Source organism: Diadema antillarum, unplaced genomic scaffold (genome assembly GCF_040938485.1).
Source record: "Diadema antillarum isolate AM-2024a unplaced genomic scaffold, OU_Dant_1.0 seq00000283_RagTag, whole genome shotgun sequence".
NCBI classification, from domain to species: Eukaryota; Metazoa; Echinodermata; class Echinoidea; order Diadematoida; family Diadematidae; genus Diadema; species Diadema antillarum.
The window spans coordinates 182315-254403 of record NW_027271311.1 but is presented as its reverse complement, the minus strand read 5'-3'; the positions used below and the strand labels follow the sequence as shown (position 1 = coordinate 254403).

At 37.7% G+C, this 72089-nt stretch overlaps 2 protein-coding genes across 2 annotated transcripts; one reads left to right on the top strand and one right to left on the bottom strand.

The window, feature by feature from the left end:
- The first annotated feature begins 11648 nt into the window (after positions 1-11648).
- Positions 11649-27595, top strand: LOC139729979 (transmembrane prolyl 4-hydroxylase-like). The gene is made up of 9 exons (XM_071640895.1): positions 11649-11801; positions 13067-13148; positions 14195-14690; positions 17121-17178; positions 18116-18246; positions 21283-21373; positions 24353-24476; positions 26187-26295; positions 27355-27595. Exons 1-9 carry the CDS (start codon positions 11649-11651, stop codon positions 27593-27595), a joined length of 1485 nt encoding a protein of 494 aa, XP_071496996.1.
- Positions 27596-29367: 1772 nt separating this feature from the next.
- Positions 29368-48051, bottom strand: LOC139729978 (transmembrane prolyl 4-hydroxylase-like). The gene is made up of 9 exons (XM_071640894.1): positions 47873-48051; positions 46043-46124; positions 41917-42448; positions 39623-39680; positions 37828-37973; positions 35389-35479; positions 32628-32754; positions 31614-31722; positions 29368-29713 (listed from the first exon to the last, which is right to left on the bottom strand). The coding sequence occupies exons 1-9, from the start codon at positions 48032-48034 to the stop codon at positions 29563-29565; spliced, it is 1458 nt and encodes a 485-aa protein (XP_071496995.1). The 5' UTR covers positions 48035-48051; the 3' UTR covers positions 29368-29562.
- Positions 48052-72089: the final 24038 nt, after the last annotated feature.

Here is a 72089-nt window from a genome sequence, read left to right as displayed (position 1 = left end):
ATAATTGCATGTTTACTCTAATGCTTCAGAACCCCCAAAGTCGTTTATTTCAATTAATAGGCCGGAACAAAATCGAAAAGGAAAAAAAAAGTGCTTGGAAGTTCGGAATTGTCAGACGTGCTGTAGATAATGCTTATAAACAGAGTAGGCCGAAACAAACACCTTGGAAACACATTTCACAAAAACTGAAATTTTTCGAATGTGAAACGTGCCAAAAATGTACAATTTCGGGAAATAACAGATTTGACTTTCTAAATAGTTTTACATCACTTTGCTGTTTGCTGATTTTTTAACCTCCTCAGGTTGATGTCTTCGACTTTATTCTTATTTTTTTAATCCTACGAATATGAATATAGTGACCGACTTTTTTCCAGAGCGATGTGACAGTATGTATGAGGTTGGTTACGTGGCATATCAGGTTTTGCTCAGTCATAAATCATCTCGGAATATAGGATCTGAATCAGGACGAAAACAGTTATTTTTTTGCTGGGGGAGGGGTGAGTAGGAAATAGTTCAAGCTGTAGAAAAGGGCAACTAAACTAGTAAGTATACCATCGCAGTGAATTGAGCGTGTGTGAAAAGAAATTTTAATGTCGAAGCCTACAGAGATATAGATCGATAGCAAGAAAGAAAGGATGAAATATAATATGGTATACTGAAATTATGATTCTAGGGACAGACTCAAAGATATATGATATCATATTACGCATATCATTTCAAGTTTGATGCAGAAAACTTTCATCGGTTTGGGGGATCATACCTGATAGGAGATTCAGGCTTCTACCAACCTTGAGTCTATCTGGATCAAGAGAATCAAGCCTACACTCAACGGGGATTCCGGATATAATTTATCACCAATCTTCGGTCCGATTATCAAGAAACAGCAGGCAATGCTAGAGAAAACGGGGCCTGAAGAATTCCACAGGAGTGGACGATAGCTACCCAGCAAACTACTAAAAGTTGGTATAGGCCTGAATCTCCAATTGCATTTCAAGTTTGTTTTTTAGTTCAAAAAGAATCTAATCTGAATCATCTTGCGTGTAAGCATTGTCTGTAGTTATAGGTAGCAATTCATGTAACAAAATTGTAGTTATTGATATGAATGATCGGTTCATACACACTCTATGCTTTTGTGACATGTCTGCAGCATAATAAAAGAATAATGATGATAATGGACCATTTGAACCGAAAGTGATATTGTCGATGTAGTCAAGATACTTAAGCATGTTTCCGTTGCTTTCTCTTGTGTTCCACTTTGGTGACACACTTTTCACTAATGTGAGGCACAATGGCTCACGGAGGTAATGCATTTCAGCGACAATCGGCCGTCCAGGGTTGGCATTGAAGAAACAATACTCGTGTGATGGGCAGATGACTTTACACTTGGAGACATACATATTTTAGCTCGCGATACCGGATGGTTGCTATCCAACCGACTATGCAATGGAGAAAAAAAAAATCATTTTTTGCTCATTTTCAAGAAGAAAGATTATGATATGTCTCTTGACGATCGACCCGAGGCATCATTAACCTCATCGGTTCCTTTCCCAGACCCTGCTTATTTCCTTCTTTGTCTCACCTTTCGTGTCTCAGGTACAGTGTTCATGAAACGATTCCATTGCGACTATTATACTTCATGTCTCTCCAGCCTCAACCACAGCTCTCTATGTAGGGAATTGATTTGCATATTATGAAGAAAGGGCTGACCGTTATAAATTTTTTACCATTCCGAGTCTTTCCTGTTCTTCTCATACAAAGAATTCTGTTCCCAAAAAAAGAGGTTTATAGTTAACAAGAATGTTCCCATTACAGTACACGACGAAAGAAAATTAACGCCGAGAAGAGCATGTATAAATTTTACAAATGTAGTTCAAAGCTGATATACCATTTCCATTGTAACATCATAAAATGTACGTTGACCACACATTGTTTATGTTAATCGTATTACTAATTTGACCACACACAAAAAAGAGATAAAAGACAGAATGACAAGGACGAAATTTGCCTGGGTATTAAACTCCCCACTCATTGTAACATCGCCTACCGACAGCAGAAGAGACGAAAGAATCCCTATATCATGCATCATGATTATCATCAAGATTTGAGGTAACTAATGTATTCCCTTTCACGTCAGTGTTACCCTAATGACAATGAATTCCTATTGTTATTATTGAGGAGCAGTAATACAAGCAATAAAACGGTAAAGATACGTCTTATGCTTGTAAACTGCCTTAACTTAAGAATGGAAGAAGTTGAAGTTATTGGATAATCATTCTCTTGTGATCACTATCAATTCTTGAACGAGATGCAACTTTCCAATTCCTACAGCCCCCATTTCGTTCAAATTTTCACCGAATCACTTCAACCTTTCCTAGCGTAACCTTAAACTAACACACGATGACAATTTGATTCCTTTCGTCAACTAATTTCCTTTCTTTATCGTCATTCTCGACATGTGATTCATATACAGCTTACAGAAATCTATACAGTATGAGAAATTAACAAATTAGATCCCTTCAATTCTTGTAGTCAGTTTTATCCACCTTCAAATACTATCTATATTCATGCAGCCAGCAATGTATTACCTAAAACAGCAAAGAAAACTCAACATAGGACTAAATCATGACCGTTAACCTGTCCATGTATCAGTTTGATATTCATTTTTCTGTTCAACTTAACTGCTAGCTGGCTTTTGGGTAGTTACGTGATGTATATTTTTATTAACGGCCTTCATCTATGCCTTGCCTCTTTTTACTTGCTCAATTAACATGTAAGTAATTCTTATTTCTCCCTTTCGAACTATCAAACTATTAATTCATTCATGTCCTCATTGACGCCGATTCAGACATGTGACTGTCTATATGAGCCAGTGCTCCGCTTCTCCTCTGATTCGCATATCACACTCAAATTCTGTGCACGTTATATGGACATGGACAAGTGTGTTGACATGTGTCCATATTAATTCAGAAAGGATATTTCGATACCGACGCTCTGTAGCTAATGGGAGGCGAATATATAGGTGTACGCTTTTGATAACATGAAACAGGGACCTTTTTGACCCATTGCTTTGCCCCTGTTTAAGAGCAGCTGATGTCCACGCAGGCCAGAAAGCAGGAAACATAAACGAAAGATCTAATCAAGTTGCATCATCCCCAGTACGGCCCGAAGAATTTAGGGCATCCGAGTCATCTTGCTGCCAGCAGTACGTTACCCTGGTTACGGAGTCGCTGGGTATAGTGTCCTCTCGTCCACAAACATTGGATTAATGCAGCTATGGTTCACACACGTATTCTTTTAATCTGTTAACAAAGGCACTTTGAAAGTGCACAATGGTGTTCGTTTATAAAGAGACACGAGTTTGTATTTCTTCGAAATAAAGGCGGACACAATACCTTCAGAAACAAGCAATAACAAATAAAAACAAATTCAATAAAGAGCAAAACAAACCCACACAACCAGAGCGGGAAAAGTAACGACGGATGCGGTTATCATCACTGTTGTTGTTATTTGTTATGTTTTATTGAAGTGACTTAAAGGACGTGTCATTGAACACTTTTGCTATAATCATAAGAATTGTATAATTTTCAATCATAATGCACTAACTAGCTACTGACTTCATGAAAGAAATGAAGTTTCCTCATTTTTACTAATTTGACAAAGACACTGTTTTGTCTCAAAAGGAACATTGAGAGCCACATAGGAACTCGAAGTCTTATATGGAAATAATATATATGAAACGGATAATGATTATAGTATCATTAGTTTTGGAAAAATGTTTGTGACGTTGTATAGGTTTGTGAAAAATGCAGAAATCAAATCAAATCAAATCAGAAATATGATGCATGACGAGTTATTGAAAATATATGTACTAAACATGCTAAAGGAGATCGACAGGGTTGCTGTTGATGTCCTTTTGGCATGTAGCACAGTCCCTATGTTTTGGCATTCATCATTTTCCCCCAGCGTTTGATGCTCTTGTCACGCTCGGTGACTTTTCAAAAATTCATTAGCAATAATCGTTCCTTACTGTAAGGCAATCTTTAAGAGTGACTATAGGTGAAATTATGGAGATTGGACAGCAATACCTGAATAACATAATAAACATGAAATCATGAAAACATGACAGTTGATCGGTATAAATGCATTAACAATATAAGTATGATGTTTGCAACTAGAATATGCCATACCAGTTTGAATGATTCCTCACACTCACCTGGACCCCATCGAAGACCAGCTAGTACAGCTGAACATGGGCTGGCCAGACATCTTCTCAGATGGAAATGAAACAAACAAACAGAAAAACAAACAAACAATTAATATCTGTGGAATGCATTGCGGTGAAGCAAAACTGAAAGTGGGACACCTAAGAACGCTAAACAGCTTATGCGATGTTCGATACATTTTCCCTCTCTTAATCTGATAACTATTGCTGTATAGATCTTAAAGGAACTGAAGAAAATATCATCGTATGTGTCGAATATGCTATAGTTACAACAACAAAGATTACCGTCGTTGAAACTAAATAACTTGCAATATCTTTAATGAAGACGTTCTCCAGACAAAACTAGCTCTGCTTTGTTCTGTCACTCACGGCATTCCGTTCCACGGATATTAAATCAGACCTCATGTTTGCATGAATGGTTTGATATCAATGGGTAAAATTTGTTTTCGTTGCGAAGATCGCGTACATGTATTTGGTTTAATGATAATGGTTACTCTCTGCCTCCCAAATGCCAGTTCGTCTCGAAGTCAAAGCCTACGTCATTACCATAATTATAATGAAAAAAAAAAATGAGAGCACTTCCCTCTTAAAGCGTGTAAATTTTTAGGGGAAGTCTCTCGTTCTGTCTGTCTTCCTGAAACAAATTGATCTGATCTTCCGTTTTGTTCATGACGCGCTTCGCATCTGTCTCTTGACGAGCCCCGGTTCATTTCACGCTGATCAATCAATACAGCTAGGATGTTTTCTGGTAAGGGGGCGGACAATTCATCGCATCCTTAGCACGCAAATTGCTTTGGTCACACAATTTCAGAACTATTGATGGCATTAACTCCACTCTGTAATACATCCCTCCCAACGCATTAACCCATATCAAGCATTGTATAAATGTTCCCTTTTTTGTTTAATTCCACACTCCACTGTTTTAGTCGTGATAGCAAATTTGACCTCTTAATCGCCCTTACGCCATCAAGCGATCATGGACATTATATTGAAGCCAAGAAGACTACATTGACATTAGCTAGGGTAAATAGGTTTCATCGTCGCTTGCTCTTTTCTGAAATCGTTATGTGCCAGTTTGATGATTTATTACTCATTCATTTCCTACTGTCGGTCAATCACGCAATTTTCGTGATTTTTAGCCCTTGAAGTCAAATGAAAGAGACCGCAAAGAAAGGAGAGAAACGAAATAAAAATGAAAGAAAGGTTTTTGACAAAGAAGGAGAATGTCTCCTTTCGGTTTAAACATGGATCAAAGGTCTATGAAGGAAAGCCAGGTAACGCCAAGATCGAGGCGTTTAGTGTTGATGCAGATATGATTCGAACACAACATCCCCTTTATTAGAGAAATATCATTGAAATGAGAACATGTTGATGGTTTCATCATAATGATGTATGCATCATGTTATTCCTGGAATCAGTAGATTAAATTTGACACATTTCCTTTATTTATTTTAGGGGTTTTTTTTTTTTTTTTTTTTTTTTTTTTTTTAGGGGGTTTGGTTTTTTTTTTTTTTTTTTTTTTTTTTTTTTTTGGGGGGGGGGGCATCACGTCACGTGTCTTCAGGAAAGATAGATAAACTGACAAAAACTGAACCTTGTAAATACCCCCCCCCCCCACCTATTTTTTCTTCTCCACGGGGAAATTATTCATTATTCTGCGAACAGATCAGTACATTTCAATGAACACGAGTATGATTATATCATCCATACATAATAGCTGTATAAATCAACTATTAACAAATAAATACAATCAATATAACTGTGACTAGAAAATAAACATAATAATATATGTATTGTGATAATTCAAAATCAAAACAAAAACATTTCATCCATACCAATCCATGTTTTTTTTTTCACAAAAGCTTTTGACTTACCTTTCAAAGTAGCGATATATTCTTCATTTCTCTAATAATCGGTGATTGATGAACAGAATGACAGGAAGTATAGTATTATATCCTGCATTTATTTCTAAATAAGTCTTGTGTAATGACTTTGGTCTGATCTAGGCACTTGAATATATTTTAGAGGTGAGGATTTTTTACTTTTCCTGTGAATATCTATAGCTGCATATTTACTTGGTCCATTACATTAAGATAAAAATCAATCAATACTTTTACGTCCACGTGCGATCATTTCAAGAGGTACGAAGGATAGTTGTTATGTTTTTCGTTTATAGGCTTTGTTCCACGCCAGACGCCAGCCTTCTTTAAAAGTGTAACACCCATCGATAGTCACACCTATGGTGTCAAGCGGCACGGCCGCGATGTTCGTTCGTGTGTGTGTGTGTGTGTGTGTGTGTGTGTGTGATCATACATGTGAGATAAACCAAGCACCAACCCAGACTGATATCATATCTCTCACCGATCTCTTCCCACCCACGCACAAGCATATACATGTAGAATATGGATATCATTCTTTTTAAATTCACACTCATATCTTGTAAAAAAAACCAACAGAGCGAGCTTATTGCACTATAGCGCCTGTTTGATATCCCACACGGGTTTACATGCGGGGAATGCTTAAAGTCCTATTGTTTGAAGCACGATGTAATGAAGAGTGCCCGGGAATATACAGGACGGATAGAAACATGGGTAAGGCATCTACCTTTTTCGATTTCCATCGTAAAAAGTTTATTAATTTGCTTCTGTTTTCAACAACAAAACGCTTTGGTCACTGATGGTAGAAGTATTTCGTCAAACACAATAGATTAAGCATGATAAGGATGATGATGTATAATTCAAACATATGTCATTACCATTGGGTGTTCTTGACGCAACAAAATAAGTGACGGAAATAGGTCTTATAGAAATACTACTTCTGAAAAAAAAAGCTTTGAAGTTAAGAATCTGTAGAAGTGCGGTGAGTAACTGAGCGGTGATTCAAAACCTCATGGCAACTTATAGGAGCATACTTTATGAGATTTATGAGATCTTTGTCCAATTATTTAATTTAATTCAATTCATGGTCATGTCACAGTATTAATTATACCCCTGATTGTTGTAAAATTTTGGTAAGACTTTCAATTTCATGCAAGCTTTCACTTAGGTTCATATACTGTATATGTGGATAATTGAGAAGACCAACTTGAAACATACACACACGAAAAGAAATTTATCTTTAAAAATTGTAACAAACAGTACTCGTGCATTCTTCTATCCTTCTAAACTTTAACTTTAAGTATAGGAAGGGCAACCTAGTCTTGAAAACATGAAAAACAAATCATATTCCACCAGCCGCAGTGGGAAATCACCCTGGGGAGACAGAAATCAAACTCAGTAAGATAGAATATTAATTTTTACTAAAATATACATCACTCTGTATATGTACCCAATTCATATTCATATTTATATTCTCAGATTGATTCTCTATTTTCAGAAAATGAGATAATTAAAATCCAAGGTTTGTGTTTATTCAACTTAGGCAAGTTGAATACATTATGATTATAATCATGTTTGATCTCACGATTATAGTTCAAAGTGTATCGAATACTAATCATTTTACAAGACAATTACACCTACTCTTGTTTGTAGCTTTGAAAGCCCACCCTAAAAAAGAAAACAAGAAAAAAACTGACTACATTCAATGGTCCAAAACCTTTGGAATAAGTTCCCATTTTGTGGCATCCAAACAGCCCCTTCAATCGATGTATTTAGGCAAAAATTTGAATAATGGACTTTTTAAAGTTTTTATTTCTGCAGTCTATATTCGCCCCTTAAATGCTGCTTCTTGTTTTGGTTTTGCCATTGTGTTATTATACATTGTCTCTATATTTTGGCAAGAGTCAAATTATGTTAAGGAAATAAAAACACAATACTCGAATCTCCTAATCTCCTCTATTGCTCCTCGCCTATGGAACTTCCCATCTTTCCTCCGTGAAATTGACAAACTGGATCACTTCAAAGCCTCACTCAAACTCACATTTTTCACCAGACATTTAATTGCTAACTGTCTTGGAGGAGTCTGCGCCTTTCAATGTTTCTATAACAGATATATGGCGCCTTACAAATGCTGTGGATCATCACCATCATCACTACCCACCACCTATACCACTCACTTCTCACGCAGACATACAAACAAACACATACAGGCACACCAACGCACACAGTTTAGATAGCTGATCTGTATTGCAGGTTTAGATTGTATTTATAAGTCATTTTTTGTGATTGTTTATTTCGTTTAGTTAAAGGTTTGTAATTGTTCACAACAAGTCATTTTGTAATTGGATCCCCTTTTCCATTGCAAATTGAACTACTGTTTAAGATTATCTCATATTTTAAACTTTCATTAGGTCATGGAATACTATATTTCTGTATATTTCCTTTTTGTTATTGTACTTTTGTATATCATTTTATATGCAATCCTGGAAAGAATGGAATTACATGTAGTTTTTGTTGTTAATAAAAATGATATAAATTCAACTCCACGTCCAAATTTATACAATTCTGTCTGTCTGTCTCTATCTATAAAATATATGTACATATATATGTATATATATATATATATATATATATATATATATATGTATATGTATATATACGTATATATACACATATATATACGTACATATTGTTTCCTTATCTCAATAGACAGATGTATCCTTTTCCTGCGATGTGACGTCATAGACCACTCATTGTCCAGGGGTGAATGATACCTATAGCTCCTTGAAATATCATCGACGGGTGTATCTGATTTCCTGTCATCCTATTTATAGCGAGAAGAGACCCCAGTGAAGGAGCGCTACACTTTTCTACCTCATACATCCGTGACATCTCCTCTCTCGTATCTATCTAAAATCTACTCTCCCTCTGTATTCCATCTCCCTACTTTCACGCTATCGTAAACTGTTTTCGTTTTATGTCGATGTCGTTGATATTGCACAAAATAAAGAAAGCTTGTGACCAAATATAATGAGTAAAGAACTCCCGATACATGCACAGACAATTTAAACGGATGCTGTAGCTTTGATTGTGAAGGGGATTCAGATTTTTAACTTTTTGAGAGATAATTAGAAATCAATTATGAAATGTTAAAGAGGATACAAATCTAAGAGAAATTTAATGTTTATTTGATGAATATGGGTTTTAAAATGACTGAGATATCAAAAAGCAAAGTAAAACAAAGTGGTCCTAATAAAAGGTGGTTCATATCTTCCACAAGGACCGCTTTGTTTGTGGATATGTCAGCCATTTTAAAACCAATTTTCATCAAATAAACTTTGAATTCCTTTTAGAATTGTATGCTCTTTCATAATTCATAAGTGGTTTCTCATTATCTCTAAAAAAAGTTGGAAGTCTGAAGCCCCAGCCCATCTAAACCAAAACTGATAATCACGTGTTTGCCTTTTTTTCTTTTCACTTATATTAAGCTGCTTTCGTATGCTGGAAGAGCCTGCTGATGCTTTTCGTCTTTATAGCACAACAAACAACCAGGGAGCCCTATTTTTTTTAATCTATCTTTCTCTGCCTCATCTGTCTTATCCTCTGTCGTTTTTGAATCACTCTACCTCTGTCTTTCCTAAAACAATAATCGAATTGATACATTTCTTCCCATTCACTCCATCTCCCGAGTTTTTTTTAATATATGATCATGACATATTCTAATGTCACTTGAAGTTTTTGCTGAATATCATGGTATAATTCTTAAAATTGCACTGTAGCAAGTTAGTCAAAGCTGTGGGTCTGAGGATTATAATATGAACTTATATATGCGTTCGTTATATATTACATTCTCTGTGTCAAGAGTAGGATGTTCAATGTTTATGTATGTATATAATTTTATATACATAATATACAATTATATATGATATATATATATATACATATATGTATATATATATATATATATATATATATATATATATATATATGTATGTATATGTTTCTTTTGTGCCCCTGCTTCATATACCAACTGCATACTCCGGAGAGTGTTTTAATTCACACCTTCTTGTCTCAGCACGTTTTGTCATGGTTAGGATCTTGTACTAAAATAAAATATCGATCGTTTCTGTTTTGTCCGTTCCTCTAGCACGAGTGAGCGGGGAAACCACGCCAGCTGCATAACTGCATGTCATTTCTGTTTCCAGATCTACGACCTGTTAGCATGAATATCACAGAGTAGACGTAATGACACGGACAGGCTGATGGAAGCTCGTTGTATGACAAAATAGAAATGATTTATCATCATTGTTCTGGTCTATATACCATTAATATTGCTACACTGCATTTGTTTTATCAATATAACATTCATTTCATTTCATGTCATTTCATTTCATTTCATTTCATTTCATTTCATTTCATTTCATTTCATATCATTTCATTTCATGTCGTTTCATTTCATTTCATTTTATTTTATGAACAGTTGTTGGGTATCTGATACTGTGAAATATTTTCTTGGTTAAGTACACTGAGTAAAGTAAATTGTTGTAGTTATATTTTATAGTGATGTAAGATTATGTATGTATATGTAAGGCGCTTATAAACTATATAGTAAGCGCGGTGACATGTAAATTATTATTAGTAGTATTTATTTCATTTCATTTCATTTACTTCATTTCCGACAAATGCATAAGTCAGTATAGCATTATACAAACTTATACAAATCACAGGAACATTATAATCAAGTAAACTAATATGAACACAAATAAAATCCATGATTGTTTACTCATTGATTTTTTTTTCTTTCATGACAGTTGAAGAGAATTTCAAATATTACCACACCAGTCCTCATACTACGCGTAGAGGTTAATATGGACTTAACTTACTGCCTGAGAGAACCCAGCCTGGACACCATTCAAATCTTATGGTACATAATTTCGAGTATCGTAAGGAACGGCTTAAAGGGACATTCCAGATGATTTTCATAATTTCACATCATGTAGTATATAAATCGACAACTCCATGTATAAATGTGTGGAATTTATTGTGGTTCTTGAGCAGAGAAACAATACTTTGAAAAACCTTAAACAAATTACACTGAACAAGGATGATAACATAGGAGGTTCACATATTTCAGAAATGTAGCAGGGCAATTCCATTACAATACCGCTTGCTTGCGAGTTCACCTGTGTATAATCTATATATGCATGCCTTCTTCTTTTGTTCTGCTTCCTTGAGCCCCAACTCATGCATTCCTATGGTGACTCTGCCATGTCATCATCCTTGTTCATTGCAATTTATTCTAAATTTTGAAAATATTCTTATTCTTCATCCCAATTATCATAAATTCTGAAATCTGTCCTCAGTATAACTGATTTATAGTTGTTCAAATGTAAAAATCTGAAAATCATCTGGAGGTTTCCTTTAATGATGAGGGAACTGACCTTGAGTCCCTTCACTCTTATTTTTTTATTTTAGTGGAGTGCATTACTCATTGACTCGTTCCAACAGATGGACCAAACGTTCCTTGTATTTTCTTGCTGCTGCTAGCCATGACTTACGGGAGTGTGCGGGGCAGCTACGACGGGGACGTTTATAGCCGAGAAGATGGTGCACAACATAATGTTGGTAAAGAAGAGACCGACCCCGAGACATCAACATTCCATCAAGGAAAAATGCGATTGTTTCGTTATTATCCGGTGGAGGTTAGCGTCATATCTCTCGTATCTGTTTGTATTTGTCTTCGTATGTGTAGGCCCTATATTCATATTACATATTCCATGACGGAACTTGCATAGGTTTAAGAGAACCGTGTTGTTTCCGAGGAGCAACTGGAGTGAGAACCAGAAGGTCACTTGTCGTACAAGTGAACTGATGAATTTAAAGTGTCTTTGGTCGAATCGATAAACCTTGTTTCCAACTACTAATGGATTCTGGTTGATATTTTTTTCTTGTGTAACTACACATTTTAGCGCGTATGCATGGTATGTGTAGAATGATGGGGGGGGGGGGAGATAGTAGAAGCATGCGAATGGGTAAAGTAACTTGACTTGACTCTCTATGAAGAGAAAACACCAAAAAAAATTATTAATGGCGTTTAAGGCGTTTTTCTTTTACATAATAAGACAGTTATAATTTACTTTCGCAACTTACGTCTGTTTGTGATTTGATGATGTGTATGCGTACGCGCACTGCCAAATACTTCTAGATTGACTATCCATTGTACATGTATCTTAAGTGAGGTTCACACCTAAGTCCCTTTACCTTAAGGTTTTCTAAACCTCGAGGTTTTGTAAACCACGAGGCACTAAACTACAAGTTAGCGTAGATGTAGACGCATGTAGTTTAGAAAACCACGACAAAACCTTAAGGCGAAGACACCACGACAACACCACAAGATTTCTTAGGGTGTTGTCGTGGTTTAAGCGCGTAGTTTAAGCGCGCTGTGGCAGCGCGCTTATACTATGACAGATGTGAACGGAGTTTTGTTAACCACGACGCTCAGTTTTTTTCACAATAGTGCGCAACCCTATGGGCAAACTAGGCACCCTTTATTTTCTATCGTAGTTATGTTTACCTCGAGGTTTTGCTAACTGCATGTAGGTGTGAACGGCATCGAAGTTTTGTCGTGGTTAGGGGAACGCATTTTTGCGCTCGTAGTTAGTATAACTACAAGTTTTTGAATAGGTGTAGACATGGCTTTAAATACATAGAAAAGCATCCGACGACCTCACGCACGCACGTACATAGTAATAGACGCATAGTTATATAGACTAGCTATCATACATTGTGACACATGTACGAGTGGTGGTTGCGACTGGATGCAGAGGCCAGCGATATATCGCTCTATCCATTGCATCGAATGATGTGTAAAAGAAGAAATGAACGAACATAATCTACTTGCATGTTTTCTTCTCTTTGAGCTTATATCATGTCTTTTAATCATCTTTCCCCGTCACTTTACACACAGGTTGGTCACATACTTTATGTCGAAATCACCCCGGGCAGATACGTGCAAATGAAGACCTTAGCTGTACACCCGCCAGTATTCGGTAACACCTCTTGTTTTCTCACTAAAAAATATATCGATTTTTTTTTTCTCTCACACTGGCCTCATTTTTTTTTTTCGTTGCCCGCGTGCAAGAAGACAGCAGACATACATCAGCATGCAGCAGCAGCAATTGTTATACTGAATCGTTCTAGTCTCGGGAACGCATCGTGCTATAATGTATTGTGTGCCCGGGACAAAAAATAGATTTCTTTGTCCCCAGGACAAGGCGTAGACAAGAAATGAGGGGAAACCCCCTTATGGGCTCTGATCTTGATTTAATTTTATTTGAGGGACACCTGTTGGCATTTACATGGACCATAACTTCCGGTTTCAGTCATTTGTTCTATTTTCATCTGTGTTTCCTTTGCTCTAAGGTACAACCTTTAAACAAAAACAAAGCAAATAAGATCAATGCCTACCACTTTGATGTCACTGCAGTTGTCTGTGCGCCCCACTTCTCTCGCGAGCATATTAGTGATAGTAGGCACTTGTTTCTTGTAAACAGAAGAAAGATTGAAATTAAAGGTCTGTGTTTTTTTTTCAGTTTAGACTTTAAATCTTCCTGTTGTAGTCTACTCTTTACTTGTCACAGTCAATTTGAACATAAACTGGAATTTTCCTTTAAGATGCCAAAATGAAGCATAAATAGTGAAAACTAGCCCTCGACATAGCAGCTATGAGCTGACCCGTGACATTGCAGGAGATCACTAGTTACGCTTCACGGCTATGCTTTATTGCACAGAGCAGAGAACAGCTCGTTATCAGTTATAAAGCAGGAAATGTCCCTCTGGTTTATGGCCAAAGATAAACTATTGAGAAAGCAGAAGAACATTTCTATCCTCGAGCGATGAGAATAGGAGAATAGAAAAAAACCCGATAAAGCAATAGAGTAGTTATACATTCCCAATTATAAAAGCAAGGTTCAAATCAGAATTCAAATTAAGCCATAAATTGCCATGAAATGTGAAAAGCAGTTTTCGATTAACAGAAGCTTGAGTAAAGTATTTTTTTCTGTTAAGAACCGCTTGCCATTTCTTCTGCTGACAGAAATACCACATTTCCTAACGAAGGAGGAGTGCGAACACTTAAAGAATCTCGCCATGGATGAAGGGCTGAAGACAAGTAGCACGGTCAATAAGACGCTCAAAGCTAGCGGCGTTGATGAATCTAAGGTTGCCTTCAACGAGACAGAGTGGAACACGAAACTGCACGAGTGCGACCTCGACGCCGATTCACAGCTGGACTTCGACGAGGCTCTGCCGTGCATACCTGGCCTCGAGGCCGACGAAGCCCTGCCGCCTTCGGACCTGGGTCGGATGTACGTCGAATTGATCCTTGACCTCAACTCGGACGGGTTCATCAACTCCAGAGAGCTTTGGCTGATCAACCTCCCGAACAAAACGGCGAGGATTCGAAAGTGGCTGGAGCAATGGCGGAGGGGAACTCTCCCTCCAAAGGGCAGGCAACGCGGCCGCGTCAGTGACCAGGCGTGGATCGACTGGAAGGAGACAAAACATGACGTCATTCGTAAGCTTCGTGAGAGGTAGGTTGTTGCGTTCCTACCCCCTCCCAGCAAAAAGAGAAAAAAGTAGAGACAACTAAGATCAATAAATAAAATAGAATAATGATTGCAGGCCAACACATTTCTGCTGTAGTGTTCTGTTGTTGACACGTCAGCTACAACATAATAGTTGCAGTTACAAGATATGGGAGTCACGCGAAGCAAATCTTAATGCTCATCATTTATCCAAGGAGTACAATCTCACAGACTTCACCTCTATAATTAATGTTACCCCCAGTGTAGCGCCTGGCCACTAGTAGCGCATGGGCTTTAGGTTGCCTGGGGCTATTGCTACATTGAGTAGGCTAACTACAGCTGCAGCCCTGTTGAAGAATAAAGACGTAGGGCTCCTCTTAAGGCTATACGGTCACAACCCCCAAATCAGCCTGCTCGGCGACCGGTCGGTGAGTTTTTAGTCAATTTCGGTCGGACGCCGACCGGTGACCGACCAGGCACCACTGATTTTTCTGGCATCGGTCGGTCGCCGCTGAAGATTTAACGCGGAGTTAAAATTTCAGCGGCGACCGACCAGTTTTCACTCACTGCCCAAAATACGTTCGGTGTCCGAGCGGCAACCACCCAGGCACTGACCTTATCGAGCGGTCGCCGCCGAGCGATTTAGGAAACAAAAATAATAGAGACAAAAATAACAAAAGCACAGAAGAAAGCCCAGGGAATAGATCAAGCGGTCGCCGTCGAGCGATTTAGGGACTAAAAATAGTAAAGATGAAATGACAGAAGCACTGAAGGAAACCAGGGACTAGATGGGGAAGAGAAGCAAGGACAATGTGGAAGAAGCAGGGGGAGGGATAGAGGCAATGAAACCCCATCAACATCTCAGCATCTCAACATCTCGGCAACCAACATGAGGGACATGGAAGACAGGGACAACCACTTTGGGGCAAAAGAGATGAAAGCTAAAAGTTAGTGTCGATATGTAGACTTAGTAAAATACAGTTTGGTTATCTTATCATTTATTGAATGAAGAAGCAATGGATGACAAGAGATGGAGAAATGAAAATATGAAATTAGATAGGAAAAGAAAATACCGTAAAATATAGAAGCAAACGAAGATATTTTTGTAAAATTTTAATCTATTCTAATCTTTGTTCTATCTTGGGTTTTCCTCCCTTTCGTTTGATTTCCTAATTTCTATTTATCTGTGGTTTCACATAGCTGAGGTTTGGTAGTTGGTAATTTAACTCTTAAATCTTTTGCCTCGAGTTTTATCTTCATGAATTAATTAGTTATCACATCATAAATCACATACGTCCACGAAGAAAACCCAGGTAGCTTGTGAGTAATTTCCGGCAGAGACCGGCGGGCGGCCGCCGGTACGCCTACGGGACACTGATAGATGACCTATCGATCACCCGTCGATCGCTGAGCGATTTCGTAAAAATCGGCAGGTGGCCGGTTGGAGATCGTCCAGTTGCCAATGGGGCACCGCTCGGTGACTGCTCAGTCTCTGCACGGAGAATATCCCCATATTTCGCAAATTTTTAACCTAAAATCGACCTGTGACCGACGGGAAATCGACAGGGCATCGCTCGGGCATCGCTGGGATTTTATAGCCTGCTCGATATCTCCAAAAACTGCTGGGCGGTGCCAAAATTTCAGCAGCGACCGAGCAGGCTATAAATCGGTCGGTCGCCGCTCTGAGTTGTGACCGTAGCCTACAGCTTGTTTCCAAGGGGTTCAGACCCTTTATCTTTCGATCCAAAAAGTAGACGTTTTACCAGCAGAGTTTGTTCCACTTGTACTCACAGCAAAATAAGAATTTGCAAATAAAGGACCTGAGGACGTTATGCATTGCATATTAGTTATACCAAGGTTGTAAATGCAAATAAAAGCCATTTCTAAAAGCGAAGATCAAAGAAGATCATAACGCAGAACTTCAAAATCTTTCCACTCTTTCTAAAAGTTTGTAAAACATTTATTCATTGGATTTGGAATTTAAATTGTGGTTAACTTTCATAAGTATATTAGCAAGGAACTTCATCGATACGTTCATTCTGGACATCACTAGCCAATATTTTCTTAATCTAATTACTGGTGTTAAATAATGATAGCATTATCATACAATGAAACAGATACTATTAAGATATAATATTCATTTATCTGAAATGTAGGTGTTATTAATCATTTCCACTTCTGTTATTATTGCTCGTGAATTCTGTTACTACGTAATCACGTTTCTGATTGAATATTTTAATAAAGTCCTTTCTTATTCATCTTTCCTGTGTCAGAAACGTTGAATAGTGTATACAATGCTAGGTGATTTTCTGTAAGAATAGGCACTCAGAGCTAACAAAAGGGTTAATTTCATAACGGCAATTGATGTCTTTACTATTATCAGGGTTGTCACATTTATACCATCGTTCCCCCAATGATTGTTTTCCGTTGATTCAGGGTTACCGCCGTCACCAAGTTAGACTGGAAAATCGTTCACTCGTCGGAGAGTCTTCAGGTTTGTAAATACAATTGTACATGTATATGACAACAAAACGATGGCAAAGGTTTTTGGTCAATCAAACTATGACTTCCCTGCTCAACGAAGCTTTTCCTTTCCCCGTTCAGTCATGCTGTCTAAGGTAATACTTCAGGCCCAATGCCCTCCGTGTCCATCTTGATCTAGCTGTGTGCATGAGTACCCGTGGTAAGCAATAATGGCGAGACCCTCTATATCAGAGCTATGTAAACGCAGATGACAGTACATTGCTTATATCAGTATGTGACACCACAATATCAATTATTATTATTCTTTATCTTCCATCAGTTCCCATGCCCCTTCTTAAAGGAGACCTCCCGATGATTTTCATATTTTTACATATGAACAACAATAAATTGGGTACACTGGATGCAGAGTTTCAGAATTTGTAGGGATTGGGATGAGGAATAGGAGTGTTTTCAAAATTTATAACAAATCACAATGAACAAGGATGATGACATGCCAGCCTCATAACAAGAATGCATGAGTTGGGGCTCAAGGAAGCAGAACAAAAGAAGACATGTATAAATTTTGCACAGGTGAACTTGTCAAGCACGTGGTATTGTGATGAAATTGCATTGCTACATCTCTGAGATATGTGAGACTCCTTTGTCGTCATCTTTGTTCAATGAAATCTGTTTTGGCTTTTTTTTTTTCAGAGTACTGATTTCTCTGCTCAAGGACCTATATAAATTTCACAAATCTATACATGGAGCTGTTGATTTATGTGCTGCAGGATGTGAAATTACGAAAATCGTCTGGAACGCCCTTTTAATCTTCTGTCAGTCATTCTGTTCGTTCTCTTCTGTCTTCTGTTTTGATTATATCCTTCTTCTTCTATTATACTTCTTCTCCGTCGTCTTCTCTCCTTCTCTCCAATGAACTTGAAATCAAAACTCAATGTCACCCTGGGCAGGTTGTTCGCTACCGTCCTGGGGGACTGTATCACGCGCACTACGACAGTACGGGCATCTCCTCTGACATACAGTGCGGACATACGGCCAGAGTGCTCGATTCATCTCCTGAGGAGAAAGAGCGACTATGCAGGTGAGACCCTTAAAATCTGTTGTTGTTATTTCTTTATTGAAAAAGTATATATATATATATATATATATATATATATATATATATATACATACATAAATGAAGTAACAAACTTGTAATGCATTTTTGGTCAGTAAATCATTACCAGTTTGTTTCTTCATTTCCTCGTGGATCCAATACGTGAAATCTCAACATGTTTATATATATATATATATATATATATATATATATACATATATATATATATATATATATATATATATATATATATATATATATATATATATATATATATATATATATAATATATAGTGCAAGAGGTAAAAGTTCAAACGAAACAAGATAACATAACATATTACTGGGAAGTACTCCTCTTCCCTATTAAGAAAAAACAATGGATTCAGCAAATAATTATACCTCACTGCAAATTTGACCGAATTGGATGATTTATTCCAATTGATTTGGTATCTATTATCTAAATACAAAAAGGGGTATAACCTAATTGAATGATTATGGTATATGTGATCTCTTTTCAATCTATGCGATAAACTCGACCACATTTGCTAAAACCATTATTACTATTATCCATGTGATATTACTTTAGTATATTGTATCATTCTGCTCCCATAACACCACGATTTGCTATCTGATTTCAGCATAGATAGGACGGCATACAATATTAATGAAAACTATAGGATGGTATAACTTTTGAAAAGTTTATTTTTTCTCAAACTTCGCTGACATTTCAATATTTTTTCTGCATTCCCCTGAACCCACATATCTTTGGGGAAGCTTCCCTAATTGATAGTTTCAGTAGTTTTGTGCTTTCCCGAGTCCACAAATCTTTGGGAAAACTATATTTGAAAAGCTGCAGGTATATTTGCTATTTTTGTCTTTTCATGGAGTCTTTTTTTTTTTAATTTCTTCCCTCCACATGTCCCTTTCCGCCATTTGCCTCTTCTTCTCTTTTTTTTCTCTATTCTTTTTCATTCCTTTATTCGTCGTCAATGCGTGTCTTCTTTTTCTTGATCTCCTACTGGTGTAGTCACATTCTTGTTGCCTCTCAATGTGTGTGTGTGTGTGCGCGCGTATGTGTGTGTGTGTGTGTGTTTGTGTCAGTGTGTGATTATGTTTATGTGTGTAATTACATGTTTGTCAGTGATGTTTGTATATGTATGTATGTATGTGTGTGTGTGTGCATGTGCGTGTGTGAAAGTAAGCACGAACCATCACGCGTCTTTCATCTATAGCCGAATCGATGGGCAGAAGATGATGCCCAGTTGTACCATTCTATTTTCAAACTGCCTTTCCTGTTTGACACAAAAAGCTCTGCGTGGACGCTGTGTAGACGCGTCCCGAAGTTAGATTAGGTGGAGACATGCAGTATGTTACACAGGAGCTGCAAGATGACACTGCACTTTTTTTTCCATTTCTTTTCTTCCTTTCTCTCTCTCTCCAAGTTGCATAATGCATTACGCTCGCGTACGGCGCGACGGACCAAAGGGGGTCGTCACAATAAAATATACATCATTTATCATAACTCTCGCTTGGGCATGGGGGCGCCTGAGGATCAGACCTGAGTATCCGCCGTTTACCATCGCAGAACAGTACAAGGGGCTTGATATTCTCGAGGAGGTTTACAGGATGCCCAGCATATTCCATTCTTTCTTCCTCTTTCTCCCCCGGTCTTCCAGATTCCCGTCTTATGCCTCGAAGTCTTCGACAATACATATCGGGTTTCATCTCTCTTGAATGGTCTGCTGATCGGGATATTTGAGGGAATTACCCCCGGGATATTTTCTTCTAATTCAAATCAAATGAGACCTGAAAGTTAATCCATTCGACGTCACGATTTCTCCCCAGTCAGCGCTATCAATATTCACTGACAAAAATGAAAGTATTCACGTTATGTCCGGTTTTCAGCGCTGACTGACTAATTGATGTAAATTCTAAGAATCAAAAGTTCATTCTGATCAAATAGAGGCGTGATAAAAAAAAAAGGATAAGAGCAAAACAAACAATCAAAAACACGAAAGAGCATTAGGAAGCAGAAATACAGACGACAATGCGAAGATTTTTCACTGTTCGCCTGCTTTCAAATTGGGACTCTCATTTCGACAGGTTAGATATCGAGCTAGGAAGCCGAAGCGTCATGCGCCTCACTTTGTCCGTTTGCGCGTGCTTTCTTATTAGGGAGCTTTAGATTTTGACGCGCGGACGTTTGAGCCGACGCTTGCGCTGGACGTTCTCCTCTCCCTGCGTCGTGTGGAAAAGTAGCTTTACATAGATTACGCTGGGACGCAACGTAGAAAAAATCAAATCGAGCCCCCATACGATCAGTGCATGAAGAAGCTCTCTACGTCGCAAACTGTGCGGACGTGAAAATAGCCCAGTACGCGTAGTAAACAACTCAGGCGACGCAAGCTAAAAATAGATTGACTTTACGCGCGCTACTGCGCAAGCTCAGAACATGTTTTTTTCCTTTGAACGTCCGCGCGTCGAAAATCTAAAGCTCCCTATTAATGAGACCGCGATTCTAATGGCTTTGCCGGTCTAGTTTTGAATACTGGTATAGAGGGGTGTGTGAGGTGGGCTTCGGGGAATAGTTCGGGTTAATTTGGGCTCTCTGCCTAATTTATAGACATGTATTTTGCAATGATCAGGATCGTGTCAAACGAGATCAAAGAACATGAAGTGAGACTGAAAACACCACGATACCATTGTGTGTGTACTAACAGTGGTAATTGCAATAATCAAAGTTACGATCTCCTCTGAATAATGATAATTATAATGATAATAAAAAATCATCATTATCATTATCATAACAGTGTTGTCAATCATTTTAACAAACAGTTAGTTTAATGCTAATGATAATAATAACAGAAGTAGGAGTAATAACAATAGTTACAATAACATGAAGTTCAATGATGATAATGATAATGACAATAACTTGATTGATTGATTGATTGATTGATTGATTGATTGATTAATTGATTAATTGATTGATTGACTGTTTCTTTCCTTGTTTTTTATGTGCAGATATGCAACACTGCTTTATTATCTCAATGATGTTGAAGAAGGAGGAGAAACAGCGTTTCCAGTGGCGGATATGAAAAATAATTCAAAAGAGGTGAAATACCATTAAAATACTCTCTATATAATGTTCACGTCGACTAATGTGAAAAGAAATTGGAAGAACAAAAAAGAAGAAGTGTTCTCAAGATCGGACCCCCTCCAAGAAAAATCCACAAAGTACATGAATTAAATAATAGAAGTATGTTGATTACAATCAGTCAAGTCATCTCTGCAAAGTGATTTAGGTGATGACGTCATAACCTAATTATTGTCCCATTGGCTGCTATGGTTACAAACATTAATTCATATAAATAGTGAGTCAATGCTTTAGTGACTATCCACCATTGCCAAGTTTCTGCAGTACTAAAACATTTTGATGAGGAATATATGACTGTTTCCATTCTATTTTATCAAAAAAGTGAACTTTTGCACTGGTCAGTGTGAGGCAATGGCGACATATCATTAAATCTAACTGATGTAGATCCGATTGTGACCGATGTCACTCTCTCGTTGAAAAAAGTGAAAGTTTGAAAGTTCATAATGTTCATAGAGTCAGTGTGATTTTGCTATTAAATACAATTGGTTTCAATTTAAACGCTCATTCTATCACCAACCATTCATGTGATTAGAAAGATGTTTTTTTAATGCTTAAAGTGTGTTCTTGAAATGCCATGTGCAAGCGACTTTTGCAGTATTGCGGTGCTCGTTATAGAATCGCCATCAGATTTACGCGAGAAGCGATCAAGGTTAATTTTGATTTTCATTGAGTTCTCAAGACGTCATTCAGTCGGCTTAAGATGAAAACGGTCAAATCTCCACTTGAACGTTGACAATGTTTACACCAACAAGAGCAGCCAGTATAAATAGTTTACTTGGGCCGCACGTCAGGTTCTCTTCAGGAGACGGCCATCCCCCTTCACAGCCCCTGCACTTTTCATCTAGGGGATTTGCCACCTTCGGGCCATCAGGTGGAAGAATTATGCAATGCGTAGATTGCCAAAGACTGATATTACAATAATGACAGCGGCAAACTTTGCAGCAGGGAGTCTTTGTCTCTCGATCGCAACGAGATGCGGGGTGGCGAGATTTCCCCTACCGTTCTTGCCTGACGAACGACAACTGATGAGAATTACATCATACCTCTCATTATCCTGACCCACCTGAATGTTTTAAAGTCTCCATGCGATCAGTGGCACACTCTTGAAAAAGTTATGTCTTGTGATGAGCAACGTAATTGCATGTGGGAAGTCTCGTAGCTGATCAGCGCTCCATTATCATAATCAAATTAGATGCATCCGGTAATGCTGGGCATCTCTTAAAGTGCCTTAGCTCCCATTCGATCCGAAGTGACGTTCAACTCAACTTGGTAAATATAATAAAATACATATCTCTCAGGAATGCAAAACAAAACCAAAATCTCAAATCGCGTCAAGCCGTGGAAAGAATAATTATAGCTAGACCCGCATCATCCAAATAGAGCCGCTGCCGTTTTGAGATTAATTAACGATTAATTACGTCACGTCTGTCTTTTTCTCATGCTTTCCCTTCTATTTGTTATTTTTATCATAATTATTTGTATGTTTCCATTGAAATATGGCGCATGCATTCATTCTTACTTAGTTTTGATACAAATTATTCCTTTATCGTTATACGTACGTGTATAGTGCAGTATGACAACATGATTCTCTTTCAGAGGGACAGACGCTTCTCACTTTAAAACTTATATCGTATTCCTATCTATTTTTATTTCTTTCTTCTCCTCTTTATGTCGCAATGACACAAAATCATTAAAGGTCCCCCTCAAATCCAATTTCGTGTTGACTTCTGCTGATGTGGAAAGATCCACAAGTCATAGATTTTGGATTTGTTTGATCAAAATATGTAAGCATGGGTTTTTAGCAAACTTACTTTTTATTTGTCTGCACCATCTGTGCTCCGCCGCCAAAGCAGCGCATTCTTGCCCTCTGTGACGTCATCAACAGATAAGTCAGCTGGGGTATCATGGGATATCACAGGAATATATATTATGCTATGCTCACAACTGCATGTCAGTTCTCAAAGAACTACACGTCAGAGCTTTCAGTTATCATAGTCACTGTTTTTTTGAAATTTTTCCAGGTATGAGTGTATGGCAAGAAAATGGTAGAGTACGGTTGTGTCGTTAAAATTCTATTTTGCTTTTGTGAGCTGATGCAACTGGTTGTGGTAAGCAGTTTACCAATGATTAATGAATAAGTTTCTTTCAGCTATTATTGCTATTGATTACGTCACGAAATAGGCAAGAGAAACTTTCTAGGAATGGAGCCTAGTGGCTACAAAAGACAAAGATTAGAATACAAACATGAATATGAATATTTGATACGTAATTTGATGAAACAATTACTGCATTCGTGATATGAAGACCTATTGTAACAGCGGAAGTTATGATGGAGCGGGGGAATGTCGCATCAAACCGGAATATACACTGTCGGTGTCAGATAATCTTTATTTCCTTTCGTCTGCGGTGATTGGATTTTATAGCAATTCGCTTGAATAATCCCGTCTCTGCCCCATCCCTACACGTATAACCTGCTGTACAAGGTTATGCTGTCGACATCGACATGACTTCGTTTACGCCGAAAACATTATTCGCCTTTTTATGATTTCTTTTCTATTTCTGTGAAGTCAGATCATTAACATATCGTTGTCACATTCCCCATCTTGTCCTTTTCCTACCTCGTCATCTTTGTCGTCATCGTCTTCTTCTATGACTTCTACCTCTTGCTCATTAAGTAATACTAGTATTTGATTATGATGATGGTAATGATCATCATTATCAAATCATCGTTTTATACCAAATGTTGTGGAAGTAGCAGGAGTTGTACCTTCATTGTCCCTATAATCATGATTCTACCTTCGTCATCACAGTTAATCATTATCATTGTCCTCTATGACTGTCATTATTACCTTATTATCTGTGTTATTAGTATATATCAATATGTTCTATATACATGTACCTTACTATCTTAATATCTTTCTCTTTCTTCATGGGCAGTTCATAAGTAGCCTGCCATACGATGCCTACGATTTATCAAGCAGCTGTCGGCGGAACTTAGCAGTGAAGCCCGAGACTGGCAAAGCGGTGCTGTGGTACAATCACCTCGTCGATGACGACACAGGTTAGTCGATGTCCCACTCCTCATCAAATTCCTATCGTGGGCCATTGATGTCCGAGAAGAGGGATTAGGGAAAGGCATGTACACACACACACCCACACACACAACAAACAAAAGCAAAGCTGGTCATTCAACTGTTATATTACACAATTACCATGATTACGTCAAACTCTTTGACGTACAGTACTCAAACCTGTACCCTAGACGGTTTTTTTTTATTTTTCTTATTTCATTACTGAAATCCTGATTATCTATTGGGATTATCTCTCATGGTGATAATCATTATCATTGTTAAAGATAATGTAAAGTTTTGGTACCTCAAAAGTTTCCCTGAGCTTCCTTGTCTTAGTTTGTGTTTCAGGTTAAAGTACCTTTCATATAACTAACACTGTGAGAATTACTCGCCCCAAAGTGCTCTCATGTCTTAATAATCATGCAATAATGGTTTCGTACCAGAGCAGAGCGGGCTCTGAAAAATTCCAACGAGCCGTTAGTTTGACTCGACGCGGTACCGCGACAATCAATATACATATATTGTACGAAACCATTATTGCATGATTACTAAGACATGAGAGCACTTTGGTGCGAGTAAGTCTCACAGTGTTAGTTATATGAAAGGTACTTTAACCTGAAACACAAACTAAGACAAGGAAACTCAGGAAAACTTTTGAGGTACCAAAACTTTATGTTATCTTTAAAACTATCACTACCACCACCACCACCATCATCATCATCATCATAATCGTCATCATTATAGCATCGTTTTCTTGAATAAGCAAAGGAAGTTTTATCCAGGCTACGTACAATATTGATTCAATTCAGGAATGAATTACTTCAAAGACATTCTGTTACCTACCAACCCTTCTGATCGGTCTTCTCTCCCCTCTCCATCTCTTCTTCCCCTCCCATCTCAATTTGCATAAGCCGGGCTTCAGTTTTTAATCTAAACCATTTTGCATGCTTTGTCTCGCGTCCAGTTTTCGGCGCCAAAGTAATACAAGCTGTGGTTTTGATTTTAGGTCTTCCCATTTTTCTAATTTCTATTTTGCAATATTTTCTGTTGCTAATGTTTAAGTTTTTATTATCATTTTCGTCATGAAGACCATATTGATATCACTGTGTTGATCATTATCAAATATTGTAATTCGGTTGGACTTGTTTCCTTGTTTTCTTGAACACAAAATGAAAATCAATTCGAATCATTCAGGCAATCAAATGCAGGGATCACAAAACGCTTTTAATCGTTGATTTCTTTTCATCGGCATTAAACGACTCTAACGACAAAACTTTTGGAATAAAATTTGTGATGTCTTGCAAATTGTGTTGCTGGTATTTTGTTTTTGTTTTTGTTTTGTTTTTTTAGCCGAGTGGCATCTTAAATCCATTATCCAATGATAGTCTCTTCATTGCCATAATTTCGTTTAATCCTGTTACAAACTGCCCATGTGACAATCTTCTCCTTGTGGATAAGTTCACCTGGAAAAGTTGAAAAAAAAGGAGGATTCGTTGGTGTGTTTTTTGCAACATTGTTCGTAACATTTTGAATAAATTCTTATTTTGAATTACTGAAGGAAAACCCCTTTTTTCAAAACGATTTTTTCATGCAATGCAAGAGGACTGAAGTTTATCAAAATGGACATACGGACTTGAAATATTGAAGATATACTTACATTTCATGCATACGTTTTCCCCAATATCTTAACTTTTCTGCAGGCTGGATGGGGAATAGGGACGGGTTTTCTCTCCATGGGGGATGTGAGGTCACAAAGGGTATCAAGTGGATTGCCAATAACTGGATCTTAGTGGATGATGTGTACGAGAGGTGAGCGTTGAGGGCGCATTACTACTGAGTTTCGTTATTATACAAGCAACCAAACCAAACCAAACCAACCACAACTAACCCAACCAAGCAACCAATACCAAACCAGACAGAACCAAGCCGAACCAAATCAATCCAAATTATGCCAAACCAAACAGTACCAAACCACACCAAAACCAACTAACCAAACCAACCCAAATCAAACCAAGCTTAGCCAACCAAAACAAATCAAATCAAACCTGCTTAGCGATGAATTTAACATAACAGTGTAAATGTATCGAATTATAGTTCAATAATTATGTGGTCTTTCGTATTACAGTTTTGACAATCGTAAATGGGTGAAATTATCCAAACAACAAACGCCAAAAATGTAAGATCAGCAATATCAGAACGCCTGAATATAAATGCTCCCAACATTTTAAAATCACACAAACATTAATGATATTAAAAATGCCTGAAGTTTATAACATTTTTATCGAACTCAGTTCTTCTCATGTAGAATCAAGGCAAGGAATGCATTTGCATTTTTAAATGCCTTGCAAAAGCAAGTTTATGTCTCTATCTACTGCCGTTCACGCATACCGTATTTTATATATGCATTATAATTTGAAGAACCGAAAAGGAGAATATTTTGATTTTGCATAATCCACATTTTTTTTTTGAAAATAGTGGTTATAAACTGTTTCTTGATGCATTAATGTTGGCTTTACTGAGGGCCTATATTTCGGCAGTGAAAAAAAAAAACTTTCAAAATGCATGTACTTTCTTCTTTCATCATTCAGTGATCAAAATCATATCGAAAAGTGGATGTCCTTGGCATGCAAAAAATGTAAAACAATATTTTGCTAATGTTATCATCACCATCTTCCCAAATCCATTATCAACTGTCTGGGTATAGGAATGCTTTGATGCTCCGTGCCTAGAAGGCAGATGAGATACCACAAGAAATGGTGCCAGTCACCTGCGTTTTCACACAAGTGATAGTCACCATTTTCCCCCAAACCCATGATTAACTAGGTAATTGTCTTCTTTAATGCTCTATACATCTACTATGCTTACAAGGCAGATGAGATATCACGAGAAAATCTTTCACGAATCAAACGGAACCAAAAAAGATGGCGTCGGCGACGGCGTAGTCGATGCGAAAGACGCGACCACCAAGGACTCCAATCCACCGGGCGACGTGCGCTCTCCGAACAGGGAGAAGGAGATGACAGGGGAGAAGGGGGAGGAGCAAGAGAACACGTGGTATCATCACCATAGCAACCGGCTTTCCTCGCCACCAGCGCATCCTGAACTCTGACATCATTACTATGATACAATGTATTTTGCCTCGGGATCTTAATACGCAAGCCACGAATCGCCTTGCATGTGGTATATTGACATCAATTCTACACCACTTGAGAGATTGTGTATAATAATGTATGATTATATGAAGTGTTTAAAAACTAAAACAGATATATCTATTTTTCTCAATTTGAGATATTTGGGATCTAATCTGCTGACAAAACAAGGAAATAATTCAGTTTTATGTGTTAATTATTCTAATGATACCTTCATAAACATTTTTGTCGTGTAACGTGTAGTGTCGATTGAAATATTTTGTTTCTCTTTAAGATAACCTTATTTAAGAAAATGGCTATAGCGTGTATTCCTTATTTACATTCCAACTTTTCATATATATATATATATATATATATATATATATATATATATCTAAGCCTATGTATATATATATATATACATATATACATATATATATATATACATATATACACATTATATATATGAATATATATATATATATATATATATATATATATATATATATATATATATATATATTTAGGCCTATGTATATATACCTTATCAATAATATATTATCATTATTATTTTTACTACACTGTATTATCTTTTGATGGCTGCTCGAGGTTGCAGATTTGGCTATCAATCATTTCCACCTAACATACATTTTGTCTCTTTTTAGTTATTTTTTTAATCAAAAAGTGGTTGATTAATACCGACAAACGCATCCAGCACAATGTACGATGACTAGTACCATTCGTTTGAGTTGGAAATCTGGCAAAAGAACACATCCTACGCGATGTGACATTTGATAAATTCTCATTGACTTTGTAACTTTAAAGAATAACAAGCACACGAATCCACAGATCGCCAGCTGAAATTATTGTTCACGAAATTTTAGAAAGAAAGAATCACTTTTAAAAAGATGAAGAAGAAAAATTAGGTTTTTGCGTTTTCGCATTGATAGCCAGCCTAACACGTTGGTGTGCAAACGATGTGCCTCAAGACTTTGCAGGGACATGTGAGAGGGCTTTACTCTTGTCAAACTGATCTAATACAGTTGTACTTGATCTATGGCAGCATTTTTCCAACTAAGGCAGAAATTTTTTTCTAATAACAAAAGTTATGCCGATACCATATTGGGTGGATTAATTTATGATATCATATGCTTACTGAGAGAGAAGGGGAGGGGAGGAGCAGAAACGATCAAACATACACTGGATTCTTTTATAATGTTTTATTTTTTTCAACATTATTCAACATCATTTCAAAGCAAACACTCGACAGGCAATTAATAAAAGAACATTTCTTTGAAAAAAAAAAGTTCAGCAGGGTGCATGGAAGTCTTTGTTGCTTTGTACTGTATATTAGAGTCCTCCATGACTTACATGTATATTAGCAAGCTGTAGATCTGCAACGCGAACGCTATTTAGATGACGCTATTAGGCAGAGAATCGTGTTCTGCACATCGTGCTGTGTGAGACAGCGGTTTCCATTGTCCAACCCGGAGGTATAAGAGTTCGCGTCACAGATCTAAAGCTTTTTTTTTAACCTTAAAACACATTTTTAGTGTGAAAAATTCGAAACACCAGAACTTTTCTAGCAACTTCTTCAATGAACATGATTGTCCACACTGCTTTTCATATAAAATTGCACCATTACCAAGCGAAGGTGTAAACCAAGAATATGACACACGAAAAGCTTTAAACATGATTGTGTTTAGACATGTCTATCGTTTTCTTGTGCAGTTTCGTTTTGTTCACTCTGAACTTGTCTCTGCTATCCAGTCATAATACCCACCATGAACCAGAAGATAACAGTATGCTAAGACGTTGTTCGATAATAATTTTTCTCTTTGGTTGGAGGGCCGAGGAAGAGATGTGCCGTGAAAGGAATACAGAACAGCGCCACCTTTAGTTCGAATTGAAACGGCTGAGACCTGAAAGACACAGATGATGTGTTTGTTTACGGCGAGTTGGAGTGGCCAGCGGAACGCAGACCGCTATCCCCTTTCCTTCGATCCCATCTCGTATCGCCTTCCAGACATTTAATTCTTTTCGAATTTGCCGCTCGTTCAGCTAGAAACGAATCTAGGGAATCCATGTACTGCCGTTGCCTGATTAGAATTGAAAGGGAGAAGCAGAAGACACAGAGGTAAATCAGAAAACGATCACGTGATCATTGCTGCCGACACGATGAGGTATCGAGTGTAAAAAAACAAACAAACAAACAAACAAAAACAGCCTATCAAACATAAGGTACCTTGTATGTGTGTCATGTGTGTTTGTGTGTTTGCGGTGTGTGTGTGTGTGTGCGTGTGTGTGACTGTATGAGGATAATCAAATAAAACAATAATGTTATATTTTACATCCATGACATCGCACATTGCGCTATGTCTTAGCTCTTCGAATCTGTTTTAATGCTAGCATAAAAGTTATAGGGAAAAAAAAGAAAGATAAAAATAAAGTGGATGAAAAAAGAAAATCACTTAGTGGACATGAAACGAAACGATTTTTTTTCTAAATCTCACTGAATCATGCAGTCATAAATCATAAAAATGTACTGTTTGTTATATTGATTCTCATTCTTGCGCTCTTCCCGTGTTTATCTGAAGAGGAAAATGCAGTTTGCCACAACGGATATCCTTGGGCTGTGCTACAGAACCTTGAACAAAATAAACAAAGTGATGTTCATCATTTGGAACACGGGTGGCCTTCCACAATCCTATGCCCATCTATTTGCTTCTGTGATAAAACGCAAACAAAAAAGCATTGACCTTAGTTTGTGCCTAAACGTGATGTGTTTGTCTTATTTGCAAGTGCGTTATTTTGGTTAAAAACATCCGGTAGAATGAGCAAGGGGATTTAGCTGCCATTCCCATATAAGTATTTATTTTTCTCCGTTTTGCTTATCAGCAAAAGATCTTGTGTCTCTCTGTATGAGTAATACAAGGACAAAAGCAAAGTACATGTAAAACTTTCTCCCGATTTAACTTCAGTTCTGCAAATATTCGCACGTTGTGCTCTATGTGATGCCCAAATACGGCGAATGAGTGGACGACAAAATATAGTGCATGTTCACTGGATTCCTTTTATAAATTTTTTTGACGATCAATATTTGATGAGAACGGGTGAATTGAGCTTGTTGCCCTTGCAGCGTTCAAGAGGAAATTACACTAGTTCATAGAGAAGCTAAAATGCATTACGCAAACAATCCTCTTGAAGTCTGACATGGGTAAAAAAAAAACCAAGCACACAGACGAAAACAAAAATAAAAGCAAAAAAAAAAAAAAAACGATTCTGAATTATTCGAATGATTCTGACTCCGAGCCAGCTTTGCTCCTCATCTGTTGGGACTCGAGATTGCAAAACGTTTCATACAAACGTCGGACATTGTTGCGACCTTGTTTTCAATGTAGCGCCATCCAATTTTATGATAACATGTTGTTTTTTAAGAACAGTCGTCTCTTAATTGATTTGATAAGGTAAAAATTTAGAAATATATTGTGGGTTAAAATGCCATGTTTTATTTTCAGTATGTGATGGGAAGAGTATGATGTTTGTGCACATCAACTTTGATTTGTCTCCTATAACAAATTTCGAAAGAAGAATAACGCTCCTGCCTCCCCCTCCCCCATCACCCGGGTATCCACAGCCCCTCCCCTTGAAGGTATTGTTTACCACTGGGAGCAATATGATTTTAAAAATGTTCCAGTCATCACATGTGATGCATAATTATGTGTAAGTCAGTTGTATCACAAAACATCCTACCATATAAAAATTTTGCAATAAAGCCAAGCATATAAGGAGATGTCACTGTTTTTATTATTAAACCATAACTGTGGCCGATTTAGTCTAGAGACAATTATATCTATAAACTGCATGGTTGTTTCTATCCCTAACTCACATTTTTAGAACTATTTTGAAGCACTAAAGCCGGGTTTTTGTTTTACCTGAAAATTGTAAATAATGCCTTTAATTGAAAGACCCAGACCACACCAGCTGGTGCACAATTACCTGGAATAGACGTCATCCACAGATATCCATGTGTTAGCGATCCACTTGACCCCCCGATTAACCTCGCACCCTCCGTGTAGCGAGTGCAGTCTCTTCGGTCCCATCCAACCTTTTCCGTGTCGGGAAGCATTGGGGAGGGGGATGATAGCAGAGAAAAAATGTTATCAATTTTCTTGTAGATTTAAACAAAATATTATGAAGTACTCACAATGAATCATTTGCTTTTAAATATGGACTGATGAAGAGTAAGAGACAGATTACTTTAAGAAGAAAGTAGATAACATAATGGATGCATTGCATAAATAAAAAGAAACAAATATATGAAGAGTTAGATAGCAAAGCAGTTTAAGCGCCAATTCTTAAACATCTAAAAGAAAGACCATCATCATAGATAGGACCATTATTAATTCTTTGAAGTGATACCTCACTTGTTAGATAACATGGAATACTCTTGAAGTTATGATCAAATATATCCAAAGTTTTTTTTATCATTTTAGGTGTTTTTTATCAGTTTTACTCGCAAATATCTTAAATTGACAAAAAAAAAAATGAATTTATCTCGTTTTGCGATCAGAGCTCTTCATATCCAATTATGTACGGTTGTGCACATCATTCTTATTGCAAGTATGCATTGCGAATGAAATGGGGCAGAAAAGAGGGGGAAAGAGAGAGGCGGGGGGGGGGAGGGGGACGAGAGAATCTGGAAAATGATATCATTACAGGAGTGAGTGCGTACTATACCTCTTCTCATAGAATCAAAATGTTATACCAAAGCATTACAAGTGGATAATACGTGAAACTCTTGCTGTATCCGATCTTTTCTATGACCTTGGTTTGCCAATTTATCTTGCATGCCATTAATGTCCTAGGTAATTGTCAATTTCCCTTCCGTAAATTCGCCACCTTGGTGTTATGTAAGTTGTGCTACTTTGCTCTGCTGTGTCTCTCGTTTTGTATCAACAGTGAGATATATTTTCGGAAACACTGGCGGAAAATCCGAATTGAAGCTCTTACCGGTTTCCGGATTGGTGTAATGGCTATACCACAGCACCGCTGTCCCTCGTTTGGCCTGGATAACGAGATTGCTATCGTAACAATGATGCTTGAGGTCGGTGTAATCATAGTCGAACTTTGCCTCGTACTGTGTTATGCCAGGAAGGAAATAGAAAAAGAGCGCAGAAAGAGCAGCAGCCGTTATCAAAAAACATCGGAGGATTTTATAGATTGCGTGACTAGATATGAAGCATGATGGCTCAATTTCGAAATGTCAGAAGCTATGAAAAAAAAGTAGAAGAAGAACAGATGATGAATTCGAGTTGTCCGTTTGAGCTAGACGTTGCTGTTGCTGTGACGACGGAAGACGACATGATGACCGCAAATACAAGGACAGGACGGATCGTTGAGCTGAACATGACGGTGATTACCATGATGACAACGATGGTAATGATAACGATGATGATAAAGTCACGATGAAAATGATCAGGACCAGAAAGATGATGACAACGTCAACGATGATGATGATAGCCGATATAATAGCCGAAATATCGTTATCACCAATCTCGAGGATATCACTTGTGTAAGTTTATGATCCTCTTGTTGGAATGAAATAAAGATAGAAGGAGTATGGGATGAAGAAAGAGCGTGAAAATAAAAAAATAGGAAGGCAAACCTCAGATACAGGCGATACGTAGCAGGAGAATGTCAAAGAAGGGGAAAAAGTACAGCCGAATAGATTATTGATACATGCCATCATGAATGAGTAAAAGAAGAATGCGAGGGAGTATTTCTACAGAAGACGAAAAAGATGAAGAGGGAAAGCAGAAGGAATAGAAGAAGGAAGAAGTTCAGAGTCATAATAGTAAAAGTAATAGGAGTAGTAATAGTAGTAGTGGTGGTGGTGGTGGTGGTGGTAGTAGTAGTAGTAGTAGTATTAGCAGCAGCAGCATTAGTAGTAGTATAATAGAAGTAGTAAAAGTAGATAGTAGTAGTGGTGGTGGTAGTGGTAGTAGTAGTAGCAGCAATAGTAGTAGTAGTAGTAGTAGTAGAAGCAGCAGTAGTAGTAGTAGTAGTAGTAGTAGTAATAATAATAATAATAGAAGTAGGAGTAGTAGTAGTAGTAGTAGTAGAAGTAGTAGAAGTAGTAGAAGTAGTAGAAGTAGAAGTAGTAGTAGTAGCGGTAGTAGTAGTAGTAGAAGTAGTAGAAGTATAGTACTAATATTAGTAGTAGAAGTAGTAGTAGTATTAGAAGTAGTAGAAGTATAGTACTAATATTAGTAGAAGTAGTAGAAGAAAAAGAAGAAGATGGTGATGATGATGACGATGAAAGCGCAGAAGCAGAAGACGAAAAAAAAGACGAGGACCGATGACAAGAAGGAGGAGGAAGAAGAAGCGGATGAATGAGAACTACCGGAAAGATAAGTTCAGGAGGTGGAGGAAGGGTGGAGTTATGACAGGCGAGAATCAAGAAGATTTGGAGAAACGAAGAGGTCACGTGAAAGGTTGGAAATTGAAGAGAGAATACAGTAAGAGACCACGGGTCCGTTTCATGAAATAAAAGTCTTTACATAAATCTCAAAGTGGTGAAAGTCGATCATATTATGTAGCCAAGAGAGACTTTCAACGAGAAGTCAAATCCATTCCATGAACTCTCTCACAAGTGTGTCTTATGAGCGAAAAAGTCTCTCATGAAACTTTCATGAAACGGACTCCAGGTCGATGATTATGATATTATACAGTTTATAGACGGTTGTCCGTTATCCAAATTGGGCATCTAACTCAAACAACACCGCAGGTCATAGTTCATATACCAACTCGAATATCTGCGACATCTTAAGGGAGTATGATATTGCCCCTTTGGACGTTGATTTGTGTGGTTGGACTGACGGGGATAAATGAACCACATCTGGCGGTCAGAACACAGCCAAACCTCTCCCCTTTATACGCGCTATATTTTAACGTGGAGGCAACCCAAGAACTTTAATTGACATAACTAACCTCGTTCAAGTTGACCTTAAAAAGATTAATAAATTAGATTCAGGCGAAAGAAATGGAAGACGATTCATCACTGTTATAAGAAAGTTATAAAGTTTTGAGTTTCGCGTCTTTTCACCGAACACAACGTAGTAACTTTTTTTTTCGCAACCAAATAGGTCCCTATGATGTCATCCTATTTCGCATCTCTCATTGGTCCTTACACAAACATTAAAATGGGCACATAAAAATCCTACTACGGGTCGATGACTTTATCGACCACAACCCTGCAGCAAGACCTCTAAAATCTGTAAAAACACGTTCCAATATGTTTATACCTTTACTGAAGCACCTCAACTTTAAACGATCGAGACTCATCCGTTATTATCTATCATCATAATTATTGTTGTCTTTATGGTTAATAACAATAACAATAACAATAGTAACATGAATTATTATAAGCAGTATCAATTTCATTATTATTATTATTATCATTATTATTATTATTATTATTACTATTATTATCATTATTATTATTATTATTGTTGTTGTTGTTATTGTTATTATCATTATTATTATTATCATTATTATTATCATCCTCCTCACCATCATCATCATCATCACATCATCATCATCACTATCATTTCCATTATAATCATGATTATCTCTACTATTTTTTTACACCAATCCATGCTGATAAACATAAATTTCCAGTGTATCGAATAAAGTTGTGCTTGTCAAATGCGGCACCAAACAAAAAAAAATTCACCGGTGACCTTTGAACTTGAAGTACTGTATTACCAACCTCTGGAGAGCCGTATTCCAAGTCAGCGAATGGAAATGCAGTCTCTCCCCCGTCGACCACGTCATTTAGGTAATATAGTATTGTAATCATCCTGAAGAAAGAAGAGGAAGACATGGTTGATGACGATTACTCTTACTGAACTTGAAATTCCCCTTTCTACATCAGATGTGCGAATTTCCGTTGCAATATACTTCCCCATTTCAAACTTAAATGTGTAAGCAAAACAGCAGAGGGACAATAAAGATAGCGAAAAGAACCATGATATACTTCCACTAAGAAGTAGATTTGGCACACCCGCTAGGGGAAATTCGCGCAAATCAGAATATGAATCAGAGATGTCTTGTTTACGACAGATTGTCCGTACGCGGCATTGAAAGAAATTGGGGAGAAATGAAAACCATCAAATGCAATTTTGACAATATCCAGAGCAAGAGTTTAGGTACAACAAACTCAACTATGCACTTTCGTTCCGACCATGAGGAATTGCAATTGAATAAAAAAAAAAAACGATCGTGTATGAGATGAAGAAGAAAATAAAAAGAAGCACAGTGAGTGGAGGGAACAGGTTTCATTGCCTGTATCAAAACTGAAATATGGGGCGAGCAAATAACCCCTGACCTCAATTTCAGGACAATGTTATTTCTGCCGTGTATACAGTAAACCGACGTTTGGTGCCAGCCACTTGGCCTGTTCGTCCATCGTAAAATACCCACCGCCTTATTTATTCTGTCCAGCTGCAGAGTTCAATAATGTGCGCAGTGAGGGTAGGAGGAAGGAGGGAAGAATATAAGAATATATACATTATATATATATATATATATATATATATATATATATATATATATATATATATATATATATCACTACTCTGGAATGATAGAGAAAAGTGTGTGATGAAGAGGAAGAAGGGGAAAGGGGCGGGGTTATAAGGGGAAGGATGGGGTTGGTCCGATTAACCACGGCGTATTAACAAACACAAGCAATGATACTTGGCAAACGCGAGAATGGTATTAAAGAGGACTTAATGTTGATTCAGTCAATGCGGTATTTTTTTTTTCTGAAAAGAACACCTTTCCTCGACTTGCTTCTGGAATGTATTAAGGGACATCGAAGTTAGATCATGGAGTTGCAGCTCCATCATATGTCTATGGCCAAATGCTCTGTCATTATATTACAAAACTGAAAAAAAAAGTCTACAATCAACTTTAGATTTCCTTTACGGTTTATTCCACCACTATGACATCACCAACTGTTGTCGTCTTATCCAGCGATGACAGCACGGAGATTTAACTAAACGTTTAACTTCCACAACTTTTGAATTGATTATCCGATTGTCTCCAATTTTAACTGAAAGGTTCTTTTTATCTTGCTTGTTTGCAGTTAGGGAATTCACTTAAAACAATTTTGGATCACCCCTCCCCCCCCCCCTTTAAGTCTGGATCAGTGCTTGCGGAGCGGAATAGGAGTAAGACCCAGGAGGTGTAATTCTGGAGACGCTTTGTTATTCATCCCGAGCGTCAGAATGCCCCCCTCGCCATTCACATGTCATGTTTCATTAGCGGGTTGTGACAACTTAGCATATATTTCAGCCACAGTGGCACATGTTTGTGTGTATCTGTTTGTTCTCTCTGTCATTCCAGACCAAACATTCCATTGTTAAGATACCGATATCATACCAGCAGGGAATAGGCGCCTTGTCATATGAGAGATAACATATTCTTATTGGATATTTTCTCCTTCTTTCTTCTTTATAAAAGAGTGCTTCGCTGATACAATCAGTTGAGTGATAATGTAGAATATACACAAATTAAAGTATCTATTTCAACTGCATTAATAAATATAAGAAAAGACCAGGGATCGAGGAGTAAAAATATAGGTTAATGAGGCAATACAGTGAAAAACTAAAACAAAGCTAATAAGCTGAAATTACGAATGAAAACTAGGAGTACAGCTGCAAATTTGTTCTTGTCTTCTCAGAGATGGAGAAAGAGAGTGAAAGAGAGAGAAAAGGAGATATGAAGAGAGAGGGAGAGGGGAAAGGAGAGAGAGAAGGGGAGGGGAAAAACTTGCTCAGAACGTTTCAAACCGTCATAGATGTATTCACAGTTTATCAATTCCCTCATATTGTTCAAATAAAATTGTGAGTTAACACCCCTCTCACCTGAAACGCCCGCACTATTGTGTTTTTGTTGTTTTACTTTCGTGATATTGCATACTTACCACCTTACCCCCCCCCCCCCCCTCCGCGTCATGCCCTTTGGCTGTAATACAGTATTCTGACGCGACGGGGAGTGGTGCATTGTATTCACTTTCATTTTCGCTTTCCAGGAGTCTCGCCATAAACGAAATCATAATCTAAATTGATCCGAACCGCACAAAGTGAAAAAACCAAAATGAAGAAGACAAGACCAAACCAACGACAATCAATCGCATCCTCACCGGCACAGTCGGCATCGGTCTTCGACGAACTCGTCGCCGGAGGATGTGTTGAGGCTGATGGCTGTGTGACGACACTCCAGGCCGGATGTGACGTCATCGGTGTCGTAGTGCGCGTGATAATGACCACCTGGGCGATACCTCACTACCTGGTCAAAAAACAAAAGTCGATAGGAATCCATCATGCGTCTTGTATACAAAACTAAAATGTCGCAGTGATTGTAGGGGCCTACCTATATTATAATCATGATCGAGTATACATCGAAACCCGACATTCACACACACACACACACAGAGAGAGAGAGAGAGAGAGAGAGAGAGAGAGAGAGAGAAACACACCCCACACAGGCATATATATATATATATATATATGTATTTATATACATGCACCACACAACACAAACACACACCGACACAAGCGCATGGAATAGATGATGATCTCCATATATTTTTTCCTCTTTTCAGTCCTAGATGATGTGTAGATTATGATTTATTCAATATGAATTACTGTATAAAGTGGGTGTTCATTGCCATTCTTTTCTAACTTTGTTGTGTGGAGTCGCCATTGAACTCAAAGTCTGCTGTATTTTTTTATTGCACATCACATTTTAGTTTGTGAAGTGTTTCTTTGCTGTCGCTTTTTTTTTTGGGGGGGGGGGATGGCAACGACCTCTGTCATTATTTGCGCCATTTCCGGTTCAATGTAAAAGAACATGTTATGATGTGGAATTATGCAAATGCATGCTTTATATTTTCACCTGCTACAAGTAACTGTTGAATATGCAGAATTAGAGCAGCAACGAAGATAATCTACTTGACGAGGAGTCAACTACAATACATATTATATGAATCCACAATTATCAAACTATAGTGCTTCCGAGCGAAGTCAAAACAGCTTTTGTTGGGATACCCAAAAGTAAGTTTGAATACTCAGAAGAGCTAGATCACGAGGCAGAGAGTTAGAGAACGACATTCTCCCTAGTAAGATGTACTACACATTGATCAGCCGAGAGAATTCTGAAATATCGCAAAACAGCACGATTCATAGATAACAAAGACATTAACGGTCATACATCTGCAGTAAGTGGATGTTTTCCCAAACCTTTCAAACTTCTTGACAGATGATCAGGAAATTGCAGAATGAGAAGCACTCACGGTTTCGATGTGACATGGTTAAACATCGATGGACATTTCCTTAAACCGTGCATGTCTGTAATGCTCACGTTAATAACATTTTGTAGAAACCCATTTCCATGTACAAAAGCTTCAAAAACACTATAATAGCATACCAAAGAAAATATAATAACGTACTAGAAGCAAGAATAGAAATGGTCCTATTGACCGATTCGGGTTCGTTGAGGGCAGCAGACATTTTGTGGCACTGGGCGCAGCCATTAGCTCAAATTGCGGTGTCCCAGCCGACCCCCCCCCCCTTTCCCCCCACCCCCGGGCAACCTGTTTATTGCGCACTTGTAACAAAGGTTCGCGCACTAAGCAAGCATTCGCGCACTCAGTATGAGACGCCTATTGGCTAAAGGAACCATGCATAAGTTTTTTTCATTCCGTGCGCGTGCTAATGTAGGGAGAGGGGTGGGGAAGTGGGGGGGGGGGGTCGGCTGGGACACCGCAGTAATGGCGCTGCCCATGCCGATAATACACAAAGCGCGTCCCAGAATCGGTCAATATTCATACAAAAAAAAAAATTAGCTAGACACATCCAGACAAGACAACTGATTCAACTTATTATACCAATCAAACAAATAAACAAGACAAAATGAGAATGCTAAGCAAAACTCACCTGCGTGGGTTCGCTGGTGTAGACAATTTCTGGTGGAAGTTTTGTCAGTGATACCACTCTGAAAAGAATGTAAATAGATGATTAAAGGACAAGTCCACCTTCATAACATAAGGATTGAGAGAATGTAGCAATATTAGTAGAACACATCATTGAAAGTTTGAGGAAAATCGGACAATCCGTTCAAAAGTTATGAATTTTTGAAGTTTTTGTGCAGTCACCGCTGGATGAGAAGACTACTGCAGTGTATGATGTCACATGCGTACAACAATATAGGGAAAATGTAAAGAGAATTTCACGAAATTTCATCTTTTGAAAAAAGTACACACTCCCTTGACTTGTTACTGACATATGTTATGGGTAATATTATTCCCATTGCCTTTAGAAAGAGGCAAGTAAAGTGCTCCTTTATTATACGAAAAAGGTGAAAATATGTTGAATTTTCTTTACACTTTCTTTATATTGTTGTACTCATATGACATCACGAGCCCTAGTAGTCTCCTCATCCAGCGGTTCCAACACAAAAATGTTAAAAATTCATAACTTTTGCATCGATTGTCCAATTTTCCTCAAACTTTCACAGATGTATTCTACTCATATTGCTGCATTCTCTCAATCCTTATATGTTTATGAAGGTGAACTTGTCCTTTAAGCTTTGCTCATCTAAACGGAGTTGATCGCCATTGAAATCGATGTTGGCTCGAGGCAGGCTCGAGGAGTGAAATACAAATATTATGGTATGATATTTCATTCTGGAAGTCAATGACATTGGTAGGACCCAGGGTTTGAGTTCAAGCCAATGAACATGAACATGTCACAAAGTGAGTAGCAAATGTAATTAGTTCTAAAAACATCGAATCAGTTCTTTAAAAAGAAACAGCAGAAATGACTTATAAGGATTAGTGAAATTCTAACAAAGTCGACTAGCCACTCTCTTATACGTATAATGACATACTGAAACAACAGAGGATGTAGAATGTGTAAAATTGGTATGCATCGATTTTCATCAACAAAATAAAGAATCCAATTACTGAATAAATGATGACCAGATTGATAAAGAGATAAATCATCTAATAATCCTATATGCTGTTTCATATGTGACTCTGCATCATTTAAAGATAAACGGCCAAAACAATACTGGTTAATTTGCATGTATTTATTACCATTATTTTTAACTAATTAATTAATTAATTAATTTATTTATCTATTTATCTATCTATCTATCTATTTATCTATTTATGTATTTACTTATCTATTTATCTATTCATTCATTTGATTATTGTCGGTGTTCCCTGCTGGGAAGAGCACAGTGTTCCATAGTGTGAGAAACACATTGTGAACACAGTGTGAAATCTCTTCACAATGTTAAATTCGAGCATTTTAACAGTGTGAACACAATGCGAGTCATCAATTCACAGTGTGAAACAAAGCATTACTATGTGAGTATTCTGTGAAAAACCACACCACAGTGTGAAATCATCCTCACACTGTTAAATTCGAGCGTTTTCACATAGTCGACTATATGAACACACTGTGAACACATTGTGAACACACTGTGAACACACTGTGGGACACTGTGTTGTGTTTTTTTTCAGTAGGGTTGTTAAACTGCCAGGCGGAGGGATGGGTATTATCGTTATAGGTCTATCTCTCACAAAGTCACGTGATACAGGTGGAATGACAGCCAAATTTCTGACACGATTCATTATCAACTTAATTGTTCCTCTTTGAGATTAATTCTGAAATCTCCGTAGACTTTGCAGAGTTATCTTGGGTTCTAGCATGCCATGGGTTGAGTGACAATGACAAATGCATACCACTTTGGAATGCCGCCGATCAGTCCACCTGACGTCTGGACATAGACGCGTATTTTGCTGTAATCACTTGCTCTGCCCCATCGCCTCCCCCCCCCCCCACCCCAGAAAAAAAAAGAATAATTAACTGATCCTTAAAAATAGAACAATAAATGGTAACTTCATATCACTGCAGCGGTCATGGTAGCGAATGTGGGTTAAAGGTTCGTTAACCCGCAAATGAAATATGGTTCGTTATTCCAAAGGTTCGTTAATCCGAAAATGGAAAGATAGTGCGTACCAACGAACCTTCGGAATACCGAACATCACCAGTAAAATTCTACTTTGGTCATAGTATCATTCCTTTCTTGGATGAATTCTTGAAATAACTAAGTGTGCATTCTTTAAAGACATAATTCACGCCTCCCCGACAAGATCATTATGACATTGATAATATAAAGATAATATAGGTGCTCTTTGAGTCTATTAATTAAGTGGCTGCACCTGTCCTGTAGCTCACGGAGGAAGTGCCGGTCCTCGGGCAATGCACTCAGCCACGTCTGGTCGCTTATCCGTGTCTGCCCCTTCCACCGCTTCACGAAACGCTCACCCTCTCCGCCATCCCATCGCCTTATCCACTCTCGCACTTCTTCGGCAAGCATCGGCGTCCACTCGGCAGTCCTCCACAGTTCTTTCGGCCCTATTCGGCCGTCCGAGTCGCGATCGAGCTCGAGATCCATTAGCATGAGGCTCAACATTGCTGCCGTCACGTTCTCTGCCCGGAGATTCGGCAGGCACGCCAAGGCCTCTTCGGGGTCAAGTAGTTCGTCATCGTCCTTATCGCAGGCGACCAACTTTTCTTTCCAAATTGTGTTATTGAAGCGACTGTGCAAACTGCTGTTAGTCCCACGTGTGGCATCTTCCTGTGTGTTTGTTGATGAGCCCTTGTACGCTATTCGACTGATCTCGAGTCCATCTTCAATCGCTAGCTCTTTGATGTATTCGCATTCAGAGTCACTCAAGAAGTTTGGGATTTCTAGAAGAGAGAGAGAGAGAGATAGAGATAAAAAAGCTTGCGAAGATTGGGAAAACAAGGTTGAAAAACGTTTTATATAAAACCGTCTCATATAATTATAGAACACATCCCTGAGCACCAGTTATAAATACAAAATCCGAAAACCAACATTGACAAAAACTGTACCCAACAGCATTGAAGAAACGGAGTTGACATGATTTTTACAATAGCTGTAAATTCTGAAACCCTGGTTGTCACTTTGAGGAGGATTTTATTCATGGACAATTTACGCAGTCAGTAATGAGATAAGTACCGACATCCTGATTGATGTCAGTGTGTGTGTGTGTGTGTGTGTGTGTGTGTGTGTGTGTGTGTGTGTGTGTGTGTAGATTGGTTAACTCGCAAGAATAATAACACAATGCGATACGATCAAAGGGATTATGATATAGGCCTACTGCCAACATATATAGTGACACCGGTCCTCACGTGTACTATTGTGTGGAAAAGTACGTGAGTTTCTGTCTGTTTGTTTGTTTGTTTGTGTTGGCGTTACATGAAATTCAATATTAACGCATTTTATCAAGTCAGCATTTCATAATGCATGTATCAGCAGGCAAATATCTATGCATTATTGCATTCTAGGTATTTCTAAGATATAATCATATTATTTCGCTAAAAAAAATAATGATACAGTATTAGGCTACATGTCTCATACAGTATAATTTAGGGTAGTAAAAAATATCGTAACATGAGACTTTAACATATTATGGAAAGTTAAATAACTTGCACCGGACATACAATTGAATACAATGTACAATGTACAAAGTTAGAAAAGTACCGAAATAGAATAAATAAGTGAATGAATAGAGATGAAATAGATAGATGTAAAGTAAAATGACTCTTCATAATTATATGAGACCATGTATCTACTTGTTTTTAAGGTAGGATCATATGCCTAGCATCAAGGTGCAGCATGTCAAACTTTTTTTTTGTCTACATGATCGCTGTAAAGGTGGGTTGATTTGTTTTCAATCAACATAACTTGTGAAGGCAACGTGATCTTTTTGAAGCAACATTCAGCAAATTTTGTTTGCTCTCCAACGTCCACATTTTCAAGAACGTCCCGGCTTTTTGTCCTTCTCTTCTGGAGTAAAAAAAGAATCCCTAGTTCTCCTTGAAAAATGATTGACGGCTGTAATACCCTGGAATGACGTGACACGAGGAACTCAATCTGGGATCCCATTGCTTTGCCCTCAGTAAATATCCCTCGATTGGCAAAGACTTCATTGTTGCGCCTTGCGCCTTTAGGGTTGGTCAGCTGCCAACTTTAAAATTCAGGCGTAACCCCAAGCCCTGGATCTCGTTAAAAAATATGCGAGGGATAACCGGGCGACTACACGGCAAGAGCATAAATATTTTTTTGTGTAGGGTCAAAGTCCCACTTAGCTCGAAAATATGTGTTTTGGGTCAACGGACTTGATATCCATTTTGCGTGTTTGTGTTTTCGGTGGGTTGTGTTTTTGTTTATCTGAAAGGATAATCATTCTTTAACATAATATCAATATCTGACGTTTGTTGACACAACATTAAGCGGAATTAACCTTGTTTTTGTTAAGTTTTGTGTGCCATATTTCTTTTCCGTCTGTCAATGACATCGTCATTGTCCGTTATTCCCATCAACGCCCATAAAACCTAAAAGTATAGTTATAAACACCCCGTATATTTCAGAGCAGTAACCAATGGCTTTGTGATTCATACACAATGGACATGCAATGATCACACTCAGTAATCTGATGAATCTTTTCATAAAGGTTGCCATGGAGTTTGAAATCTTTTTTCACGGGGGCAAAGTGAAGTGTGCCTTCAAGGCTCTCTTCTTCTAAAACATCAGACCAGGAGTTTCAAAGGGTGGTGTAGTTTTGGTTGAGATGGGAATTCAGATTTTAACTTTTTGTTAAGTGATTAGAAACCACGTATTAGAAATATCAAAGAGCATACATTTCTGAGAGGAATTAAAAGTTTATTCGATGAAAATCGGTTTTGAAATGGCTGAGATATCCACAAACAAAGTGGTCCTAATAATTTCACTTTGTTTGTTTTTTTATTGTTCCATATTCCACATTTCAACAAATGCATAAAACATAAACATCACAATACAAAAGCATGGATGAATTGTCAAGTACAGCTTATAAGGCAACTAGATCTGTCGTCTTTGTGACACGATACATATATGGTATAAGTTGAAATTGATAGGCTGAGCACTTTCTGAGCTAACCTCTACACAACTTTTGCGGAGAAAAAAAGAAGAAAAACAAAGAATCAGTACAGATACAGAAGGTGATCCGAGAGGATACTCGGATCACCTAATAAAACATGTGAAAAATGAGGAATCTACATAGAAGCATTGCTTGTAGGGTGTAGATTTGTTTTTGGATATCGCAGCCATTTCAAAGCCGATTTTAAAGGGTGTGTACAGTTCTGGTTGAGGTGATGATTTAGCTTTTAACGTTTTGCAAGATATTCAGAAACCACTCTATGAAATGTCAAAGAGCATGCAATTCCATGGGGTATCAAAAGTTTATTTGATGAAAATCGGTTTTGAAATGGCTGAGATATCCAAAAACAAGGTGAAACAAAGAGATCTTAATAAAGTTGTGGCCTGTCGCCTTTTATTATTATCACTTTTTTGGATATCTCAGCCATTTGAAAACCAATTTTCATCAAATAAACGTTGAACCCTTCTTAAAATTACATGCTCTTTCATATTTCATAAGAGGTTTCTCATTATCTCACTTAGGAATGTGCAAAACATGAATCCCCACCTCAACCAGTACTGTACAGTCCCTTTAAGCAAATAAACTTTAATTCCTCCTAGAATTGTTTGCTCTTTAATATTTCAAAAAAGTATTTTCTAAAAAGGAAATGTCTGAATCCCCATCACAACCAAAACTATGCCATCCCTTTAATTCTCTATACATAAATCTGGGAAGTCACAAATAGGATGATTGCGGGATTACACACTACACCATACAAAAAGTGGGGGGTCGAGTTGGACACGTACATTGGGAACCAGCTGGAAAGGAAATTTATGCGATAATGTTCAAGGATAAATGAAAGAAACAAGAGATTCTTGTGTATTATGAATATAGAAGGAGACATCGTAGAAAGTACTAGAAATAATGACCTAATTGCCAATATTGGCTAGGAGAAAGAGGAGAAGAAAAAAAAAAGGAGAGAGAAAACCGAGAGAATCATGGGTGAAAATGAGACAAACAAACATACTACAGAAAAATATTACCGAAATCCCCCACAGAAAATGAATGAAAATCCTCGCGTAGCATTCTACCCTTATTCTTGCCCTAAATAGCGTCATTAGTGCCTCGTGGCACCTACGTATACAGGTTGTTGTTGTTTTGTGTTTAGTATAGCGTTTTCCATTCTCTCTAGTATATTTACGCCAAGTAAGGCGTTAAATAGCCTAAGTTTGTCATGACCATCTCGCTGTAAGGTGAAGATAGCCCAGTCGAGTGGGGTCGCGCTCGGCTGGGCTCTCTTCGCTCACCTGTTACAGCGAGAGGGCCTTGACAAAAGGCTAGGCGTTGGATGGGCACTCACCAAAGATAGGCGGATCTACAGCGAGAGTTTTCATACGCACGTATCGGCCCGGTTCTATCTCCGCAAACCGGACGTGGCCAATCTGTATGAAATGGAACAAAACAAAGAGAAGGATATAAACAACGTCGCTCGATTACATAACAATCGACAACTGCCAGTCTAAAATATATTTAGCCTGGCGAGATGTGGTACATTCATAAAGTGCAGCAAACTAATCACCATCACTGTCATACATTTTTCCCCACTAGGGCCTATATCTCTTTCATTGTCTGTCTGTCTATCTGTCTGTCTGTCTGTCTGTCTGTCTGTGTTTCTGTCTTTCTGTCCGTCTGGGTCTGCATATAATGAGTCCACATCCCTGTCTTTCTGTGCTGAATGCTCTATTGATGCAAATAATTGATGTAAATGACTGAAAAACAACAACTTTGTGTTCATACAGTTACGTTGATGTGCTTATTATTTTGTATATGTATTTTGGGGGCGGGAATGGAAAAAATAGATGAAATGAAATAGAATATTGTTTATACAGAAGTGGATTCACTTGTTTTAACCATTTCACAGCAAATGGGTATCATGCACCTATCATACAAGTGCGGATCAACTGGCTAAATATCAGTGCATTTATGATAGCGGTATGTGATACGAAACATCTACGAGAAAAAAAAAATCAGTGAATTGCATTACTCATCACGAGTATACCCTGTACAGCTACTGCGAGGGAATCCAAAGTATATATTGATCTGTACAGTGGACAGTCCTCTTGACAAGCATTGGCAGCGACACATTCGTGTTGGAAAGGGGGGGGGGGTACTAGTAAAAGAACCTGACAGATGAAAAGGACAGGTGTGGCATACGTATAGTAAAGGGTATCGATGCTGACTGTATTGCATGAGTCTTTGTGGAGCAAAGGATGTGCGCATAATGTAGAAGGTAATAATGATAAACTTTCAGGAGTGAAAAATTTTACTAGGCAAAGAAAGGAGAGTTGGATATATAGATACGATGAATGCTTTGGTGGCATGAGAAGGTAAGGGTCATGCCAAAATAGATTCAGTGTAGCCTATGGTGAATTGTGCGTGATAGATAGAAGATACGGATCCAGTGACAGATGAGACAAGGTGTATATCGAGTGAAAGTAATGACGGACAGATTGAGAGGTGTGACAAATATAGGATGCGAGAAGCCCGGTTGTAATGGAGGCCGGATTTACGCGTTGTGAACAAGATCTTTAAAAGAGCATTTCCATCGGAAGACATTAGCACATTTTCCCCTCAGGTCGGTGAATGGTTGCCCCCCTTCCATCCGTCCATGGCTCATGGATTGTCGTATCTATCCGGCTTATCAGAAATTTCTCTAAGGTTAGTCACCTGCAATGTCGGTGTGCTCTTTGCTTTCTATTCTCATAAATTCGAACATCAAATGGGTTATATCTTTGCCATGCAGTATACCTGTAACATTGCCAACCATCACGATGTGGTTTTTATTTGAAGTCAAGTAGTGTTCCACGTTTCGATATGATATATCATTATTACGTCGGTGAAAATGCACGTATTCGTATTTGATAATTTTGAGTTAAAGAAACCTATGCAACTCCACAGCTATTGTTTAGTGCAAACTAGTATAGCCTTGCCAAATTTAACAGCAACAGAAACTTCTCTGATCTAAACTTGATTAGTTCAAAGAAAACGTCAGGGCTCTTCCGTTAGCTGGAATGACTCACTGTGAAGGCTAGAATGGTATGGCAAGTAAAATAAAAAGAAAGAAAACAACAACAAAGAGCAGCAAAAACTAGAGTATGCAACCACGAAAACCACTGGATGTAATATTCACCTCCACGGGGTCATACTGAAATAGGTTGCTGTCGGTCGTGGAGTCTCCGCCTCCGATACTATCGTCGAGTCGATGGCAGTTGTCGAATCCTCGGATGACCACGACGAAACGACACAATATTCCCAAAACGAGCACGAGAATGTGCTCTTCGGTCCACTCCATCGCTCCCCCGGGGAACACATCCGTAGGGTTATAACGCTGCTCTGGTAAGGGGCAGAATCTAGCAGCAGAAACGCAATGCCATGTCCGATGCAGCTTTTGGGCCTACGACTGGATTGAAATAGAGAGAGCAAGAGAGAGAAAGACAGACAGAGAGAAAAGTCAGAGTTTGAGTTACGGACTCGACGATATCAGGGTTAACCAGCAGTAGAGAGACAAAAAATGACAGTAACTCGGACGGATGACGGACGAAGTCAATCAAGAAGTCTAAATTGCGTTTATTACCGGCAGATTTGTTGACGACGGCTGATGGGGAACACAAACACTGTAAAGTGTTTATTTCGTCTGGCCGATATTCCCCCGCACTGTACTCAAGGCTTGTCTGCTCTGAGCATGCGCACACTTGCTCTCTCTTAACTCATAGTGAAAGAGGCCGAGGGTGGAAGAGAGAACGTAGACGGAGAGAGTGAGGGAGAGAAGGGGGTGAGAGATAGATGAGCGTGCACATGATATGGGTATATATGCGGGTATATCCATGTATATTGGATCGAGATAGAAAGAGAGAGAGACGGAGAAAAGAAAAAGTATACAACAAAATCTCGCACGGATGACAGTTTGAGATGGGGCTTGAGGATTCCAACTTCTTTTTGTGAGATAATGAGAAACCTCGTATGAAATATGAAAGAGCATAATATTCTAAGAGTAATTCAAAGTTTATTTGATGAAAATTGGTTTTGAAATGGTTGAGATATAAGAAACAATGCGATCCTAATGAAAGATGGGACGAACCTTTTATTACGATCACTTTGTTTTACCTTGTTTTTGGATATCTCATCCATTTCAAAACTGATTTTCATTAAATAAACTGTGAAATTCTCTAGCATTGTATGCTCTTTCATAAAGCAGTTTCTAAGTATCTCGCAAAAAGTTGAAAGCTGTATCCTTACATCAGTCAATACCATACTATCTATTTAAAGATAAATCCTGATAATTCAACAAAGTGAACATAGCTCATTGGCATTGTATCTCTTAATGTAAGAGAGGATATAAACTATGGTATATAATTTTTCGCAAAGTGAATTACTAGTAGACAAGTTATTGTTGAAGAGATGGATTCTTATGTGCATCTTCGGTCATTATGTATTGAAAATATTTAGGCCCATGTGAGAGGAGAGAGATAGGGAGAGAGAGGGGGAGAGAGAGAGAGAGAGACAGGAGGACAGATACTGTACTGTAATAAAGATCGACGGAGAGAAGAGAGGTGGAGAGGGATGAAGGATAGAAAAACAGACACTTTATTGGGAAAAGATTTAAAGAAATAAAAAGATAGATAGATAAATACATAAATAAATAAATAAATAAATAGATGATCAGATAGATAGATAGATAGATAGAGAGACAGATAGATAGATAAATAGATATAGACAGATAGATAGACAGACAGATAGATAGATAAACAGATGTATAGATAAACAACTGGATAGATAAACAGACAGATAGATAGACAGATAGATAGATTGACAAATAGATAGATAGATAGATAGATAGATAGATAGATAGATAGATAGACAAATAAACAGATAGATATATAGGTAGATAGATAGAAGGATAGATAATATTGATAGAGAGAAAGAGGAAAGGAAGAGAGGAAGAGACAGAGGAGATAGTGGGATGAAGAAGGACGAGGGATAGAGAGAAGGATAAACGAGCATCAGCCCAGGCCAAAATATTTGAACTTGACTGCTGCACAGCTGCGGTGCCCTGTAATTGGTTTACCATGTGACTAGGTATACACGTAATGATGGAGGGGGCGGAGCGGCCCGGCAATTTACTTTAATCGACAGAATGTCAAACGATGCCACTTCGGGTTAGCCTAGTCGCAAATGTCCAAGGTCAATGCTTTGTACGTATCAAAAGATTTCGGCCCGTATACTATACCGTGCTACGCACAACACTACGTTTTGAGATCTCCACCCATGTAAATCGCTTCTGCTCAGTACCACGGAGCACGTATGATATCGATGGTTTAGGCATGTCCATGAGGCAAAACAACCTCCCAAGAGTGATTCAGATTCCACATGATTCCTCAGATTCTACAAACTATAGAACAGCCACTGTTCCTAGTGTCTGTCCAACAGAGTGCACTCACACACAAAAAAAAAAAGTCATGAGAAATTTTCCTCAAATTATTGTTGAAAGAGATATTGATTTTATCATGAGACACAGATTCTAGGTCACGCTGTCCTCCAAGAACCTACCTTCCTGATGTAAGTTCTCACAGTTTTAGTCAATAGTTTTTCTAAGTTGAGCACAACGCGACATAAATTTCATATTAACTATAGGCGTTTTCACATCAGCCCGATGTTTCGAAATAGCGCGCTATCTTCTGACTCGATGGGAAATTAAAAAAAAATATCTCGAGCTTGGATTTTTATCGGGCTGATGTGAAAACGCCTAATGATGACAATAGTATTTCTCGATCGATATTTTGAATAAACAAAGGAATAAACGAACATAAAAAGAAAAGAGACCCTTTTAAGGCCTTAGAAAATGCATCAATATCTATAAATTGTTCAGTTATTTGTTAAAGGATGGCAACAAACACACAAAGGTTTGTATATAAACCGAAAAAAAAATAAGAGTAAAAAACGCACAGTTGAACTTAAACGACATCTGACATCAAAGTCTACGACCTTGTTACGTAACTAGATCCAGATGTCCGCGTGGATAGTTAAACCAGGGAGGTCACTCAAGTTACGTTCACACGCAGTTGCCAAACTTGAAGTTTAGGTCGAAACTTAACTGTCGATGATTAGCTCCACTCGTGCATTCACGACGCGGGTTCACACGTGCACCTAAACTTTCAGTAATGTTAGCAGCATCAATTTACGCAAATAAGTATTTGTAGCATGGAATACGATTGAGAATAAAGAATATCGCATTGGAAATTTGAGACTCTCTTGCCAGAGTGATCATGAGAATATGATATATTGAAAATGTGGATTAAAAACAAACAATAAATCATGACGCTGCATGTCAATGAGCCCATGCAACAATTTGGTGCAACAGAGTATCCTATCAAAGTTACGAATTGTTTGATTTCGAGGAAAAAAAAAGAGTACAAATTTCTTTGACTTATATACTGACATAATTGATCGAATTGATATTAACCCCCGCCTTCTGAAAGAAGTAAGTCAATTGCTCTTTCATTATGCCTATATAGATATGAAAATGATATGAAACTCTCTTTTAAATACATTTTCTCTACATTGTTCCATTACAATGACATCACGAACTGCTGTGGCCTTCTGCTCCATGGCCCCATGATGGAACGGATTGTCCGATGTTCTTCAAAAGTCACCGGTGTATTCTACTAATATTATTACATTTATTGAATCCACGTAACAGTATTCATTTCGGGGTAAATTCACCTCAAACAGGTTTGCATAGATGTGTGACAGAAATGGACAATCGTTTCATACTTCTCCTCTCGAAATGATTACGCAGAATTATTTTTTTTTAAAGACCCGCATTTTAGTAAAATATATGCCATGGGCATTTTGTTGCAACTATAACATATCCATTATAACAATGAGAAACTCAGGGTATAATTGCTTTGTATACTGTATCGCTTTATAGTTTCTTTGTCCAGCGTCTGGCACTAGCAATTAAAAAGCAAGGGATATCCAACACCATGTCCTATAATTGCTTTGGCTAATCAGACCAGAATCCGGGTATCGGAAGTTTCGCTGATATGTCTACAAAAACCGAAGGAAGTCATGGAATCGGTAGAATCATTATGATTAGATGATCAGATAAAGGGAAGTCTTCACTACCTACAAACTCTCCTTTTAAATGAGACGGAAATAATTTAGCATCCATTATAACCAAGTTAATACAAAGTAAAAACAAAAATGAAAGTGGGGTGGATGTGAATTCTCCGCATCATATTTTTCTTGGGGTTTTTTTGGGAGTGGGGGATGAGGACTTTGTGTGACACGATCGTCTCATCTAACTTTTAAGTTCCATAAGTCTTCTTTCACTACTGTGATTGACCGTTCTGTTTACCCATTTGAGTGTGTTCGTTTGTTCGTTTGTTTGTTTGTTTGTTTGTTTGTTTGTTTAATTTGTTTGTTTGTTTGTTTTCCTTTAAATTGCTCTCTGTTAATGAGGAAAATTAGTTCAATCTGAATTTAGAATTCCCCGTCACTTGTTCCCTCGTTTAGCACATCAGTGCTGTCCGATAATACCCTCTGCTCTGAAAAATACTTACAGATGCCCCAAGTACAGCGCCAATGACTTTCTCGTCGGATTTCCTTGTCTATATGATAATCGTATTTTGGCACTGCTTTTGTGGTCCAATCATTACAGCATGTTTTGTGCGTTGAGATTGTATCGGCGGGAAAAGCAAAAAGTCGATGCGAAAAGATACATAGAAAAGACCGCCCATTCAGAAAAAAAAACCCAACTGACAATCACATGAGGATATCTTACAGGTACCTATTAAAGACTGCCATATGAATATTCAACAGTAATCCACTGTAAGCTTGTAATCAAGAGGTCCGATATTATCCCAATGTAAAATTTTGAAAAGTAAGTAGGCACATATCAACGTAGTACAATACACATTTTATTCTTTATATTAGATAGCATACAAAAGACGCATACACAACACATAAAAAGATAGAGATGTGCGGACATCATGGAATATGAAGTGAAAGACACTTAATACAAAATGATGATTACTTATTGCTTTAGAATTCATCATCATAATAATCATGACAGTCAAAACACTGATGTATCATTCAATATTGAGGAGAATTATGAGAGGAGGGGAAGGAAGAAGAAGAAGAAGTGGACGAGGAGGAGGAGGAGGAGGAGGAGGAGGAGGCATGGCGTTGCAACTTTGATGCGACATCATCTCGCTGCATGTAGCACCTTCGACAAAAAAAAAATAATAATCATACACACCTTCTCAGCTATTTGCGATAAAGCACTTCACTCTTTCCCTGGCAGCTATTCCGCCCTGTGTAGAGTTGGTAACGGCACGTTGTTATCAGTGACAAAACGTAATGATGAATGCCGGTAAAACAAACAAGCTTAGAACAGCGACGTGATCTTATGACCTACACAGGTGAATTATGTGACATACCCGCATACTCTTGCCGCAAATGTTAAATCAGGGAGGTGAAAGATATTTCTCTTCAACTCTCTGGTTATATCGTCTACTGCTACTCCTCCCAATCCCCTCTCTCCCTCTCTCTTCTCCTCCACCCCCTTTTTTTTCTATATCCCTATTCTTCTCATTGTCTCATGATTTTTATGATTTTATCATGTGCTCTCCTGCTACCTGTCCTACTAGGGCGTATTTATTTCCCGAGGAGATATTTCCTCCTTATATAAACCCTGTCATGTTGCTGCAGGTAATGATTCAGTCTGCCGAGGCCATCACGCACATCCGCAAATGCAGCGCGCCCCCTATACCCTGCCAAACAAATCGTGCCCTTCCGTGTAGAAAACCTGCGTAAAACACGAAGGTTCAAGGATATATCAAGCTGCAGCTTGCTGCTGTCAAACACAAGTGCCTTTTTTTCTCATCGGCTAATTCAACTCTGCTCTAACTCTGTTGATATTATTCACCATTTCAAAATTGAGGAGGCATCACCATATTTTGTTTTTCTTCTCCCACTCGGAAGAACATTATTTTCTGTCGTTTTTGCTAAATCGCTCCAACAAACATGATATAGGTTCAGTCCCGCTTTTCCCTTGATGGTTCGAGTGCTCAGTCATGACCGGATTCAGAAAGTGGATCGTAAGTTTGACACTTGTGACAAATTAATGTTTTCGTGTTTCCCTGCATCAATCCGAGGGTACCAGTATTTGTTACCTTACTCTCAAATGACTGAAAGTATAGGCGAGTCGTATGTGATCCATACGACGATTCCCTGACTTTCATGTTGATGGTTAACAAGATCGTCCACCGTTCGCACCGTTAACAAATCAATAATCATGATAATGTTACAATTATTTGTTTGCAGAATAAAACGGAGAAAGACAGAGGGGGAAGGTGAAAGGGGTTCGAATAGTCAGAGAATCGATTTTACCTGTTTGAAAAAAAGAAAGTTTCATGAAAGTAAACAAAATGGAAGCAAAGGGTGACGAGGCACCACCTGCCTTGACCAAAGCTTAAAGAAGCAACCGAACATCAATTTTCTGAATTTTCTGAATTTCCAATTATGTTCTTCAAGTAGAAATTAATATGTGAAATTGGACAACTTGGTTAAGGTGGATACCGCAGAAACGCAACAAACCTTTAGTGTATAACTTTTATATAGGTGATTGCAGCATTTGTAGGGTTTGAAACCATCGGCCCTCTCTAAACTTGACCTTAATTCGGGGAATCTTTAGACGGAACACCACTGTAAGTGGATGATGCTGTTATAAGAAAGTGAAAGGAAAAGAAGTACTAGTCTTTAAGGTTGGCGTCTACATTTCAATCCCTTGTTAGAATGGTACTCAATAACACAAGATGTCGTCCCTCTCTTGATATAATATCGTCAACAGCTTTCTTTGTTTATGTTCTTAAGAACAATCACCAAAAGTTTGCTCTCTTTCTTGGCTTGGTGGTAAGCTCATTCTTGATTATTTCTGATGCGGTTTATTCTGCTCGCCTGCTGCCGATCGAGGAAATCAGAATGTTTATTTGGCTGTGGAGGAAATCCGTCACAAACATCCCTAAGGGTAAAATATATCTGAGGAGCTCACTTTGCAAGGATGATATTGTACGAACCCAGTGCTACAGAAAAAAAAAAAATGTAATGTACTGTGTGGTATGGGTTAACAACGCAAGATAACAGCGATGTCTGTATTTTAGATGACCTCCTAGTCTATCACTGAAAAAAAAATAGATCCGGGCAACAGTTTACAGATGGCATGTAGGTCACAAAAAGTCAATGTCCCTTGACACACAACCTGTTGTTGAAGGTACATTGGAATGTTTATAAGGTGTCCTTACAATACCACTTTCTATGTGCTATGTATTATTTAGAAAAAGTCGACCATTTCGTCCTATGTGAGGAAATGAGCGAAAATCCCAGATCATTTACACCCTATTTGGCTTCCAGGTCTCTGTAGGAGGAAAGAACTGTATGTTTGTTTGTGTATAGACACAAATCAGATCTTCAGTTGAAGTCTAGAACGGAATACCAATTTTTAGTCTTAAAAATATACTATAAAAGTATTTTTGGTAACGCAGTTCAAATACAGCAACATTCAGATACATCCATTTGATATGATACAATATGATAATATAATACAATATAATAATAAGTTTACCCATGGTACATGTCTCACGCTTACCTCACGCCTCCATAAAAGTTAAGGAGGAGTGAGGCAAGCGTGAGACACCTATTCTTCTCCGTATCTACTTCATTTTTTTCACATGTATATAGTGTGATTTCCATCACGTGGGTTGTAAGAATGCAGAGAAGGGTAAAAGTAATCAGGGTAACTATTCCTGTATGATATCAGCTCTTATTACAGTCTGTCCAAGTGTCCACGTGGAAAAGCCGTAAGGGAGCTTCGAGTCCAGACCAATAGCTCATGGACTACAGTGAAGTAGAATATTAGAGGATGACGTTGTAAAATATTAGAAGGAAAAGATAGTCATTTTCTTTTTGCTAAAGAACATTTTGAGAGTTATTATTGTTTGAGAAAGAAAACCTCACATGGAGATCCATAGTGTTTAATCTCCCTCGAAATGTTTTAAAGTCTGTATGTTTGTATGAATATACTTTTGGTTTATAGAATTGATATTAATAATTGTTATAACGATTGTTAGTGTTAATATCATTGTTGATATCGGCGCATTAATTTCACGGATGTCATTTGTATAATATGTTTTTTTTTTTTTTTTTTCCCTTCCACAGGGTGTTTTATTCATACACATATTCAGAAAGTCACATTTACAAATAATTTTTTAAATACAAAACATCGACAAAGAGTGGCCTACTGCACTTGTACATATAACATATAACTTATATCATTTTTTTTTATTATTTTATTGGCAGAAATAACCCTGAAAACACTATGAATATCATGCAATTTTAATATTCAAAAGCACTTAATAAATAAAGCCCATTTCTTCACAAAAGTTTTTTTCTCTACTATTCATTTGACTTATACATTTTTCCATCTCAAAATAACATTTTATCTCAGATATTATATGTTCGAATGACGGAACGGTCTTTTTTAATTTCGCTGAAAAAATTTCTCTTCTTATAACAATCATCATACAGTTTAATGCACTGTTGTTGAGACCATATAATCCGAATAACTTGTATTGGTTTGTAAATACAATTTGTTTATCTATCTTCAAAAGTAACCATCGCTCAAACTTATTCCATATATTATTTGAATAAGGACATGAACAGAATATATGCATTATGGTTTCCTCACTGTCATTACAAAACGTACACTTTTTATCTGTTACAAAACCAAATTTTAAAAGAGCATCTTTCATATATAATATTCTATTGAGAATCTTAAATTGAAACCACCTCATATTAATATCAATAGTTGATTCAAAAGGAATTAAACAGTATAAAGACCATGTTTCATCATCAAGATCCAACATGCTACTCCACTTAACAAAACTGTTACAATGTTTTGACGTGTGTCTTAACAACGTTTGATAAATATCAGAACAACCTTTCTTATGTTTCAGTATTACATTTAAACCATGAGGAATAAAAGGGTCTGCTATTTTCGACATGCGGTTTTTTGCAAATGATTGGATAGAATTACACAGTCCACCGTGCTGAAGAAAGTTAGTTTGTATATCAAACTTCCTCTGAAATTCAAAATATGAAAGAAATTTTCCATCATTATCTAACAAGTCATTTATAAAACGTACACCTTTTTCACACCAAGACTTAAAATATACAGTGTTATTATTCATTTTAATCAAAGGATTATTCCAAAGAGGCTGGCTTGCCCAATTATCATTTGTATTGATTTGTAGAAATTCTGAAAAAGCCAGAAGTACCTCTTTCCAAAAATCATTAGACATTACATTGGCAAGTTTTTTGTAGTACAGTGACCCCATAAATAAATGAAACGATACTGGTTGGGGCAAGAAAGAACGGAACATGTGGAACGTATAATTTTCAGTCTGCGGATCACAAATAAACCTTCTGATCCAGGATATTTTAAGAGATTTAGCATGCATGAAAATATCAATCATTTTAGTACCACCATGACAATATAGCTGGCACATTTGATTTCTATTTATTTTATCAGGTTTATTTTCCCATATAAACGAATAAAAACAACGATTTATATCTGTCAATGTTTTAAAATTTGGTTCAGGAAGTGATAACAACAAATAATTTAATTTTGACATCAATAATGATTTAACTACAGTAATTCTTCCTAAAACAGTAAGTGATCGTTTAGACCAGGAGGTCATTGTGTTTGTAATATCTTTCATTTTTTCACAATAATTTTGTTCAACCATTTCATATAATTTAACTGAAAATTCTATTCCCAGGTACCTAAAGTACCTACCCTGAAAAATCCAGTCAAAATTACAATCTTCCAATAATTTAATTCTACAATTCCGATTCTTTCCTATCCATATTATTTTAGTCTTTCTGGGGTTAATTCTTAAATTCGATATGTTAGCAAAAGTATCAAAAATCTCAAGAGCATCTTTTAGATCTTGATCTGATCCGTTAAGTGTTAAAAGTGTATCATCTGCGTATTGTAATACTTTAAAATTTTTTTCATTAATTTGCAACCCAACCACAGAATTTGTGTGCCTAATCATAATTCCAAGAATTTCACTGACCAACAGAAAAAGGTAGGGTGACAAGGGATCTCCTTGTCGACAGCCCTGTTCTATTTTGAATCTATCTGTAAAATAACCGTTCACTAAAACACTGGAAGTAGCATTGTTGTAAAACAACTGAACCCATTTTTTCATAGATTGGCCAAAGTTAAAAAAATCTAAAACTTTAAAAAGAAACTTATGAGACACAGAATCAAAAGCCTTTTCGAAGTCAATTAAAAGTAACAAACCTGGTATATCATGTAACTCTGTATATAAAAGTATATCATACAGTAAACGAATATTTTCACCAATGTATCGACCTTCCAAAAATCCGGTTTGATTTCCATGTATCAAATATGATAAAAATGTCTTAAATCTGTTTGCTATACAACCAGATGCCAGTTTATATATTACATTCAATAAAGAAATTGGACGCCAATTCTTTAGAAACTGTCGGGGTTGATTTACTTTTGGAATTAATGTGATTACTCCCATTTTTTGTGCTCCCGACATTTGTCCTGAAAAATAAGCATAATTTAAAGAATTTAACAAAAAAGATTTTATTTCCTTCCAAAAAACACGATAAAACTCCACGGTAAAACCGTCTAATCCGGGAGATTTATTACATTTCATATTTTTTAACACAGAGTATACCTCTTCTTCATTTAAGGGACCTTCTAATGATAACGACATTTGTTGTGATAGTTTTGGTATGTCAGAAGATGACAATAATAAGTCTAAATCTACATCTGTGGTTTCTTTTTCTTCATACAAACTGGAATAAAACTTAAACACTTCTTTCTGTATATCGCACTGATTCATAATAATATCATTTTCACAAAAGAGCTGACGAATTTGTCTATTAACATTATTCTGTTTTTCCAAGGTTAAGAAATACTTTGAGGGCTTCTCTCCTAATTCCATCCACTTAATCCTGCTTCTCATTGCGATTCTTTCATTTTCTTTTGAGCGTAATATTTCAAATTCTTCTTTCTGTTTATTTATTTCATCTAATATTTCGCTTTTATCATTACACAGTAATAATTTTTCTTCTAAATTTTCTATATTTTTCTCCAATTCCTTTTCTCTATCAATATTTTGCTTTTTAATATAAGAAGCGTAAGAAATAGTTTCCCCACGTATTATCATCATTAAAGTTTCAAAAAATAACTGATCATTAACAGTCAGCTGACATTCACCAATTACGTTGTCACTGTGATCAAACTGGACATTTCCCTTTGCATAAAATATAATTGTATCTTTTATAATTTGTTTAATTTTCTGAACATATATTTCATCTTTCAATAAAATATTATTAAATTTCCAAAACCCTGGTCCCCGTTTAAACTCATTAAGATTTAAACTAAGAGAAACTTTAGCATGGTCAGTACGGTAACCTGAAGAAATATCAGTGTTACAAACTAAAGAGAGCAATTCGGAGGATATCAAAAAGAAGTCTAATCTACTTTGTTTAAAGGGATTTTGTTGCCGCCACGTATAACATCTTTCATCCGGATTACATATTCTCCATGGATCACATAAACTTAAATCATTTTTCATTGTGTCTAATTGTTTTTTGGCCCTAGGGTTATTTACATGTACATAATTATATGTATCGAGGGTTGTATCCTGAACTAAGTTCCAATCACCACAAAGGATAGTATGTGGGTTTTCGAATTCTAATATAATCTTTTGAAGGTCAACAAAAAAATCAGGTTTATCAGTATTCGGACCATATAAAGATATAAATGTCAGATTATATTCATATAATTTCAAATCTAATATCACAAAGTTTCCTGTTTTATCTATCATAACTCTATTAACTTTTACTGGGATTGTGTCTTTAAATAATATGGCGACACCTCTTGAGTTTGAGGTATTACATGAAAGAAAACATTCACCTTTCCATTCCTTACGGATTTCTGCCTCAGTGCTCGGTATAAAATGAGTGTCTTGAATACAACAAACATCATACTTTTTTGACTTCAGATAAGACAAAACATCTTGCCTTTTTTGGCTATTCGCTAGGCCACGACAATTCATCGAAATAAATTTTACATTATCCTGCATTAGGTAAATATACCTTCAGAAAACGTGCAAAAGGACAACCTGTGGAAGTAGTTTTCAAATGAATTACACACAATAGACTACAAAAGACAAATAGCAAAACACACACGGGAGAGGGCGTGCTAACCAAAACTCGGTTGCTTACCCGAAGAGTCTCAAGCGACCCCTCAACAACAATTAAAGATAAAATAAACCCAAAACCCCAAAAGAAGCTCCATGGGAACACCTACCCCCAGAGTACTTAGAAAAAATGTTTGCAAACCGAGATGCCACGAAATGGTGGCACCTCTGCGTGAAACAATTAAAATTAGCATGTACACACTGCTTTCAAATACTAGTACACCCCTGTAGCCCGCGTATGCCTCGTACCAACGTATTCGTGTCTGTCATGTATCTCGGGTCGAGGGAACCCTGAAAATACTTCAAACAAAACTACCATATAATGTCATAAACATGTATATATTATACATACATGTATGTATAGACATATAATGTATAATAACACATCCATATCCATACACACACATGCACATACATGTATGATATACACTTTTGCAACCCAGTCATGAATAAACCAACCTGTGTGAGCATTCACAGGTGTTGAAAACCAACCTATCCCTTTCCGCCATGCAAAAACATAGCCCCATATTCAAAAGGAAAACATGTGGAATATCTGCCTATTCATTTGCACGTTCATGCATGTCAAAAAACATCACCCTTGGTAAACACGAACAATTCTCTGTTCAATGTCACTGCATATCAGCAAAGCAAACTGAAACTAACTCTTAAAGGGGTTATACAGTTCCGGTTGAGACCCAATTTCAGGTTTCCAACATTTTTTGGTGAGATAATGAGAAACCTCCTATGAAATATGAAAAAGCATGTAATTCCATGAGAAATTCAACGTCTATCCGAAGAAAACCGGCCCCGAAACGCCCGAGACATCCAAAACAGAGCGATTCCAATAAAGTGTGGGACCCACATTTTATTACGATTGCTGTGTTTCACTCTGCTTTTGGATGCCCCAGCCATTCCAAACCCGATCCCCACCGAACAAACCCCGAACTCCTCCTAAAATGGTACGCTCTGTACTATGTCCCAAGAGTCTTCCTGGTATCTCACAAAAAGCCAAAAGCCCAATTTTCAACTCCACCAACACTGTACTATCCCTTTAACATAATATTAGAATCACTATTAACTTTAGCATCCATATTGTCTTGATTACACTGACCCCAAGTGATATCCACCCATAAAAGAAATACCAACCTCTGCGTGACACAATTGCAATTAGCATGTATCATCCCTTCACAGTACACTTGTATAACCGGTGTCATGCACAAACCGAGACGCAGGGGAATGACGGCACCTCTGCGTGACACAATTACAATTACAAATGTAGAATGTACATGTACACAGTTTTCAAATACACCTCTGCATCCAGCAGATATATGTTTTTTACCTACATACTCATGCCTGTTTACATGCATATCAGGCCATGTGAATCCTGAAAATACTTCAAACAAACTACAATAATGTCACATACATGTACATTATGCGTGCGTGTGTTTTATAAACATAGAAACACATCCTTGTCCATACCCACACATGCACACACATGTAGATACGTATAATAGACTAACCTGTGTGAACTTTCACAAGAGGCATTAGTGCTGAAAACCCAACTGTCCTTTGAAACCGTTCAAAAACACCGCCCCATATTCAAAAACAAAAGGAAACTTACGGAATATCTGGCTATTCATTTGCACTTTCATGCATGACAGAAACATCACCCCTGGTAAACACGAACAATTCTCCGTTCAGTACCACTCCATATCAGCAGAGCAGATTGAAACAAACTTTTAACATATTAAAATCACTATTAACTTATGCATCCATTATTGGCTTGATCACATTGACCGCAAATAATACCGCCGCCATTTTTATGAAATATTTTCCCGTGCATAACATAATTACAATTAGCATGTGTCATCCCTTCACAGTACACTAAGTCTTGTACAGCAGGTGTCATGCACAAAACGAGACGCAAAGGGAATGGTGGCACCTCTGTGTGACACAATTACAATTAGAATGTACACAGTTTTCAATTACACCTCTGCAGCCCGCAGACCGATGCTTTTTACCAAAATGCTAATGTCTGTTTTGCATATGAGGCCAAATGAACCCTGAGAAATTCCTCAAACAAACTAGAATAATGTCATGTACAAAAATTTATAATGCATGCATGTATTCTATAAACATAGAAACACATCCTTTTCAGTACCCACACATGCACATACATACGTATATTTGGAATTCAATCATGAATAAACCTATACCTGTGTGAACTTTCACAGGTGTTCAAAAGCAAACCGTCCTTTCAAACCATGCAAAAACACCGCCCCATATTCAAAACAGGAAACTTAAACGGAATATCTGGCTATTCATTTGCACGTTCATGCATACTGTATCAGAAACATCACCCCTGGTAAACACGAACAATTCTCCGTTCAATACCACTCCATATCAGCAGAACAAATTGAAACAAACTCTTAACATGTTAAAATCACTATTAACTTCAGCATCCATTATTGTCTTGATCACACTGACCACAAATAATACCGCCGCCATTTAGATGAATATTTTCCTGTGCATAACACAATTACAATTAGCATGTGTCATCCCTTCACAGTACACTTGTACAGCAGGTGTCATGCACAAAACGAGACAAGGGAATGGTGGCACCTCTGCATGACACATTTACAATTAGAATGTACACAGTTTTCAATTACACCTCTGCAGCCCGAAGACCTATGTTTTTTACCAAAATGCTAGTGTCTGTTTTGCATATCATGCCAAATGAACCCTGAAAAATACCCCAAACAAACTACTATAATGTCATAGACATGTACATATTATGCATGCATGTATTCTATAAACATGGAAACACATCCTTTTCAGTACCCACACATGCACATACAATGTACATACGTACACGTGTACATGTATGCAACCCAATCATGAATAAACCAACCTGTATGAACTTTCACAAGTGTTAAAAACCAAACTGTCCCTGCCAACCCTGCAAAAACACAGCCCCATAATTAAAAGAGAGAAAAAAAAAAAGAAAAGAAACTTACAGAATATCTGGCTGTTCATTTGCATGTTCTTGCTTGACAGAAACATCACCCCTGGTAAACACGAACGATTCTCCGTTCAATACCACTCCATTTCAGCAGAGCAAGTTGAAACAAACTCATAACATATTTAAATAATACCGTCGCCACTTAGATGAAATTTCTACCTGCAAATGACATAATTACAATTAGCATGTGTCATCCCTTCACAGTATACTATGTCTTGTACAGCAGGTGTCATGCATAAAAGGAGACGCAAGGGAATGGTGGCACCTCTGCGTGACATTGAACGTTGTTTTCTCTGCAGCTCGCAGACCAGTGCTTTTTACCAACATAAATGTACTCATGTCTGATATGAATATCAGGCCAAGTGAACCCTGAAAATGCTTCAAACAAACCACCATAATGTCTTAGACATGTACATATTATGCATGCATGTGTATAATAAACATTAAACGCACATCAATATCCCTGCACACACATGCACATACATACATGACACATGTATTTGCAAATCAAGAATAAGGTGTGAAAACCAACCCGTCCCTTCCAACCATGCAAGAGCAAAGCTTCATGTTCAAAAAGACAACACATTCCCACATGACAGAAAGCACCACCCCTAGTAAACAGGTGTTCAAAAGCAAACCGTCCTTTCAAACCATGCAAAAACACCGCCCCATATTCAAAACAGGAAACTTAAACGGAATATCTGGCTATTCATTTGCACGTTCATGCATACTGTATCAGAAACATCACCCCTGGTAAACACGAACAATTCTCTGTTCAATATCACTCCATATCAGCAAAAAAAAAAAAAAAAAAAAAAAAAAAAAAAAAAAAATATATATATATATATATATATATATATATATATATTGAAACAAGCTCAAAACGTAACATTATTAGATCAGTATTAACTGTTTACATCCATATTATTTTGATAGTGATATCCGTCTCCATTTACAAAAAGTATCTGCGGAGCGGCGTCTTCTCTGAGCAGCACCTGTCAAACTACATACATGTACATCGTACTATATGTATGCATATATATGCAACTACAAATGTACTGTACAACATCAATATTTCGTTTTATTTTTTCTAAGAATCTGGCACATGGGCTGTTGTTCATAGCTGTTTGAATTCATTATTATTCTTATTCTTGCCAAAAATGTCGAAAAAAAAAAAAAAAAAACATCATTCGCTCACTGGTCGCCAAGCTGCAGTGGAGCCCTTCTCCTTACATTCGAGCTGTAGTTTGACTCCAACTAGCTTAATTCGTGTTGATTTGTTTTCTTTTTTCCGCAGTTGATAGGCCGTCTGTTCCAGCATGAAACGCCGTCTCTTAAGTTGCGCGGGAAGATCAGTGACAATGCGGAAGGTCGGACGGGGGGTGCGCGGGTCCCTGGGATTGGTTGCTCGCACCTGGGCTTGTTGAAAAGCTCCGAGTATTGCGTCCCGGTCAATCATGGATCCGAATCGGACAATTATTGGGTCGGGTCCGCGCTGCCCTTCCTCTCCCCCCGGGGGAGGTCGACGTGGAAGACGGTGGGCGTTCACCAGAAACATGTTGTTGGCCTCTTCCGATGAAAATTTCAGCTCCTTTATCACATTCCTCACAGCTTCAATAGTTGTTACTCCAGACTTTTTTTCTACCCCATATATCAGTAGGTTCATTTTTCTGTCGTGGATCTCAAGAGCAAGGATCTTTTCTCTCAGTTCAGTTTCAACTTTCACATTCTCCTTTTTCATTTCAGGCAAAGATTCGTTCTCTATTTTGGTTAATCTAGCGGAAGAATCGGCAGCTGCCACCTGTAAATCCGTTAATGATGCACGCATATCAGATAATTCACTTCTCATTGCAACTATATTGGTATTGAGAGAGTCAAGTTTATCAATGATTTTGTTAGTTGTTTCGTGGAAGACAGCTCGACTTACCCAGTCAACTGGGGATGACGCCATATTTGAATTCGCTGAGTCGTCCACAGAATGTACAGGGCTATCGTCCATGGAATGTATAGGCCTGTCGTTCGTGGAGTGTATGGGCCTGGCGTCCGTTTGTTGTACAGGTGAAGATGAGACGTCTGCAGCTTGTGTGCGTGGGTTTGTCCGAGTTGCCACGGTGGGTCGAGCTGGGGTTTTTCCTTTTTCCCGTTTTTGCCGGAGCGAATATGGTTCTCTCGATGGCACTTTTTCTCCTTTTCTCGTAGTCATAGTAGGTTACAAAACTACGGGATGTAACTAGTTCATTTGTATGTTATTTCGATGAATTTGGGGTAGACTTCCCGGAGCTTCACAAAAATACCTCCTCAAACCTCCATAGCGAGCGCCCTCCCTCCCCATAGCGAGCGCCCTCCCTCCCCATAGCGAGCGCCCTCCCTCATAATATGTTCCTGAAATTGTTCCTGAAATTGTGATTTGTAACTTTTGACGTATACCTGCAATTACCTAAAGGGATAATTGTCCTGGTTATGTATGTTAAACATTTTCCTAACTTCCATCGTGTTCAAAATGAGAGCTCACAGGCCTAGGAGACCAAAGTCGTTTAGTGAAAAGGGATGGAGGGTTTGGCAGTGTGTGAACCAATAAACCAAGAGACGGCGCTATCCAGTAACTGTTGGCCTACTTCTGTGATTATAGCATGTAGTAGTCTAGCTTCTGGATTCTTTTTACTCGTATAATCGTAGCGGTGATTCAGTGTACGCGACAAGCCGTAAGAGGGCGTGACATCCGAGGATCTCACGATTAGGGCTCACACCCGTAAATACAATGGAATATCCCAGACCCCTTCACAAATTCGTACCAAAGATACCAAAATAAATGAAGAAAAAATTAATTAAAAATCAATGATGTAGTTTGGCAAAAAACTGAATAGCTGTAGATATTGAGTATGAATTCCTCTACAAACTGCATTTGAATTGGAAGATGAAAGCTTTTCTGATGGAATTTGAGGGGACTATATTTCATTGGGTACGTGTACGGAAAATAGGTGATTTTTTTTGAGTGACAAGAACTCGTAGTCTGGCTTTGCGGACCCCTGGACAGAATTTGGGCTGAAGAATCCACCCTGAAAATTTGATGGATGAAAGGGTATATCTCACTTATTCAGGTTAGTGAAGATGAAACACCTCATTTCTCCCAGCTATTTTACAGAATTTTTTGAAATTTGAATTTTAACACACGTCTCTATGGGAAATTATTTACCCGTGAGAGCATGTAATTTTAAGAAGGATTCAACGTTTATTTGATGAAAATTGGTTTTCAAATGGCTGAGATATCCAAAAAAGTGCTAATAATAAAAGGCGACATGCCCCAACTTTATTAGTATCTCTTTGTTTCACGTTGTTTTTGGATATCTCAGCCATTTCAAAACCGATTTTCATTGAATAAACTTTTGATACCCCTTAGAATTGCATGCTCTTTCACATCTCATAGAGTGGTTTCTGAATATCTCACAAAACGTTAAAAGCTAAATCTTCACCTCGACCAGAACTGTACACACCCTTTAAAATTCAAATTTCAAAAAATTCTGTAAAATAGCTGGGAGAAATGAGGTGTTTCATCTTCACTAACCTGAATAAGTGAGATATTACCTTTCATCCATCAGATTGCCAGGGTGGGTTGTTCTGCTCTAATTCTGTCCAGGGGTCCGCAAAGCCAGACTACGAGTTCTTGTCACTCAAAAAATCACCTATTTTCCGTACACGTACCCAATGAAATATAGTCCCCTCAAATTCCATCAGAAAAGCTTTCATCTTCCAACCAAAATGCAGCTTGTAGAGGAATTCATACTCAATATCTACAGCTATTCAGTTTTTTGCCAAACTACATCACTGATTTTTAATTAATTTTTTTCTTCATTTATTTTGGTATCTTTGGTACGAATTTGTGAAGGGGTCTGGGACGGTCCATTTTATTTACAGGTGTGAGCCCATTATCGCAATCAGAAAATTTGCGCCCTCTCTTGGTCTGTTGCAATTGGCAAAATATCGCACCAAGGAAAAAGGGACGGAGGCCAGACTACGCATGTAGCAGCCACAAGAGTTCTGTGGTAGCAGCCATGGCTCCATTTTTCTCAAGTGAGTGAGAATGTATACACAATTCAATCGGACAATCACGTGACAATGCCATGGCGCTCCAGAAAGGCTAGCTGTTACTGCGTCTCTTGGCCAAAGTCAGAGGGACAAACGGGATACGATAGATAATGATTGTATTAGTTCAATATGAAAACTTGAAAATCATCTTTGCGTTATCAATAAACATACTAGCACTTCCATAGTCCATAGAAGCTGCATGATAAAAAAAGGAAGTAATAACTACAACTACTACTTGAAATACCCTCAGCCACTACCCTCTCCCCTGGTTTAAAAATGTATGAACGGTCATTAATATTCTCTTTCATATTTCAATGTTTACAGGTTTGCAACCATTAAGATTAATTCACCATCTGTCAAAAAAGAAAATCAGATTTTGAAAGATATATCGTAAATACAACTGCGGGACTGTCACATTTTTATCATGACAATATAAAAGAAGAACAAGAGCTGTGAATTTATTTTTGCTGTGTGATACTTTCTCTCCAATAGAAAATGTACCTGTGAAAAGTACTAAGACACATTCCACTTTGTCCAACTACTATACTTCTTTCTTCTTTTAAACAAAGTATGACTGACTGAAATTGGACTTGTTCATCTATTGCAATATTGTGATATTAGAACTTCGAGATACAATTTCAAATTATCGGAGGATATTTGCTTTTCAAAAAGTGTAAGATCAATGATACATAACATAATTGGAATGCTCTCAATACACAATGATAATGTATCGTCGACTGCTCGTTGTTTTGAGGCGAAGTCCAATGACGCTTTGGCAGCCACCTTTGACAGCGCCCCCTCTCGGCGCCTGCTCTATCACAATGTTATTTCCACGTCGCCACAATTTGATTTCCATTTTGTTTGAATTAAGATTGATTTCAATTATTTCTCTATCTTTTTTTTTACAGTCAAATTCGAGGGTCATGTCCTGTGAAAAGAGAAAACATCCCAAAATGTTGATACGTTTGACTAAAAGCATGTCGTTGGAAAACTCGGAAGACGAATTTAGTAATCGTAAAAATGTAATAATCGTTAAACGCAATATTCGTGGAATTCCATGAACGTGAGTATTCCAAATCTCGATATCATTCCTTTATCTCAATGTGGCAGTGACCGATCGATTGATCTGTTCACAGTATCATATTTTTGTCTTGTTCATGAATTTAGAATTATCAGCATTTCCCCCACTCTGTCCGAATGTTCATGAAAAGAAAGGTTTAGAAATCTTGACAATTTGGGTTCATGTTTCTGCAAATGAAGACAACAACAACAACAACATAATTTATTAAACTCTACAAAACAAAACAACAAAACTTTTCAAAGCACACAAATACATATGAAATTACCATCAGCGAGGAATCTACTTTATAAACATTTATAGAGAGATCTGTATTTTCAGCGAGACGTTCTATATAAGTGAGAATGCTGATGTGTTTTGTTTCCTGAAATCTGCAAGCCTTGCTACTGCTTTTGCTCTTTTGAGAAAATGAACAAGAAAATAAATAGATGAATGGAAGGGGATAAAGAAGGAGGAATTGTGAGAGGGGAGAGGGAGAGAAGAGAAAGAGGGAGAGACGAAAGGGTTGATTAGAGGAAGACAGAGGAAATGAGGTAGGGAGGGGGAGCTTAGGTGAATTGTGAGTGTGTGTGAGAGCATGGGGGGTGACAAAGCAAAGAGGAGGAGTGGCTAATGAGTTAACATAATATACTCGGCCGGGGAAAAGTGAGAAACAATAATATTATATCAATGAATTGCAAACAAAGTAAGTCATCCAATAATTACCTGATTATAAGACATAATATTCGTTTTACCTGACCTTAATTTGGAGGGAATCGAAAAATTAAGGTTGATCTGCCCCGAGATATTTCACGCCGTTACTGAGATAAAACTGATCGTAACCATTCATTCGTCGTCTTGACTTTCTCTGCCTGTTTGTGTAGACGTTATTGCAATCTTAGCTATTGTTAGTGAATGCACTTTGTCCCACGTATTACAACGTTTGCAGAGGTGTCAGCTAATCAGACAAATGAAGAATAGCTGACAATTAAGCCACTGAGCGAAGAAGCAACATACAGAAGCAATGTTATGACCTCATAACTTTGTTAATCTCGTAATGAAATTACAACAAAATGATATCGTAGACCTAGAAGAGATAATGATTGAAAGTTGTGGTGGCATAATGGAAATTCTGATTTTTTTCATCCTTTGCATGCATGCGTTAACAATGTGTCGTAGGCTGCAGCATTGTGTCCTTCAGAAAGGATGTTGGTCGTATGATAAGTTCATCGGCAATCAGTACTCGTGTCCTTGCGTCGGTGGTTTCAACAATAAATTATTCAGGAGGTACAGTAGACTGTGAAAAGATGCTAAAATTGATCAAAGGAGTAAGAGAGAGAGAGGGGGGGGAGAGGGAGGACGGAATGGGAAAGAAATACAATTGTAAAGCAACAACTGTAACGGGAAAAAGAACATGATTTATGATACTAATACTACATAGGATTAAAAGTTACACATCACCAGTGTAAAAGAGGACAAAACACTAAATTATTATCAGTCACCATTGGCCTGCAGCAGCCCTGTACCTACGTCAATGTTTTCAACCACAAATTACTTAGAAAGTTCAGTAGAGCGAGAGAGATGATGAAATTGATTTAAAAAAAAGAACGAACAAAGAAAGAGAGATTGATAGATAGATGAGGGAGAAGGAAACTAAAAAGAAAGATAATTCTACAGAAATAATTTACATACAAAATACCAAAAAAAGAAAAAAATATGTGATATAAGTCCATAACAGTCGTCTGATTTATATCACAATATACATTTCGTGTAAGAAGCAGAAAACTGATCATAAAATGTCATCATTATGAGCTAAGGTCAAATCGTGTGGTATCTCTGACACACAGCTTATGAGAAAATAGTAAAAATAAATAGTACGTGATTGCATTAAGGTATGAGTTTAACAAATGTTAAAAGAAACTAGCCTAGAATATAAGGAGATATCACTATTTTTCTTACTAAACCAAAACACATAGACGGTTTAGTCTAGAAACAGTTTTATTATAATTATTGTTTACATTTTGTATATTTAACAATACTTAACATTAATTATAATGATTTAAATTCTTACATTGGTTGTTTCCATCCCTAACTCACATTTCTGAACTATTTGAAGCACTAAAGCTGGGTTTTTGTTTCATCTACAAATGGTAAATAATGCCTTTAACCGACGTGTCAAGAGACGGCGCTATCGAGTAACTTCTATGATTACCGCATGTAGCAGCCATGGCTCCATTTTCTTCAAGTGAGTGAGATTTCTCACAACAATCGGACAATGTCATGGCGGTATAGAAACGCTTTTACTGCGTCTCTTAGCCAAAGTCAGGGGGACGAACGGGACACGATAGATAATGATTGAATTAGTTGAATATGAAAAATTGAAAATCATCCATGCGTAATTAACAAACATACCAGCACTTCCGTAGGCGCAGCGAGGTCAATAACTATCAATAACCATTAAACATAACTATTAAAGATACCCTCAGCGCCCCCCTCTTTTTTTTCTTTCTTTCTTTCTTTTTTTTTTTTTTTTACAAAAGCCAAATATCAATTCATTTAATTATTGAGGAACGATCTTTGGTATGAAATCTGATTTGTTAGGATTTACATAATAAACATATGAATTGTCTGGGCCCTGTTGCATAAAACCCTTACCGCTTTACTTACCGCTCCTTTCTAGCGGTAAGTCTTCAAATTAGCGGTAAATTTTAGAATCCTTGATGCTGATTGGCTGTGATGCCTAATTTTGACGGTAGTTACCATTGAAATTCAACGGGAAGTTTTATGCAAGGGGCCCCTGGTGTGATACGATATCAAAGCTTTTGAAAGTATTTTGCCTATATGGGGGTGGAAGACAAAAGGAAGGTTCTCAACAATGGGGGCGCTGTTGCTTACCTGGGTAGACCTCGGGGCCTATGAGAACAGGCACCCTTGGTTCGACTCTTGCACGAGACACTCTATTCACTCTGTCCCTCTCAACCCTTCCTATGTGCCCGGTATGACTTTGGACAGTAAGTACAGCGCTAAGAGGTTTTCAGTGCCAATCGACACTCAAAAGACCACAGAGGGGTAAAGATCCGCTAGCGTTGGGAGTCATGGGTGACCCGATGTATTCGCAGCCCACCGGGGTACGCACGAAAACAATGAGCACCACTGGTCAGCGAATAATGTGAACTGTAGCGTAAGCTCATTGGTAAAGGTCGACATAATTATATTCGTGATTCTGTGTGTGTATTTTGATACACAGAGGGCAAGTATAATGCTGTATACACATCGCGTTGCGGAGATTCTCGACTTTATCCGAACCGGGCCAGCCCTTCCACTACATGGTACAAAACCTGTCTATAGCGACCACCCAAGAGAGACGAAATAAGTAGCCGTTATAGACAGGTGACCGCTATAAACAGGTCCTTTAACATGCTTTTTTTTTCTCTCGAAAGGAATTTTTTAGTGGTCATATTTGTAAGGCATGTGACCGCTTTAGATAGGTGGTCGCTAAGACAGGTTTAGCTGTATTTTCAAGCCTCACCGGATCTAATGTGTATCAGTGGTCACCTGGTACTGACCAAGATGGCAATGGCAAGACCCTCTGAAAGGGCAATGGTAGATAGTGAAGATGCTTCTCATGGTCAATGCAATCTGATTCGACTATACATCATCAACTCATTACACATAAAAACCGCGGCTTTCTTTTGACGAATTGGTTTGTAAATCTGTGCTCGCGTTTTTAAAGTTTAGTCATGTTTTTATCTCAATGTCACACTCTTTTTTTTTTATTATTACGTCTCGAAGAATCACGTCATCCAAGACTGTAAGGAGTAGGCGAGAGATACCAAGTTCCATAATGATACGAGTACCCAAACAAATACAGACACGC

What these genes read in the sequence shown, in the direction of transcription:
- LOC139729979 (XM_071640895.1), top strand. Translation starts at nt 11,649, where the DNA reads ATGACTTACGGGAGTGTGCGGGGCAGCTACGACGGGGACGTTTATAGC. An exon ending in TTCGTTATTATCCGGTGGAG is followed by an intron (nt 11,802 to 13,066) that starts GTTAGCGTCATA and finishes CTTTACACACAG; the next exon opens with GTTGGTCACATACTTTATGT. An exon ending in GTGGATGATGTGTACGAGAG is followed by an intron (nt 26,296 to 27,354) that starts GTGAGCGTTGAG and finishes TATGCTTACAAG; the next exon opens with GCAGATGAGATATCACGAGA.
- LOC139729978 (XM_071640894.1), bottom strand. Translation starts at nt 48,034, where the DNA reads ATGGAGTGGACCGAAGAGCACATTCTCGTGCTCGTTTTGGGAATATTG. An exon ending in TGTAGATCCGCCTATCTTTG is followed by an intron (nt 42,449 to 46,042) that starts GTGAGTGCCCAT and finishes TCTCTCTTCTAG; the next exon opens with AAATCCCAAACTTCTTGAGT. An exon ending in GACCGATGCCGACTGTGCCG is followed by an intron (nt 35,480 to 37,827) that starts GTGAGGATGCGA and finishes TTCTTTCTTCAG; the next exon opens with GATGATTACAATACTATATT.